Source organism: Semicossyphus pulcher, unplaced genomic scaffold (genome assembly GCF_022749685.1).
Source record: "Semicossyphus pulcher isolate SPU_LCO1_2020_fin unplaced genomic scaffold, fSemPul1.0.p SCAF_3, whole genome shotgun sequence".
Classification (NCBI taxonomy): domain Eukaryota; kingdom Metazoa; phylum Chordata; class Actinopteri; order Labriformes; family Labridae; genus Semicossyphus; species Semicossyphus pulcher.
The window spans coordinates 36,158,771-36,230,859 of NW_027211704.1; the positions used below are offsets into that span (position 1 = coordinate 36,158,771).

The following is a 72,089-nucleotide window of genomic DNA, read 5'->3' on the forward strand; positions in this document are numbered from 1 at the left end:
TGCCATGACATCATCGTCTCATGCCGTTTGTCTCAACAAAACCCACGCACTACACACACACACACACTACATATACACACACAAGGACTGTTTATTGTGTCAGGTTTGAGATATGAGTTGTTGCTGGGAATAATCTATCCCAGCGTGTGTTTGGAGGGTGTTTTACGGTATAAACAGTGTTATACATGTAGACAGTGTGTTATAGGTAGTTATTAGACAAGTGGATGTGCATCAGGGACGAGAGACGAGAGTCTGACAGGCGGGACCTGTACTTGTTTTTTATTATACTGTGAAAATCCCCTCTCACATGCAGCACTGCTCAAGGGCAGTGTGAGGGACAACAGAAGGACTTCCTGAATGTCTGGGTAACTATCTGGATTGCTTGTCTTCAATGTGTTGACCAAGTCATACACAGAGGAGGCTGCCAAACGCTTTCCTGCTTGCTTGAAACGCATCCATTCTCTTACAGTGGAGTCTCTGTCAACAGACAAGCTTGCCTCATATCCCTGAAGGATGTTACCAAGTGTTGTTTTAAGTAAGTGAAGAAGAGCATGTTGGCTTGAAACGTCACTTTGCGCTGAATAAAACCCTCTACAGGAGCTTCCTGGTGTGCAACTCTTTTTTTTTTTTTGATTTGTCAAGTGTTTTGTTGCCAAAACTGTGGAGCTCTTGCATTTCTTGAGACCAAGTTGAAGGATCAAAAATGTAAAATTGCTCACATGACATGAGGGATTCATATCTGCTTTCAAACTCCTGAATTAAACCTCCCAACATATCGACCTCGTCCCTGTCAGCATCTCTTTCCTGTACCTGCCTTCACTGTCAAGCAGAAGTGTCAGCTGTCCAGTAGCTACCATGAGCTCATCTTTGCATTCCCCAATAGTGACATTTTCTTGCTGGAATTTGAGGGAGGTGAACCGTAAAATGTTTCCAATGTCAAGCATGTTGGCTAGGAAACACCGAAAACGTTCTGTACAGATATGCTTTAGGTCACTGTCATCACTTGTAGCCACTTGAATTTGAATAACAGGTAATAGCCTCCATATTTTCAACAGAGTCTCTTGTGTCCATGCAGACCATCTAATGTTATGAAACTTTACTAGTTTCACAAAGGCAATGCCATTCTCTTCACATATCTTCTTTAGTTGTTCTGTTCTTTTTGCACCCCCCTTCTGCAAATAAAAGCTTAATAACTTGACAACAGAGCGTAAAAGTCTCACCGTATGGAACCAAGCGATCAGCTGACTTGGCGCAGTTCTCAAGTGTGTGGGAGGTACACAGAACGTGCCAAGTGAATCCCCAATCGTTACCATCTGACGCAATTTGGGAACGACCCCATTGTAAACTCCAACATTGACTGCAGCTCCATCGGTGCACACGGAGACCAACTTCCTCTTCAACTCATCCTCTAAACCACAAGCCCATTCTGGATGTCCTGTGCGGTTCAATTCACTCCCAAATTAATTAATCTGAGAGGAAATCTGAGCTAAACTCTCCGTTGCTCGACACAGACACAATGTACACAATTTCTTGCTCTGTTTTTGTGATGTCCTCTGATCCAAATCAATGAAAGAGTATACCTCAAAATTCAGCTGCCTTCAATTTTTCACTTAATTCTGATGTGATTACCTGTGCGATGTTCTGCATGATCGGGTCCCCCTTTCTCGTGAATGATATGCACTCCCGATATTAACCCCAAGCCTCTTGAAAAGGGCTATATCCTCCTCATATGAACGCATAGGACTTGCATGTTTTGCTTTGTGGAAGGCCAGTGGAAATATATTGCACAGTGCTTGACGTTGTTCTTCATTCAGTTTGTCCTGCTACCTGTCAAGAGGGTGACTAGATTTCTGATCCTGGCTGCGACCAATAGTCTGCACTATGTTCATATGCTCTTTACTCCTGTCGTGCTTTTCAAAAGCTGGATGACTTAAATGTTTTCTCCCTATATAGAAGGCGCTGCTTTTATCCACGAGATTGGGATTTTCACGGCATATTTTGCACCACATCTCTGTGCGATCAGCAATCTGTTTGGAGCCAGGCTGCTTCCTGCAGCCACTTTTCCACAAAGACACGTTTTTTACTATTTTCAGATTCAGTCTGGCGTTTTTTTGAAGGCGGTGGAAGGCCAAAGTAATTACTCAATGTGGCTTGCTTCTTGGACATTTTGATGAATGGATGAAAAACCTGAAACTGGAGAAAAAGTGTTAAATAATTTTAACGTAATTGTAACGTAATTTAATGTAAGCTAACGTAAACTATTTGCTGGAGCTAAAGTTACTCAATAAAACAACTGATTACTGACATTAACATGAACACATTACCAGTGATGTATGGAGAATATCCTTATTAGTAGTAACTGTGTTCCAAAAATGTCGGTACGCAAAAACACCTCTTCTGGTATTACCTGAAGCGCATACTTTATTTTGACAATGCATGCGCACCAGTTATGTGCACCCCTGTATATAATATACTATACTACATAACAGTGACTAGTAATTATAATAATGGTATAAAAGAGGGCAGTAAAATATGGAGGTGTGTAGGGAGCATATATCATAACTATGATAACTGAATGGGGGGGCAGTCGGCTTTTTAACCACCTGCTGAAGCATCTGAAAGACTTAACTCATGTAATAACTCACACACACACACACACACACACACACACATACACACACACGCACACAGAAATACATACACACTATATCTATACGAACATGTAGTGCGTGTGTGTGTTCGTGTTACTTTTTGTATATTATAGTGTGTGTGTGTGTGTGTGTATGTGTGTGCGCGTGTGTGTGTGTTCGTGTTACTTTTTGTATATTATAGTGTGTGTGTGTGTGTGTGTGTGTGTGTGTGTGCGTGTGTGTGTATGTGTTTGTGTGTGTGTCTATGTGTGTGAGTCTGACCTACTTTAGATCAGAGTGTTTTTATCGGATGCTCAGTGAACATGAAGACACACACAATCACTCTCTCACACACACGCGCACACACACACACACACACACACACAAAAACACAAGTTTACAGTCAAACAACCAGAGAACATGTAACATGAACAATGTGATGCATGTACAGAGTGAATCAGCTCCTCATGTGACGTCTGTTAGTTTGAGAGTGTTTAGTAGTGTATGTAGTTTTGCATGTACTTTTTTGTAGTTTTGTTATGTTTTGTAGTTTTGTAGTGTATGTAGTTTTTTGTACTTTTGTTATGTTTTATAGTGTTTTGTAGTTTTGTTGTATTTTGTAGTGTTTGTAGTTTTGAAGTGTTTTGAAGTGTTTGTAGTTTTGAAGTGTTTGTAGTTTTAATGTGTTTGTAGTTTTGCAGTGCTTGTAGTTTTACAGTGTTTTGACGTGTATGTGGATTTGTAGTTTTTGTGGATTTGTAGTGTTTTGTCGTTTTGTAGTGTTTAGAAGTGTTTGTAGTGTTGTAGTGCTTGTAGTTTTGAAGATTTGTAGTTTTGTAGTGTTTGTAGTTTTGTGGTGTTTTGAAGTGTTTGTAGTTTTGAAGTGTTTGTAGTTTTGTTGTGTTTGTAGTTTTGCAGTGTTTGTAGTTTTACAGTGTTTTGACGTGTATGTAGTTTTGTAGTTTTTGTAGTTTTGTAGATTTGTAGTTTTGTAGTTTTGTAGTGTTTGTAGTTTTGTGGTGTTTGTAGATTTGTAGTGTTTGTATTTTTGTAGTGTTTGTAGTTTTGTAGTTTTGTGGTGTTTGTAGATTTGTTGTGTTTGTAGATTTGTAGTTGTAGTTTTGTAGTGTTTGTAGTTTTGTAGTGTTTGTAAATTTTAAAGGGAGCTTCCGTGAAGTGAAGATGGAGACTGAAACTGTTTGGATGTGTGAGAAACTTATAAAAGCCAAATAGTTACAAACATTTCTCTCTTCTCTCCACAGAGTCTGAAGAAGCAGGAAGCAAGATTAACTTGCCCCCTGACACCACCTCCACTATCTCACGCTCCACCCTCAGACCCTCCTCACCCCTCACAGTTCCAGGGGTCTCTGAAGTTCCTCTCTGGTTCTCTGACGGTTCTCTGTGGTGTTCTGGAAAGCTCCGTACGCCACCAACCTTCATGCGTCTCCCAGCATCTGATTCAACCTACATCTCCACCCACCACACCTCCACCTGCACAATGAGCTGTGAGCAGCAGTTTGGAGACGGAGCGACTGGAGTGACGCTCACACTGCGCCTCCTCATGCACGGAAAGGTAAGGGGGCGGGGCTTGTACAGGTGAGTGTATATGTGTGTGTGTGTGTGTGTGTGTGTGTGTGTGTGTGTGTGTGTGTGATGCCATTGAGAAAGCACATCACATCATTGAGAAATGCTGTTGCACCTTTATCATCGTGAACGCACACACACACACCTCACACACGGACCACAAATACTTCAGCACCATATGTAGATTCATCCACTGCTGAAAATAGTCCCTAACAAACACACAGTTTCCTCCTGTCTGAGATACATGAAAAGCTTTTTCTGGACAACACTGAAATTTCCATTAAACATGAACTTAAAGAGGCTGAGGGTCACACACAGGGAGGTGGAGGGTGTTCAGAGACGGACCAACAAACTCTGTGTTTTGTTGTTTTTTTTCAACACAAAATGAGTCTTATTATAACAGCAGGTGAACTTTTGTATGAGTCCGTCTGTCACTTTAATTAACACAAAAGAAAAGTAACCGAGACATTAGATTTTCTTACAGGAATAAATGTCCTCACAGCCAGAATCCACATGTGTAGGAGAGTAAACCGTTTTTTATGATGTTAAATATTTATAAAGACAGAAAATGTTTTCTGATGTATAGAAAACACGTGTTTTTGTCTCAATGTCTCATTTTTGTGTCCATCTGTCCTCCAAACACAAAAACCGAAACATTTCCTGTTTGTGTTTTCTTCACAGGAAGTGGGAAGCATCATCGGAAAGGTGAGTTGTAGTTTGTATCTTTTTTCGTCCAAAAAACAAACTCAGTTTCCGTTTACTTCATGCAGGAGACACACGTCTGAGTGTCTGAGTGAAAAACACGTCTGTAACAGCATCAGATTGACTTAATTCACCAGAAAAAATCCTCCAATCTGAACATGAGATTAAAACCTCCTCACGTTTTAAATCCTCCATCTTCAGACGGTTTTCTGAAATTGGCTCGTCACTCAGGATGACATTCAGTTTAGTCCGGCTTGGATATAAATAAACCATGAATGTGACTTAAAATGTGTAATATTAGCAGTCATTCTGATGTGTTCACACTGAAACGATCTGCTCTGCAGAGTTAAAACACTGAATATATCACTGCTGGGTGAAGTGAGATAATGACCTCATCACTTCCTCTGTGGTCTGTCAGCTGCAGTCATCACAGCGGTATTGTACTGTCGCTCTGCAGGTCCAGTTAAAACTTCTTCCCACGAACAGCAGGTTTCTCCAGTGAGGACGCATCGAAACATTATATAATCCAGATATTCTTCATTTAGGGCTCCTAATTACCTTAAATAAGAATGTATTTTAAAATCAGTGCTCAATAAGTGTCCGAGAGAGAAGTGTTTTCACACTCAGAATGTGACCATGGTCATTCAGTGTAACACAGTCTGACAAAACAGGAAGTGCAAATTTTCTCAATTACAAATTAAATCATTTTAAGTCTCTAAATAAGAAAAGAACTGAGAACGTTAACAAAGTTAAGAGATGAGTCTTGTGTTTTTTCCACAGAAAGGAGAAACAGTGAAGAGAATACGAGAAGAGGTACGAGACCGCCATCTTCCCCATCCTCCCCATCTTCCCCATCCTCCCCATCCTCCACCATCTTCCCCATCCTCCCCATCTTCCCCAGCCTCCCCATCCTCCACCATCCTCCCCATCCTCCCCAGCCTCCCCATCCTGCATATTCTGTCACCTCTGTCTCATCTGTCTCCTGTTCATCGTCTTTAACCCTTCACACTCTGTCTGTGTGTGTACACAGTAAATTGTGAAAGATGATTTTATCAGAATGTCAGTACCTCATGTCACATAAGTAGAAACTTTTAGATTCATACGCAGCTATTTTTAGAAGTTAAATATCTGACGGTATACGTCTGCTGTGATGTTAGCCGTGCTGATGCTGACATCTTCAGCTGTCAGGAGTCTGTGAAATGTAAGAACACAGCGTCCCTGAGGAATATGTGTCCTCTCTGCCTTCACATCGATTCAAGAAAAACAGAGACGAACAGTGAGACTGAGGGACAGAGAGGACGCTGAGACCGGACACAGGAGCAAAGAAGACCAGAAACAAAGAGTTTAAAATGGCACTAACATGAGACAGTAACACAAACACACACACACAGCAGCTCTGACAGTAACACACACACACACAGCAGCTCTGACAGTAACGCACACGCACACACACACACACACACACAGCAGCTCTGACAGTAACGCACACACACACACACACACACACACACAGCAGCTCTGACAGTAACACACACACACACAGCAGCTCTGACAGTAACGCACACGCACACACACACACACACACACACACACACACAGCAGCTCTGACAGTAACGCACACGCACACACACACACACACGCACACACACACACACACAGCAGCTCTGACAGTAACACACACACACACAGCAGCTCTGACAGTAACGCACACACACACACACAAACACACACACACACAGCAGCTCTGACAGTAACGCACACGCACACACACACACACACACACACACACACACTGAACAGGTGACAGGGTCAGTTCCTCAGTGATCAGCTGATCTGCAGTGCGGACAACATAATGTAATGCTAATGTTAGCTTAGCACAGACTGAGCTGTAATGACTGTGGACTGTCAGTCTGCCTGGTTAACAGCTTCAGTCAGGTCACCTCCTGGATGAATATTGAATACGAGCACATCACCTCTTTCATGTGTTCACCACCTGATGCGAACACCTCACAGAGTTTATCAGAAAGCTTACAGAGGGAGCTTACAGGCATAAAGACAGCAGTGAGGAGACGAGACCTGGTGTAGAATCATTCAGATTAACAGTCAGAGTTATTTTTAATGTATGTGCAAGCAGAGTGTGTGTGTGTGTGTGTGTGTGTGTGTGTGTGCGCCTTTACATGGCTTCCTCATATTACACAGGACAAACCAGAATAAAGTCCTCTGTCACTGAGTCTTTACCTGTGTGAGCGGCAGCAGCATGAAGAGGAGCAAAATCTGTGGGACACCTAAATTCAGATTGAATCCAGTTTGGAACAAAGCTGAAAATAGGACTCAGAAGTTCTTCCAGTTTTTATAAACAGAAAACAATTTTGTTTTAATGAGCTTAAATTCATTCAGTTCAGCTCCGACTGAGCGAGCAAACACACAAACACAATCTGAAGGAGGAACGAGTCAGAGTCCCCAGAGAGATAGACAGAGGACGACTGAACATGAATTAACACTCCAGAGAGAACAGAGAGAGAGGGGGAGAGAGGGGAGAGGGGGAGGGTGACGAGAGGGAGAGAGGGAGTAAGGGGGGTGAGGGAGGGAGGGGGAGGGAGACGAGAGGGAGGGAGGTGAGTTATATTTCTAGTTTCATGATGAACCTGAAACATGGAGACAAGATGAACAGCTGATTTGCTTCATAATATCTGTATGATACACAGACAGATTCAACACTTCATACAGTTTTAGTCTTTAACTTTGTACAAACAAACTTTGTCTGTTGTTAAAACACCTGAATGTTTAGGTTACTGTGCGTTCACAGACGCTGAATCCACCTGACATAGAAACACTGCTGGACAGTTTTCACACAAAGAGATGAAGAAGCTTCAGATCTGCTGCTCTTTGATCTAACCCCACATCTACACCAGAACCAGCTGAAGCTAAGCTAAGCTAAGCTATGCTGAGGTAGCTGGTAGTGAGTGAACAGTGAGCATGTACAACGTCATTGGTCGCCCTGTACCTGGTTTTCTATTGGCTGGTGCTTAAAAAATCCAAGAGCAGAAAAACAATCCGAGCGCGAGCAAAAAAAATCACACTCCCCCTCTCCCTCATCCTACTATCATTACCGCTCCTTCTCTGTATCTGCACCTCCTCAAATATATGCACCATCTTATCTTTCTCCTCCTGATCATGTCCTCCTCTCCTCTTCCTTCTCCTCTTCTTTTTAATTAATCTCTTCCCGTTCTCCCCCCTCCTCTACATCCACCTCCTTTCCTCCTCCTCCTCATCAAAACATCTTAATCTCTGTCCACCTGTACATGTCCTCCCCTCTCCCCTTACTCCTCCGCCCACCTCCTTCCCTGAAAATCTCAAATAACTGCCATCTGCTCTCCTCTTTTCCTCCCTCTCTCCTCCATCCTCCAGCCTCCCTCTGGTAATCCCTTTTCCTCCCACCCTCCTCTGTCCTCCCTCTCTCTCCTCTCTCCCCTCCTTCTCCTCCCTCCCTCCTTTTTCTCCCCCTCCCTCTCCTCTCTCCTCCTGTATCTCAGGTGAATCTCCTTTAGCAAGGAGTAGTGTTGTGAAAAAAGGTTCTCCTCCTCGTCTCCTTCTTGGTCCACAAATCCCTCCCCCCTCCTCCCACTAATGTGTTATCTCTCTTCCCTGTTCCTCCCCTCCTTGTCCTCCATTAACCTCCCCCGTCCGCCATAAATCACCTCCCCTTTGGTCCACGTTTGTCCTCCCTTCATTTTCCCTCATCCCTTCCTCCCTCATGGCCCCTCCCTGCTCCTCCCCTCTTTCTACCCCACAGAGCGGAGCGAGGATCAACATCTCAGAGGGTTCCTGTCCAGAGAGAATCATCACCATCAGCGGACCAACAGACTGTGTGTTCAGAGCATTTACCATGATCACACTGAAACTGGAGGAGGTACACGCACACGCATGCATGTACATACACATACACAGTTAAAGAGGTGTCACAGTAAACATGTTCCTTTCTCGAACAGGACGTGCTAGCTCTGCTGGCTAACGGCTCGGTCAGCAGTAAACCTGCAGTGAGCCTCAGACTGGTGATCCCAGCCAGCCAGTGTGGCTCTCTGATCGGGAAGGGAGGCTCCAAGATCAAAGAGATCAGAGAGGTGATCATTGTATTATCATACATTATATATTATTATGTCTTATGTCTATTATATCTTGTTATAATATTACATAATAATCCATTAAACACTACAGAGGAGACACACGTTACTCTAAAACTCTAAGGGCCCTATCTTCCACCCGGCGCAGTCATCATTTTCACGTCCAGCGCCCACGTTGTGTAAATAGCAAGTGATCTTGCACCACTGTTAGCGCCTGTGGCCGTGTTGGGCAAGCGGGTGGCGCATTGCTATCTTGAGGACGCAGAAAGCGACTGCACCTTAGACCAAAAAAAACTGGTCTAAAGTCTAAAGCCTATGGCGCAGTCTGTCTCTGCTATTTAGAGGGCGCATTATGGACATACATCGGAGAGTTCACAACACGAGTCTGCTTGTCACTCAGACTCGTGAGGAAAAAGCAGTGTGTTTTAGGGACAGACAGCAAGCTTTGGTTTCCCTCGTCTCCTTAAATCACGATACTGCTTTAGGTTTGTTACCGATCTGGTGACGCCGGAAGACAAGCTCAGCGCTGCTTCACACACCTGCTTCACACACCTGCTTCACCTCAGGGAGATTCCTGCTCGAGCCACGCACAGGCCAAAAACTACTGAGACGGACAGCAGAAACCGAGACACACACACACACACGGAACCAGGAGGTAAATGTATCACCATTCTCAGACATAACTACCTGTGTCACTGACAATCGTGCCCACAGATATTAAAACACTGTCCAGTTAGTCCCATTACGCGGAGTGTTCATTACGTACGACAAAATACAGCCATGTGATTGAGCAGCAACGAGAAGTAAATAAACATTTAAAGCCGACCTTTCGTATATGTATCGTACAGTGACCTGTGTGTGTTCTGCGTGTGCAGGGGCACAGTGGAAAGAAACATGTTAAATATGCCGGGGGTCCGGTTTATATAAGAAGAACTGAAATCAGCTGTGTAAATAGCAACACTTCTGCCTGCAGGCGCACCTTGCTCTTAAAGGGAATGAGAGCTGACTCTCTGATTGGTTTGATTTAAATTATGCCGAAAACACGCCTATGAATAATCCAGGGACTGAAGCCAACCTCTCTGTGCCTCGGTTTGCAGCCAGATTGTGCGTCGTGTGATGAGCAAAAGAGCGTCGGCCACGCCCTCAATCATTTGCTTTAGACTGTGCGCCTTCCGACGTCTAAATAGGGCCCTAAGACTTTAACATGAATATGTGTGTGTGAAGTCTACAGGTGCTCAGGTGCAGGTAGCAGGTGATCTCCTCCCAAACTCCACAGAGAGAGAGGTGACGATCTCAGGCAGTCAGGACGCCATCATCCAATGTGTGAAGCTCATCTGCACAGTCATCCTTGAGGTGAGTGTTGTGACATTCTCGAATGATAAGCCACTCTTTTAAACAACTCTCGGAAAGGAACGGAGCCATAACATCCGGTTCTCTTTAAAGAGATGTAATTCCCAACACTAGCGTGCGTGTGTGCGTATGTGTGTGTGTGTTCTGTGAGAAGCTCCTCCTGCAAGTTGTAAAGGTGCTTCTGCATGACGGGAAGAAACCCTGTGAACTCAGGCTGTCCTACATGAACTGTTGGGATTTGATTGGAGACATTTGGTTGTTAATTTAAAAAATGAATAATAATTATGATCATTAATATTAATAAAATATATCAGTCAGAAATATTACAGGGCACCACCCTGGGATCAGGAACAATAACCAAAGAGAAAAATCAGTTTCAATGTTACACATGTTAAAATATCAATATTGTTATTAAATAATCAATATTATCAATTAAAAGTGAAAAAGAAGGTATGAATCCAAGCACTGACCTTCGCAACCAGCTATCATCACAATGTAAATAAACAATCACAAACAACTGCTCTTTAAATTAGAATATTATTATTTAACAAGCAGCACCGATCATGATTGATGACACTTGTAAAAATATATTACTATCCTAAACTTAACTACAAGCAGCTATTTACATGTACAAAGCATCGCCACACGTGTGTGTGTGTGTGTGTGTGTGTGCGCGTGAGTGAGACAGTGGGGGGTCAGAGAGAGAGGACAACAGTGCAGTGCTACCATGAAGGTGGTCTCCTCCTGCGTGGGTTCAAGATGGCGGAGTTGGTCCACGTGAATTGAACAAAGAAACGTGTGTGGCCTGGTAAACTGAAAAAGGATGGCGAGGATAAAGCTATGCTTTGTCTACAAAGTACCTTGTCGACTTTAAAGGCCAGTTCAGATCAATGATTCGCATTGGATGCAACTGTCAAAAGAATCCCTCGACATCTGATCATAAATGTTCTAAAACTGGGCCGTTCACATCACAGCAACGCAACGCACACAGACGTAGCTGACCGTCTCCATAGCGACAATGCACTGACATACCCCACTTTTTCTGCGTTAATACTATAACCTTAGATAATACTGTAACGTGACTGACTGTTTACACTCCACACACTGCCTACCTGCCTACTGTATCCAGCGCCAGCCCCCCCTACTGTCATCCATTGGCAATAACAACTTCACTGGTTCATCTCCATATTCACAGAGAGGGCTTCCCGTCCACGACGCACTTTTAAATGGGAAAACAAAATCAATCTTCTTTACATAAAATGTAACACTGTTCCACCACCACCCACTATGTGTAAGATGGCTCTTTTACATGTGAGGTCTCTCTCTACTAAGACTTTTATTCTAAATGAGTTTACCCCTCCCAGACTTACTGTTCCTCACTGACACTTGGGTGGAGTCTGGTGAATATAGCCAGCTCTTAGAATTATGTCCCCCCAATTATGACTTCTTTAGTTCACCCAGGCTTTGTGGACGTGGAGGAGGTATTGCAGGCATTTTGTAAAAAAACATGCCACCCATGCACTCCCATCAGGACTAATGTTTACACCAGTTTTAAGTTGTTTATGTTTAAAACAGGAGGTACAAATCCCATCCTATGTGTTACTGTGTATCGCCCGCCCAAAAAGAATGCCATTTTCCTCGCTGAATTTCCTGATTTTTTATCAACACTTGTTTTAAACTATGACATAATTTTCATCTCTGGGGATTTTAACTTTCATGTGGACACTCAGTCCAACACCAGCGGTGCTCAGTTTCTTGGAACCATGGACTCTTTCAACTTTACTCAGCATGTAACCAGTCCAACTCACATACCTTGGACTTAGTTTTCACACTTGGTCTGTCCATTGTTTCTCTTGCTGTGGAAGACTTGAATGTCTCAGACCATCAGTGTATCAGGTTCTCCACCTTGTTTCACACCGTCCACAATTCTCAATTACCTGTTTGTTACTCCCGCTCCATAAACACATCAACTGCAAGTCATTTCTCAGCTGCCTACAGAACCTCCTCTCTGTTCAACACTATTGAGGCACAACCCCTTTCAGCTGGACACAGACAAATTGCTCTCAAAGTTTAACTCAGTTTGCGGGGACATCTTGGACTCTGTAGTCCCCTGAAAGTCAGGGAACCGAGAGCCAAATCTCAGCCCTGGCTGAATCGTGACATCCGTGCTCTTAGGCAACTATGTCGTAAGGCAGAACGCAAATGGAAAAAGGATAGGCTTCAGGTTTCTTCTGAGATACTGAAAGGCTGTCTGGAGAATTATCAGCAATCTGTTGAAGCCACAAGAGCAAATTATTTTGCCGCCATCATCTCCAGAAATTAGTAATCCCAAAGCTCTGTTCCATTCAATAAATTCAGTTCTCCACCCTGTCGCTGCCACCTGTCCTGGGCCGACCAGAGCCATTTGTGAGGACTATTTAAACTTTTTCTCCACAAAAAATGATCTCATACGATCTAATATTTCACAGTCCACTTATGATCCCTCTCTGGTGTCTGCCTGCTCTGCCATCCTTGATGACTTTCAGCCTGTGTCTCTCTCCAACATTTATGACACAATCTCTCACACAAAATTGTTACGTTCCCCTGAATGGGCTAGGGGATGAGGGGAGTAACAATAAATTAAAACCCAGGAAAAAGAAGGGATGAACAAAGTATAGGCAAAGTTGAAGGAATTTATTAACAAACTAAAGCGAAAAGGAAACACAAAGCGAGCTTCTTCTAAACAAAAGAGAAGCTGTTCTATAAGACAAAACACTAGCATAAACCAAAAACGGCAAATAACAATACAACACTAAGGCTTCGAAGAAACGCCTTCTTTCCACTGAAAGAGTAAACCCGAACACGAAGACGAAGTCTGTCACACACACAGCCGAATGGCCCACTGGTTCTGGCTCCTCTCTGCTGCTCTTTATACTCCTGCCTGATTGCTGGAGTGGTAACAGGTGTGCCTGATCACCTGCTGCAGCAAGGGGAGATCAGCACCTGAGGAGCACAGGAGAAAGACACACACGGAAAACACAACACAAAACTACGACACGTAACACCTCCCCCCATAACAACAAACTTATAAAAAGTTTGTTTACAAAGGGATACATACCCCAGCAAAGTGCGATTGAATTTACACCAGTTCACCCACCACCATGAAATGTTTCAGTGACATTACTCACCAAAAAGCCATTGCTAAACACACCACATTGTGGAAGCAACAGTACCAATCCCACTACTAACCTGGAACGCATATCACAGGACAGCATCACACAGAGTGGGGCAAGAATGAAGCTTAACAAGTATATTAGCTTACTGACTTTACAGAAGGTTGTGCAAAAGTGATGCCACACTTGACAGACACCAAGAGCTGAACAACTTGCAATCAAGTTGACCAACAGAAGGCACTGACAAAACATCAAACATGGATCACACACATACCAAGGTGGACGACACCTCACAGGGGACAGCCGACGTTTTTGTCTGCTTCCTCTGGACCTCTTCCTTTGATTTGGGATGACTGGGGTTGAACACGTGGTTGGGGAAGAAACACTTCTCAGGCCACTGACCTTCCCTTGGGCCAGTGGAGGCTATAGGAGCAGACACTTGCTGCTCCATCACACCTTCAGGCTCACCTGAAGTGCAGTTCACAAGGTCATCTGCAGGGGATGACCTTTCCACCACAGTTCCTCTGACTTATTTTGAGGCTGCCTGCTGTTTACACTGTAAAGCATTACAATCAGCAATGATGTGGCCAGGCTTGTGACAATAGAAACACTTTTTTCGTAACTTTGACATGAAGCGGACAACACTCTGGAGCATGTGACACCACTCTTGCCACCATTGCTACAGTTGAAATTGCAAGACAAAGAATCACGCTTTGCAGAGACAATTCTATAAGTTAGTGCAAATTCATCTGCTAGAGTAGCAGCTTGCTGCAGAGTAGTTACCCTCTGTTCATTCAGGTAATCCACTACACGTTCAGGCAAACAGTTCTTAAAATCTTCAAGCAGAATTAGCTCACGCACTGAGGCTATGTCCTTAGCATTCAGTGAAGAACACCACCTATCAAACAGGATCCCTTTCTTCCAGGCAAAAACACTAAAAGAATGGCTAGATGTTTTTGTAAGGCCCCTGAACCTCTGCCTATAGGCTTCAGGCACTAATTCATAAGCCTGCAAAATAGCACCTTTAACCTTTTCATAGTTAATACTGTCCTCCAAAGAGAGAGAGGAGTACACCTCCTGAGCCTTACCACATAGTCTAAATTGCAACATTATAGACCACACATCTATAGGCCAATGCAGAGCAGTAGCAATGCGCTCAAATATTACAAAGAAGGACTCGACCTGAGACTCCTGGAACACAGGTACAAGAGGAATATTCTTGCCAACATCAAACACGGGCACTGAATTTAAAGATGAGCACCCAGCCATGAGAACTTCTGTCATAGTGCCACTACTAGGAAACACAAAATACTACTAATAGCCCAAAGCTAGCAAGGCCTAACCAGCTAACAACACTAACAGGTAAGAGTGATGCTGGATGCAACAAACACAAAACCCACAGGCAATATACTAACCTTCAAACAACAAATTACACAAACCGTCCTCAGATCCTGCCTAACACAAACTTTGCCTACCTATGCTATCAGTGGCTGAAACCCTGAAATGCCTACCCCCACCAGGGAATTGTATCCCCACCCAGGATTCACCCCGAAAATAAAAAAGGCAAAATAACAAATGAGTGCCCGAAGGAAAGACTGACACAGCCCAGCTGGACACTCCTAACTTAACTGAGGAAGCAGTTAAACACTTTTTTTTAACCCCTAAATGACCAGACAAACCGTGATTGTGGGCCAAACTCAACACCTGTTGGTGAAACTTTTTTGGCACAACTACCTGCATAGCCACATCACACTCCGCATCAACTGACGGGGACCATTTTCTCATCAACACACCATCATCAAACAGGTAAGACACAAGCTTTGTCTTTTCTTGCTTCTGTGCCGCAGAGAGGCAGTCAACCAATGTACTATCAGCTTGCTGAGCCTTAATTAGTTCCACTTTATCTACAGATAAACACAAATTCTTCTCATCGAGCTGCACATCAACAGAGACAGGAACACTGTCATTTTTGGAAGAGGGACTAACTGAGTTATCAGAAGTGCTCAAAAACGAATCAGACAGATCAGTCACTTCTTCAAACTTACGCGCTTGGGCACGCGTCACGACGCACGAGGGGAAAACAGGTGGCATGTCAGGCGTAGCAGGGACAACACACACATCAGCAGCGGGATTTTCTGTCACCTCTGGACTGCTAGGGAACACTTTGTCTCCTGCCAAGTCATTCCCAAGGATGAGGTCGATCCCTGCAATAGGCAGCTGATCGTGCACGCCACCCCGCACCGGGCCAGACACTAAGGGGGAGAAGAGAGTGATATTATGAAGTGGCACACGTATGACACTCATTTTAAGTCCCCACACCAACAAATCAGACCCACAATATGACGTATTAGAAAACGGCATGACCCCACGTCGAGCCACAGAACGTTCTTCAGCTTAACGACAACAAGACAGAAATTATTGTTTTTGGTCCCCACCAACACCACAGGTAGTATAGCCAGCCACCTAGGGCCATTGTCATCAAACCTCCATACCCAGGCCAGGAATCTCGGGGTCATCTTTGACTCGGAACTAAAATTTGACAAACAGATCAACTCTGCGGTGAAAGGTTACCATTTTCAGCTAAGGAACATTGCCAAACTCATATTCTTCCTCTCTCTCAAAGACATGAAAACCATCATTACTGCATTAATCTCCTCAAGACTAGATTACTGCAACTCACTGTACCTGGGCGTTGGCCAGTCCTCTTTGTCTCGCCTGCAGCTGGTGCAGAATTCTGCAGCGAGACTTCTAACTGGTTTAAGAAAAAGAGACAGCATCAAACCGACACTAGCATCCCTGCATTGGCTGCCTGTTAAATACAGGATTGATTTTAAGGTTCTTCGATTGTTTTTAAGGCCACACATGGGCTGGCATCCCCGTATATCTCAGAACTCCTTTGCCCCTACTCCACCACTAGGCCCCTCAGATCCTCAGAGCAACTGTTTTTAGCTGTTCCAAGGTCAAGGCTAGTGGGTAAGGGAGACCGTGCCTTTGCAGTGGCAGCTCCAAAGCTTTGGAATAGCCTACCACTTTCTATCAAATGTTGCTCCTCCACTGACTCTTTTAAGATAAAACTCAAAACGTACACGTTTTCAATGGCCTTTGGTTGCTCTTAGTGTTTCTAGTGTTTTAGACACATATTATTGCTTTGTGTTTTTTCTATTGTCATTTATTGTTGTTTTGTTGTTTTGGTGTGCCGTTTATTTTAAACTTGTACAGCTCTTTGGTCAACTCTGGTTGTTTTTAAATGTGCTATATAAATAAACTCGACTTGAAGTGACTATAAGGCCTGGGTTACATTAATTAACTAGCTGGATTTCTGTTATCGTTATCAAAAGAAAGGGATGACAGTGACATGCTTGCAATGTTAGCTGTAACATTGACTTATAAATGGCGGAGGGTTAGGAAAAAGAGGACACGTTGTGGTGTCTCCGTTCTATGTAACTGCATAGAGATTTAGCAAATGTAAAACTCTATTTCACATTAGGCTTTGGCAGTATCCATTTTTTCATATCGTAATACCTTCTTGCCATAATACCGGGGTATACGGTAAATGACGGTATTTAAAAATAGAACAGTGCTGTAAAACGGAGCGTAGCGGCTGGTTGGAGGGGAAAGTTGCTGTCACACATGTATGACATGTTTGTGCAATCACTTGGATATGTCTTGCTACACAACAGGATTATATGAATGTTAACATAAATTATACGACTTGGTGATCTCAAGGGCGCACACACACGAAATTAACAGCTTAATTGGTCACTGATGTCTTCGTTTCTCTCCGGGCCGCTGCGCATGCTTGTTTCAAGTTTCCAGGGCTCCTGCTGTAACGCTCTGTGAGAGCCAAAGGGTATTTGGCTACAAATTTTCACGATCGATTAACTAACTGGACACACTCCCACTCTCTCCAATACGCAGTGCACATTCACGTCCATTAAGGACGCACATTTATGTAGCTCGCCCTCTGTGTGCATTGTATCAGTTTCAATGGATAACAGCCAGAGTTAGCTATTTGATGACACTCCCTGAAAGTTTGGAGGACCGTTGGTTGACTATTCGTCGTTTCAGTTTATCTTTGTATTTAAGAACTTTTGGACTGAATATCAGCAGTTAATGTTCATTATTATTGATATTATTATTATTGTATATAGGGTTAGGGTTAGAGGTTAGGGGTTTAATGTTTTTATATTTTCTTATACTCATTGTAGAAACCACACTCAGAAACACACAGAAACAAATGAGTACAGAGAGCGTGTGTGTGTCAGACTGACCTAATTTACACTGTCACCATTTTCATGTTCGGTACATCATTCTGTTCGAAAACTGCATTTGGCGATTTGACAAGTCAAATCTTTTGCAACTTCAGGCAACAGCTTCAGACGCTCTGCAACTAACCACTTCACACCGCTGCAAGATTCTCTGCAACATTCTAAAACCGTTTCGTCGCGTTGCGAATCATTGATCTGAACGGGCCTTAAAGTGTGTGTGAGTTACCGAAGCAGGAATGTGTGTGTGTCTATCTGCACGGGTTAGTAAAAGGAGAAAGAGATCCCTGAGAGGCAAAACAAAGCAGCTGGCACTTACAGAGATAAGACTCAGTAACTGTAACTATATCGTGCAGAAACCCGGCAGATCAGCTGTGGCACTGGACTTTTAACTGATGAAGGCAGCTTACTGATCTTAGTGTGGTGGTTGAGTTAAAACAAACATACATAAATGGGACACAGCAGTCCGTCAACAATAAAACAAAAAGCAGCAGTTACACAATATCAATACAATAACAATAACAACAATAACAATATATCTGCCCAGACCAAAGCCTCTTACTTGGGCTCGCGCTCGGTAGTGTTCAGCGTGTGTTTAGTCTGATGTTTGGCACGATCCTTGACCTGATCCTCAGCGCAAACAAAGACGGATCCGTGAACGGATTCTTCCGCACTCTGGGCAGATTGTCCTTGGCAAATGAAGTAGAAACAGCTGGAGTCAACAAGCCAACAAGAGTGGGGCTCAGTTACCCTGGGGCGGAGTCTCTGTGCTGTACAAGTTTGAAGTTCCCTGTCTGATAAATGCTTTCTGACTTGATGCCCATGAGGATAATTTACAAACTTTCTGCTGCATAAAAGACGTTTCTTTTCATACAGTCAATCACCTACTGACCACTGGAGGGCAGCAGAGACACAGTGCACACAGCATTTACAATAATCTCAGTTCATATGAAACGTTTTCTTATTTCCAGCAGTTAGAACATGATGATTCAACTCTTCTCTCTGTTTTAGCTCATGTTTTAAACCTTTCAATCACCGTCACAGACAAAAATGTTACATTCACTCAGCTCTCGTCCACCGGATTCATTTTTTACGCTCAACAAACAGTAAACAAACATTTCCACATTGCCTTTGATATGATAGGATGCTGACTGTCGGAGAGCTGATTCATTTATTTTTGCTCTGTGATGATGTCTGCATGCCTTTAAATCCGCTTAATCCGAGAAGACCGAGCAAAGAAATTAAAGTCCTGATCTTAATAAACTCTTTAACTTTCATGTTTGATGTGGGAAGCTCCGCCCATTGATCAAACTGTTTGATTTGAAATCACAAGCCTTTCATCTCCTCTGGACTGATGTCTCCCTGCGTTACACTAATAAAAACTAACCTTTGATCAAAGAAACAATAATAATAACAGTTATTATTATTATTATTATTATTAATATTGATAACAAATTATCTGCCCATCTTTAATCAGAGATTAAATAACTTTTTATTCAATGTTATTTTGTTCTTTTTCTGTTGTTTTGTTTCTGTTAAAACTTTTTTCATGAAAATATTCCGATCGTAGAGTAAACTCAAGTCCAGGGGGGTGCACTATGAAGCAGGATTTGCGGTTATCGAGGTAACTTCAGGGTCAACTCCGGGTTTACAGTACTACGAACGTGGTTCAATTCTTATGCTGAACACCTGACCTGCTCTGGAGCAGGTGATGTTAAAGACAAGAGATGAACCTGAACTAAGCACCACCTACTCCTACCTTCTCCTACTCCTTCCACCTACCACCTACCTCCTAATTTAGGAGCTCTGTGAGCAGATGGTGAGAGGGAGGTGGGAGAGAGAGAGTGGTGAAACACTTCCTGTTTACGTCTTTTTAATGAAATATATTGATCGAGCTTCACTAATACACATCTGATAAAAACTTGCTCACGTGTGTATGAATAAATATATGGTGCTCTGATGATGGGGCAGTGATATTATATTTGAGCATTTACACATACCTCCTTCATCCTTCCTCCATCCCCCCTCAATCCCTCCTTCATCCCTCCTCTTCCCCTCCTTAATCCCTCCTCGATCTATCCCTTATCCTTCCTTCATCCCTCCCTCCTCAATCTATCCCTTATCCTTCCTTTTCCCCTCCTTCACCCCCTCTTCATCACTCCTCTTTTCCTCCTCCATCCCCCCTCAATCCCTCCTTCATCCCTGCTCTTCCCCTCATTTATCCCTTCTCCATCCCTCCTCTTTTTCAGTCTCCACCAAAGGGAGCAACGATTCCTTATCGACCAAGTCCGACTGCAGGAACAGTGCTGCTGGCAGGAAACCAGGTAAGAGGAGGAGGAGGAGGCGGAGGTCTTTGGGGGAGAAGTAAGATAAGATAAAACTTTATTAATCCTGAAGGAAATTACAGAGCCAGATAGCGCCCAAAAAAATACAGTACAATACAAATAGTACAAAAAACAAACAACAGCTCAAATATAAGTGAGAATATAAAATATAAAGTGTATGGGTAAGTAGGAGGAGTAGGAGGTCTGCATCTGGAGGAGAAGTAGGAGGAGGAAAAGAGGGAGAGTGAGAGAGAGAGAGAGAGAGAGAGAGAGAGAGAATAAGTGGATGAAATGTGAGCTTCATAGATGATGGGGGAGAGGAGGGTGGGGGAGGATGACTGGGTGGGATAGATAAATGGGGGATGGTGAGAAGGAGAAATGAATGATGGTGAAGAGGAGGGTGGAGGTGAAGGTGGAGCAATGGATGGACGAAGGAGATGATTCATGTTTTATGTCAGGTGTTCTTTAGTTTGCAGTTCAGCAGATAAATTATTATTATATTCAATAATTCATTAACACATCATCATGTTTCTGCTTTAGAGGTTTCGTTAATCAGTTCATTTTACTCAGATTGACATGAATTCGTTATAATTACAGGCATTCTACCAGACATGGCTTTGAGTGTGATATTTTACTGCAAGTATAAAAGCTCAGGAACCCTCAGACCCTGGATTCAGACGAGGAACAACTCTGAAAAAAATAAGGAAAAACTGTGAAAACACGACAATCTGAGTGATTTATGATTTTATATGTAAGAAAAATCTTTATTAAATTACCTTTAATCAATTTATAACATGCATGTTTTTAAGCATTTCATAAAGATCCCAGTGAGGAAACCTGACAGACTTTGAGCAGGGAAAAATGTACAAAATAAAAGCTGAAACAGAGATACTTTGAGAATCAGAATCGGGTTGATTGCACTGTTGACGAGTCTGGCAGCAGAGGGGAAGAACTGTTCCTGTGTCCTGATGGAGCACAGCCTTTTGCCAGAGGGGAGGGTCTCAAAGAGACTGTGTCCGGGGTGAGACGGGTCAGCCTCGATCTTACCTGCACTTCTTGGAGGTGTACAGGTCCTGGAGAGATGGCAGATTGCAGCCGATCACCCTCTCTGCAGAGCGGATGATACGCTGCAGCCTGCCCTTGTCCCTGGCAGTGGCAGCAGCGTACCAGACGGTGATGGAGCAGGTGAGGATGGACTCAACGATGGCGGTGTAGAAGTGCACCATCATTGTCTTTGGCAGGTTGAACTTCTTCAGCTGCCGCAGGAAGTACATCCTCTGCTGTCCCTTTTTGATGAGGCAGCCAATGTTCAGCCCCCACCTGAGGTCCTGGCTGATGATGGTCCCCAGGAAGCAGAAAGACTCTACAGTGGAAACAGTGGAGTCGCTGATGGTGATGGGGGCGGGTGTGGCTGCTGTCTTTCTAAAATCCACAACCATCTCCACTGTCTTCAGAGCATTAAGCTCCAGGTTGTTCTCACCACACCAGGTCACCAGATCAATCACAGGATCAATCACATGATCACTCACAAGATCAATCACAGGATCAATCACATGATCAATCTCAGGATAGATTACATGGTCAATTACATGATCAGTCACAGGATCAATCACATGATCAATCACAGGATCAATCACATGATCAATCTCAGGATAGATTACATGGTCAATCACATGATCAGTCACAGGATCAATCACATGATCAATCTCAAGATCAATCACATGATCAATCTCAGGATAGATTACATGGTCAATCACATGATCAGTCACAGGATCAATCACATGATCAATCTCAGGATCAATCACATGATCAATCTCAGGATAGATTACATGGTCAATTACATGATCAGTCACAGGATCAATCACATGATCAATCACAGGATCAATCACATGATCAATCTCAGGATAGATTACATGGTCAATCACATGATCAGTCACAGGATCAATCACATGATCAATCTCAGGATCAATCACATGATCACTCACAAGATCAATCACATGATCAGTCACAGGATCAATCACAGGATCAATCACATGATCAATCTCAGGATCAATCTCATGATCAATCACAGGATCAATCACATGATCAGTCACAGGATCAATCACATGATCAATCTCAGGATCAATCACATGATCAATCACAGGATCAATCACATGATCAGTCACAGGATCAATCACATGATAGATTACATGGTCAATTACATGATCAATGATTGCAAAAACATAAGGAATAAGGGAAAGGAAAAAATTAATACATGACATGAATAAATGAATACATAAATAATAATAATTATAATAATAATATACTTTAATAATATAAAATAATAAAATTAAATAAAAACATAAAGCTAGCGTGAGGCGGCCGGGCTGGCAAAGTTCGACAAACATTTGCCAGCAAATCGTTTCGGGGACAGTGAAATTCTACTTTTAGCTCACTTAAAGTTCATTCAACACACGCTAGCTTTTCCTATGCTCTGTTTTCAGTCCACGATGCAGTGAAGCTAAATGTTTGTCACCTTTGTTAGTCTGTGTGGATCGACAGACTGTGATCAACAGCTCCTCTACGCAGAGGCAAACGATTGGCTATAGGTTCGACGGAACAATTTAAAGGGGGTCAGAAATGTCACATTTTTTTATTACTTGTTTTTGTCAGTTGCTGGAAATAGTAAAATGGTCATTGACATAAGGTGCTTCAATATAATCACCTGAATAAAAAGACAAAAAGTGAGAAAAACCAGAACTTTGCTCCTCCTAATTGATTGTGATTGATTGTGATTGTGTGTGTGTGTGTTTGTGTGTGTGTGTGTAAAAATAGTGTATGTTTAAAAAAAGATGAATAAAGCAACAGTTGATAACAGTGTAATTGCACATTAAATAATGTCTGTCCTCTCTGGGCAGCCAGGTGCGTCTGTGTCTACCTGTCTCGATGGCCAGGCTGTGAGGGCTGAGTCTGTTCCTGTTTCAGCCAGTGTCTTGTGATGGCCTTTTTATATGCAAGTATCAGGATTTTAAATAGGTAGATGATCTTTGGTGTTATGTCACTGGGAATCAGGCTCAGGTACACGATCCGGGGGTCCCTGGGAATCTCAGCACAACATTTTTAAGATAGAAACCTTTCCCCAGAAGGTTTATATTATTGTACACAGCCAGAAAGTATGTGAGTTCATTTGTCCACCCTGTTGTTTGTGTCTCTGTTTTCAGGTGTTTGAGGCCTCAGACTTCAGCTCTCACCCGCTGTTCTCAGTGTCACAGGGAGGAGTCGACTTGCAGCAGGTGAGTGGAGGGGGGTCAAAGGTCACTTCATCTCGGCCTGTTTTCATTTAATAACTGGATGCATTGATTCAGAATTTAAAACATCTACAGAAAACCATTTGAAAATGCTCCACTCACTGCAGAGCTTCTACAACATCAAAGATGTCAGTTATTGTCTTTTAATCTAATATATTCTTAATATCCAGCACAGTACTGATCTCTATTGATCTGTATTGGATACAAAGATAAATGATGCAGGTAAAACAAAGAAGAAACACCTGAATCTTTCTTACTTAGCAAAAAACCTATATAAATGGCTTTCTTGCTACGCAATTGTAAGCTTGTTGTTAGCTCTGTTGTAAGTAAAACTTATTGTTGTCATAGAAACAAAACCTGAGTGCAGCGTTCTCTCAAAGGTGCAATGTTTTTTCTCTCACAGTAGAAGTACTTCATCGCAGCTCTCTGCAGCCGCCCCGCCTGGCTAATGTTCGCTGATGCTTGTGATGATTTGCTGGCTCGCTGGCTTAATTTGCCATTTGGTTACGAAGCATGATGCCAGATCTATGCAGTGTATTTATTTTTCAGGTCTCTTCTGGATAACCGTCGCACACTGGAATGCAATATAAAAAAATGATATCATAACATTTGCTACGGGGGGCGCCAAATTCTAAACTCTCCTTGGGCCCGAAAAGGTCCAGAGCCGGCCCTGCACATTAACGTTGACTAAATATTGTTTTATTTATTTGATTCAACAACATGAGGAGGAATCGGACCTGTTTTATTTTAGAGCAGCTCAATAATCATCACATAATAAATACATGCTGTACTTTTTACAAATAAAACATTTTCTCAGCTCTTTAAAATATGTACTGTACATATACTACATACTACACTATACCATACTATAATCTATATATTTAATAAAATGAGTCTGTCTGAGGTTTCAGTGACACATAAGCTGCTCACTTACTGTTTGGTTATCTTCCATGTGAAGGACAGGTCAGCATGTTCAGATTAAACCATCAATAACTGACAGGTCTGAGGTCAGTCTATAACAGCCACTGTGTCACTGTAATCAGATAAAACGTCATTCATCAGACGTGAACCTCAGTCAGGGTTTCACGTCAGACGAGGTTCAAACTGTTTCTATCTTTAAATATTTTGAGGTTGTTGCCTTTACAAACATAGAGATCATGTGACTGTGTGACGTCACTTTCACTTCATGTTTTATAACTCTGTCTAAATCTTTAACTTACATTATCACACTTCTCTTTAACAATTTCACTGCAAAAACAGCCCAACTAGAAATAAGTCAAATAATCTTAAATGTAGTAAAATTGTTTTATATTGAGCAAAAAAGTCTGACAATGGGGTAAGTCAATTTTGCTTGGCTAGAATTCTTAAAACTATCATAAAAGTCCAGCCACTTCTGGTTGGACTTCCGGTTAAGATGTGATCGTGGGGAGACACAGTCTGAGAGGCTCCCGACTAATTTCGTATTTAGCGTGCTGGCCTAAAATCTAAACTGTGTCAACTATTCTGGACTTTACCAGCTGTGGACATAGACCACGCTTGGGTCTTTTACCACCATGGCAAGCCGCTCTAAATCCAAAGCGTCAAAAAGTTTGCTCGGGTGAAGCAACAGCCATGTTATTGGACTGTCATGGCTCCGACCTACCACAAGACCTGGAAAAACTTTGCTCACTATTGGTTGCTGACTTGACTTCAACAATTAAAACAGCTATTGACGAGGCACTGAAACCTCTTTCCAACTCACTGGACGAGATTAAAACCACCATGGAGGCCCACGCCCTGAGACTATCGGATGTGGAGACAGCGCTATCGGACCATAGTATAATTTGTCCGCTTCTCCATTGTCCCTCGAGAGAGCGCATCGCATTGGCCCATCCCATGCTGCAAGTGGAAAAGAAGATGCAAAGCCAAGGGTGTTTATTGTCAGATTTCACTATTTTCATGATAAAGAATGCATCCTGGGACGAGGGAGGGACCAACACCAGCTCCAGTACCATGGGCATAATGTCTACATTCTTCCCGACATGACTACCAGTGTTGCAAAAAAACAAGCTTCCTTTGCCCACATTAAATTTATCCTGTATGAGAAGAACGTTAAGTTGTCTCTCCTGTTCCCCGCCCGCCTGCGTGTGGATCACCATGGGGTGAAGAGTACTTTCGACTGTCCGAATGAAGCCCAGAGTTACTACAATCTCCAATTCCCTGTCGCATCTCAAACATTTAAAAACAGACATAGCCTTCATTCAGGAAACACATATGCGCCTCTAGGTTACGAAAGTCATGGGCCAATCAGGTTTTTCATTCCACATTTAATTCTAAGTCCAGGGGTGTGGCTATACTGATCCACAAGAGAATGAAATTTATTTCCACTAACACTATTTCCGATCCTAAGGGGAGATAGTTGATAGTTGAGGGCTTGCTGTTCAAGACCCCAGTGCTGCTTGTGAATGTGTTTGCCCCCAACTTTGATGATGTGGGTTTTGCAAATAATCTACTGAGTCGTCTTCCTTGTTTGAATACTCACCTATTAATGCATAGATCCACAGTTGGACCGTTCCAACCCCAAGACAACATCTCCCTCTGGGATGTCAGTCACTTTCAGATTTTATGCTTCAGAATGGCTATGCTGACCCATGGAGATTCCGAAATCCACTTGTGAAAGAGTTTTCCTTTTTTTCACCTGTACAGTGTTCCTACACCAGAATTGACTATTTCTTATTGACGGCAGTCTCCTTCCCTGTGTGATCTCCACAGAATACCTAGCAATAGTTATAAGTTATCATGCCCCTTTGGCTCTTGATGTATCCTTACCGTCACATCACAAAATTAGGCCTACATGGAGGTTTAACTCTCTCCTCCTCTTAGATAAATCCTTTTACGATTATCTTTCCTCCTTGATTGACACATTCCTTACTATTAACAAAACTGATCTGACTTCGCACTCTCTAATATGGGAGTCATGAAAAGCCTGTCTTAGAGGTCAAATCATTTCTCATTCTGCTAACCTTACCAAGCAAAATAAAGCGAAAAAAGACTTACTGGCTCTATCCTTAACCTAGACCACCAATACACTACATATCCCACCCCTGAGCTATATAAGAAACGCATGAGCCTCCAAGCTGAATTTGATCTGCTTTCAACTAAACAAGCAGAGTGTATGCTTTTACAGTACCGTGGGCACTACTATGAACATGGAGAAAAGGCCAATTGTCTGCTCGCACACCAGTTAAAGCATCAAGCTGCGTCGCGTTTGATTCCTCAAATTAGAGACTCCTCTGGCAATTTGTTGTCCGACCCAACTAATGTCAATGAAACGTTTAAATCATTCTACTCTACCCTTTATAAATCAGACTTTCCGTCTGACACTACCACTATTATTATTACTTACTATTATTTAATTAATAATAAAAGCAATTTAGTCAAAGCAGAGTAGTAAAGCCCCGGATGGCTACCCTTCTGAAGTTTTTAAGAAGTTTTGTGATAAAGTGGCACTGGTCATGGTGCTGACTTAGTTGCTATTCACCTCAATGACCTGGAATTGTTCCCACTGCCTCTGCTGTCCTCACTGGAATGCCTTGCATTTAAATGTAAACCCTCCTTCCCTATGACAATTCTTCTCGTCTACCGGCCACCCAAACCAAACTCAGCCTTCATCTCAGAGATGCATGGCCTTCTTGCAACACTCTGCACAACATCTGCCAATGTTGTAATACTAGGAGATATGAACATTCATGTTGACCCCCTCCTGCCACTCTGTCGCTAAATTTCTGCAACTATTGGACTGCCTCAACCTCACACACTGTAGGGGGTACAACCTCGATCTGGTCATCACCGACTCTGCTTCCATTAACAATCTGCAAGTTTATGATTAGGCATATCCTACCACAAGGTCATTTCAATGGAGCTGTCATTACTATCTTGCCATACCAATCCTAAAAGCCAAATCTAAAAATTTCAACAACCTCTCTGAGAAAATCCAGTCTGGTTTCCGCTCCGCCCACAGCACTAAAACAGCCCTGGTCATGGTCACAAATGACCTGTTGATGGCAGCTGATGATGACTCCAAAACCTTTTCTCATCCTCTTAAACCGTCTGCACTGCACTCTTAGACTGTAACTCTGCCCTAAGCTGGTTTCAATCCTACCTCTCTGGAAGATCAGAATTTGTGGCATTGGGAGGCGCACCCGGACACACCTTGTCACCTGTGGGGTCCCTCAAGGATCGGTCCTAGGCCTCCCTACCCCTTGGCTGTGTCATCATCATTCCATGGCTAGGCTGATGACACTCAACTCTACCTTAAAACTGACCCAACCCTCTGGAGCCATGCCACCATCGTCTTCACTGACCACGTGTCTGGAGGAGATAAAGGCGTGGATGAAACATAACTTGCAACCGAACAGCTCCTTAACTGAAGTGATTTTAGTTGGCATTTCACACCAAGTCCAATCATCCATCATAACCGGTATATCCTTTTCTGACCAGGACATTCCCCTTTCATCATTATGCACCAACCTGGGTGTAAAATTGACCCTCATTTGACCTTTGAGGCCCACATTAAACATCTGCAGAGGAACTCCTTCTAACGCCTCAGGAACATCAGAAAACTCCATCCCTCACTCACCCTCCCCGATGCTTAAAAGTATAATAAGTAGGATTTTTCATTGCACTTTATCAGCAATGCATTCAAACTGGGCCCCTCCTCCTGGGCTCTTCGTCACCAGAAGCTCATTGTCACTCTCTCGTGCGAGAACACGCCCACCCAGCCGAGCTAACACAGACAGCATCACTGCTACCTTTGCGCTAGCATGCTAACCACGGGTTAGCTTTTTGCTATAATGTTAACCATCAGTTAGCTTGCCCTACCCGGGTTTGAGGCACCTATCCTGATCGGGATCCCTGACCTGAGCCTCCAGAAGCTCCAACACATTCAGAACGGCTCGTCACTCCACTGCTCATATCCCTCCACTGTTCATATCCCTCCACTGTTCATATCCCTCCACTGTTCATATCACTTCACTGCTTATATCACTCCACTGTTCATATCACTCCACTGCTCATATCCCTCCACTGTTCATATCACTCCACTGCTCATATCCCTCCACTGTTCATATCACTTCACTGCTCGTATCCCTCCACTGTTCGTATCCCTCCTGCCTACCTGAACGCCCTCGTCCAGGTTTACACTCAGTCCCTCCCACTACGCTCTGCCAATGAAAGGCTCCTGGTACTCCCATCACAACAGGGCCCTAAGTCTCTAACTAGACTCTCTCTGTCGCCCCCCGGTGGTGGAACGAGCTACCAAACTCCATTTGGTCTGCAGAGTCCCTTTTTTTTAAGAAGAAGTTACAGACCCAGCTCTTTATGAACACCTCTGACCTTAATGATATTGATGCTGTTGATGATGATGACATCGAGGATGTAGTTTATGCTGACTAGGATTTTCATGATGATTTTTATTTTATTTTTTTAAAGCCCTGTGCTCTGCCTGTCAGCACCAGTGTCCGATCACACCTGAAGCTTGTTGGCTCTTACTGACGTCGTTCCCTCCTGTCTTGATCGTTGCCTGTGTTGTATTAACTCTCAGATGTACGTCACTTTGGAGAAAAGCTTCTGCTAAATTCACTTGTAACATTGTAAAACAGCGCTGCTAGGGTCCTGATGAGAGTGCAAAAGTATGAACACATCACAACCATCCTTCATTTACAACACTAGCTTTCTGTCTCCCTCAGGATTGAATACAATAGCTCCCTATTAACTCATCAGTGCATCCACGGCAATGAAAAATAAAATGTTAAAAACCTTTATACCGGGGCGCTGGTTTAGCTCAGTTGGTAGAGCAGACACCCCATGTATAGTGGCTGTAGTCCTTGACGCAGGTTGAACTCCTGGTCTGCCCATCCATTTGGTTCATGTCATCCCCCACTCTCTACTCTCCACATTTCCTGTCTCTCTTCAGCTGTCCTTTAAATAAAGGCAAAAAACAAAAAAATCTTTATACCACTTGATGCCTCCAGGTACAGCATTAACTGGATGCTTAAAACCATGCTTATTCATGTAGATTTTAACTTTACTGACATCATTATTCTTCTTCTTTTTCAGACATTTGCAGTTCAGAGTCACTACGGACACATTCCACATTCAGAGGTAAAAGCACACAGAGTTTAAATGTCTAATTTAACTGTGTTTCACTCTTTGTTTTCTCTGTTAATGAGGAAATTATTTACATCTTAACTCAACTCAATTTAGCTTTATTTATTTAGCACCTTTCATACATGAAGCATGCAGCCCAAAGCGCTTCACAAAAGAATAAACAGACAGTAGATAAAAACAGGAATTGACAGCAGTAGACGATAAAACAGGAAATAAAAATATAATAAAATTATAAAAGATTATTAAAATGCAATGAAAAAGATCAAATTAATACATAAATATCTTTTATATATAAAAGATATTAGGAATCAATACAATAAATTTAAAGTTGAGTAGGACAGAATAAATACCAGACATAAGACTATTGTTAAAAACGATAAAGACATAGTGAATGGCTATAAAATTACTCCAGGTTAAAAGCCTGATAAAAAAGATATGTTTTTACCTTACTTTTAAAAACACCCAGAGAGCTTGCATTTTTGATGTCAGGAGGCAGCGAGTTCCACAATTTAGGTGCATAAAAACAGAAAGCTCTCTCTCCGGTGCTTGTGTGTGACACAGTGGGAACATTTAAAGGGAAGCACTCGAGGACCTCAGTGATCTTACATGACCATAAGAAAGTAGATCTGAAATATAAGGGGGAGCAAGGTCGTGTGAAGCTTTAAAAACAATTAAAGTTACATGATCGGTTTTCTTTTTTCTTGTTAAAATTCTTGCTGCCGTGTTTTGAATGAGTGGTAGTTTCTTGATAGACTTTTTAGGTAAACCTGTAAATAGGGAGTTGCAGTAGTCAATTCGGCGAGTGATAAAAGCATGAGTAAAAATTAAACCTTATACCCTATATATACGTTTACCATTTACCATTTAAAAAAGGTCTAACTTTAGCAATGTTTCTTAAATGATAAAACAATGTACTTATGACCTTGTTAAAATGAGAATTCAAATGAAAATCGGAATCTAAAACAACTCCCACGTTTGTAACGTTGTGCTCGACCTGTTGTTAAAACCGCATATGTTGTAGTTTTTCTCTGGCCGCTTTGGCTCCTACTAAAAGAATTCCTGTTTTTTCCTCATTCAGTTTTTGTACAATTGTGAGTCGTCGTGCGTAAAAATGATAATTGACATTGGGTTGTGAGATGAGCATATATAAAGAAAATAAAATAGGTCCAAGAATACTTCCCTGAGGAATACCATAGTTAAACCAGGCTAAAACACGGTGAGAGAGACCCGCACATTTCTCAAGTCTGTTAATCAAAATTTCATGGTTGATGGTGTCAAACGCTGCGCTGAGGTCTAAAAGAAAGAGGATTGTCACTATGTTAGAATCTAAAATCCTTCTGATATCATTTACAACTTATTTTTCCTTTAACAGGATGGATTTAAAAGTTTGTCAATTGTAGTAAAAAACACTTCTCTATCATTTTGATTTTCTAAAATGATCTTTGAGAAATGGGCTTGTCTCTCTTTCCTGATTTCCTTGTTGTAAAAAAAAACTTGTTCTTTAAAACTTCTTTAAAATCCTCAAAGTAAACGTCTAGTTTACTTTACCTCCATCACCTCTCTAAAAATATTAGCGTTTCATATAACTCTTTCTCTGCTCTTCTCTCAGTTGGCAAAACTCCACCAGCTTTCACTGCAGCAGCAGGGCCTCACCTCCATCAGCCAATCAGCTGCTCAGGTTCTACCTGGTGTGTACACACATACACTCTCACTCTAACACACACACTCTCTCACTCACACACACACACACACACGCACACACACACACACAGAGCACTGTTCTGTCCTGCCAGCTCCTCCCTTTACACAGACGGTGTTTGTTCTCTGTTACTACCTCCACTAAACGACTTCACCACTCCTCCTGCATGACTTTACACAGACGGAGAGGAAGAAGAGAGGGGGGACAGAGAGAGCAGAGGAGGTGCAGAGGAGGGACAGAGGAGGGACAGAGAGAACAGAGGAGGTGCAGAGGAGGGACAGAGAGAACAGCGGAGGTGCAGAGGAGGGACAGAGAGAACAGCGGAGGTTCAGAGGAGGGACAGAGAGAGCAGAGGAGGGACAGAGAGAGAACAGAGGAGGGACAGAGAGAACAGAGGAGGTGCAGAGGAGGGACAGAGAGAGAACAGGAGGTGCAGAGGAGAAGCAGTCCTGTCTTTAGGCTGTGAAATGAGCCTCCCAACCTTTTTTTCCGTTGTTGTTTCCTCGAGTTCCTTGAGATACTTTTGTCTGTTCACATTTAATAAATGAAAAAAGAGGAAGAGGATGTTTAAGAGAAATCAAATATCACATCAATTTGTTGCCATGGTTGCTTGTAGTTTTAATGTTTAGTCTTTTATTTATGTCACGTCGTCAGTGTTTCTTCTTATTTATGTGACATCATCAATTTGTATATATTTGTGACATCATCAGTGTTTGATTTCACATTTGATCCCCCCCCCCCCGTCTGTCTGTCTTTCTCTCTTGTAGGAGGGGTAGACACATCCTCTCAGATGACGTCTCAGGAGCTACTCATTCCAAATGATGTGAGTCCTCTAACTGTAGATGTCCTCTTTATGTCTCCTGGACCTACTGTATATTGGTTAACTTATAAGATGCTATAAGATCTGTGTTTGAGCAGCTCTTGCTTTAACCTTTTAAAACTACCATCAGTCACAATGCATGTAGTATTTAGTCTACAGCAACACCACAGGATGCAGTCTGGTGTCAGTGGTGGTGCTCTCTGCTGCTCTCTGCTTTTGCTAGTTACACAGCGCACAATCTGATCACAAACCAAGGCGCAAGGCGCAGAGAGGTTGGTTTAAGTCCCTGGATAGTCCCATAGGCGCATTTTCGGCATAACATGAATCAAACCAATCAGAGTGTCAGCTCTCATTCCCTTTAAGAGCACGATGTGCCTGCAGGCAGGCGTGTTGATATTTACACGTCGGATTTCAGTCATTCTTCTTATATAAACCGGACCCCGACCAGCATATTCAACTTATTTCTTTCCACTGTGCCCCTGCACACGCAGAAAACACACAGGTCACTGTACCACACATGTCGAAGCACAGATTGATGTTGAAGCCACTGAAGCGATCCCACTGCCCAGCAGGAACTAACATGAAAAGAGTCATGCTGTTTACATTTATGCACGAGGCTCAGCATTAATGATTTGAATCTCCAGACAGACAGGATCTGATGTTTATTAAAGTTCTGTGTGCTGACCATCAAAGAAAGGTCGGCTGTAAATGTTTATTTACACTGAACAAAAATATAAATGCAACACATTTGTTTTTGCTCCCATTTTTCATGAGCTGAACTCAAAGATCTAAGACTTTTTCTATGAACACAAAAGGCCTATTTCTCTGTAATATTGTTCACAAATTTGTCTAAATCTGTGTTAGCGAGCACTTCTCCTTTGCCGAGATAATCCATCAATCAATCAAATTTTATTTGTATAGCGCCAAATCATAATCAAAGTTATCCAAGGACATTTCGCAAAAAGACTGTCTCTTTGTTCTGTTATTTAAAGAGGGGCCCAACATGAATCACCATGAGTAGCACTTAGCAACATTCGACACATTGGCAGAAAAACTTCCTTTTAACAGGCAGAAACCTCGAGCAGAACCAGACTGACTGGATGGGCCGAAAATAATCCATCCACCTCACAGGTGTGACGTATCAAGATGCTGATTAGACAGCATGATTATTGCACAGGTGTGCCTTAGGCTGGCCACAATAAAAGGCCGATCTAAAATGTGCAGTTTTATCACACAGCACGATGCCACAGATGTGGCAAGTTTTGAGGGAGCCTGCAATTGGCATGATGACTGCAGGAATGTCCACCAGAGCTGTTGCCCGTGAACTGAATGTTCATTTCTCTACCATAAGCCGTCTCTAAAGGCGTTTCAGAGAATTTGGCAGTACATCCAACCGGCCTCACAACCGCAGACCACATGTAACCACACCAGCCCAGGACCTCCACATCCAGCACCTTCACCTCCAAGATCGTCTGAGACCAGCCACCCAGACAGCTGCTGCAACAATCGGTTTGCATAACCAAAGAATTTCTGCACAAACTGTCAGAAACCGTCTCAGGGAAGCTCATCTGCATGCTCGTCGTCCTCATCGGGGTCTCGACCTGACTGCAGTTCGTCGTCGTAACCGACTTGAGTGGGCAAATGCTCACATTCGATGGCGTCTGGTACTTTGGAGAGGTGTTCTCTTCACGGATGAATCCCGGTTTTCACTGTACAGGGCAGATGGCAGACATCGTGTATGGCGTCGTGTGGGTGAGCGGTTTGCTGATGTCAGGGTTGTGAATCGAGTGGCCCATGGTGGCAGTGGGGTTATGGTATGGGCAGGCGTTATGGACAACGAACACAGGTGCATTTTATTGATGGCATTTTGAATGCACAGAGATACCGTGATGAGATCCTGAGGCCCATTGTTGTGCCATTCATCCACGACCATCACCTCATGTTGCAGCATGATAATGCACGGCCCCATGTTGGAAGGATCTGTACACAATTCCTGGAAGCTGAAAACACACCAGTTCTTGCATGGCCAGCATACTCCCCGGACATGTCACCCATTGAGCATGTTTGGGATGCTCTGGATCGGCGTGTACGACAGCATGTTCCAGTTCCTGCCAACATCCAGCAGCTTGGCAGCCATTGAAGAGGAGTGGACCAACATCCCTCAGGCCACAATCAACAACCTGATCAATTCTATGTGAAGGAGATGTGTTGCACTGCGTGAGGCACATGGTGGTGACACCAGACACTGACTGGTTTTCCCCCAATACAGTAAAACTGCACATTTTAGAGTGGCCTTTTATTGTGGCCAGCCTAAGGCACACCTGTGCAATAATCATGCTGTCTAATCAGCATCTTGAGATGCCACACCTGTGAGGTGGGTGGATTATCTCGGCGGAGGAGAAGTGCTCACTAACACAGATTGAGAGAGAAATAGGCCTTTTGTGTACATAGAAAAAGTCTTTGATCTTTGAGTTCAGCTCATGAAAAATGGGAGCAAAAACAAAAGTGTTGCGTTTATATTTTTGTTCAGTGTACTTATTGTTGCTGCTGGATCACATGGCTGTATTCTCGTGCGTAATGGACACTCCGCGTTAATGGGACTAACTGGACAGTGTTTTAATATCTTTGGGCACGATTGTCGGTGCCACAGGGAGTTATGTTTGAGTATGGTAATTAATTTACCTCCTAGTTGCGTGTGTGGGGTGTCTCGGTTTCTGCTGTATTATAGAGAGAGTGGCTGGAGCAGGAATCTCCCTGAGGTGAAGCAGGTTGTGTGGAGATGAAGCAGGTGTGTGTCGAGGCAGCCGTGAGCTTTTCCACGTCTTCCTGCACTTCACACAAGATCGGTAACAAACCGAAAGCAGTATCATGATTTAAGGAGACGAGGGAAACCAAAGCTTGCAGTCTGCCCCTTAAACAACATATAACAACATACTGCTTTTTCCTTATGAGTCAAAGTGCTGCTGTGCGTCCCCGTGTGAGTGACAAGCAGACTCGTGTTGTGAACTCTCCGATGAATGTCCATAATGGGCCCTCTAAATAGCAGAGACAGACTGCGCCACAGTCGCTTTCTGTCTCCTCAAGATAGCAATGCGCCACCCGCTTGTCTGACCACACCTCATTTTAAGACCAACACGGCCATGGGCGCTAACAGAGGCGCAAGATCACTTGTGATTTACACAACGTGGGCACTGGGCGTGAAAATGACCACTGCGCTGGGTGGAAGATAGCAATGACACTTGGCCTGCGCGCTTTGGCGCTTTGCGCCGTGTGGATGATAGGGCCCTATGAGTTTCGTTCAGTTTAATTCAGACAGAGACAAAAAAAGTCTTGGAAGCAAATGTTTCATATTTATAAATAGTTTTAAACCTTCCACTAGAAATAAAATCCATGCGAGCTGCGACACCAGATTGTGCTGCTGTTTAGGCTGAATGTTAATATAAAGAACAGCATTATGTGCACATATTAATACTTAATATATTAAACTAAATCCACTCTTTAGCATTGCTGTATCAGTGAACGGCCCATCATAAAATAACTAAACTAAAAGAACTGCAGATGTTAATACATATATTAACACGTATATTAACACATATAAACCCATTTATTAACACGTATATTAACATGTATTAACATGAGACACTTGCAGTTACGTCTCAGTCGACTGTTTCAGAGAAGGAAACAGTAAACAGGTAGATGTCACGTTCAAGGACATCATGTTCATCAGATGTTTGATGGACATGTTGGCTGATGGGAGGTCTGACCTCTAATCTTCTGCCCCCCCATCACAGGCAGTGAATCATTCAGTCTGTGTTCAACTGCTTCTCATCAGTTTTACTGTTTTCCAGGACAGTAACAAAGTAAATTTACTTGAGTACTATACTTAAGTACATTTTACTTGAGTATTATTTTTTGGGGAAACGTATTACTTTTACTCCACTACATTTGAAAGACAAATGTCGCACTTTTGACTCCACTACAATTCTATGAATGTTCTTGTTACTCTATACTTTTGCTCTGAAGTCAGCTGATGAATTTTCTTTTGTTTTCTAAAATCCCAAAGACAATTAACTGTGTTTGTGTAGTTCTTCGTGTGGTTTGTCTTAGTGGTGTTGCCATACCTGTACATGGCGCATCTCCATGGTTGAATGCAAAACAAATGCTAAGCAAACGTCACTCAGTTCATTTAGTGGCTACGGCAGAGGAGGATGATGATTCTCCACCTGAGCCGACACGGCCATGTCTTAAACACTTTTTAAGGTTTTTGAAATGAAGAATGATTCGTATGGTTTTAAATGTTCGCTCTGTTCACTGCGCACAAACTTCATCACGGTCTATTCTCTCGGAGCTGCAAATGTGGAAATCTGTAGCATGTGAGTTTAAAAATGTAAATAATGTTTTCTAAATAGACAAAATGTAGCAGAATGTACACCCATGTATTCTTGACTGATCTTGTGCATTGTGAAAATACAATAATGTTGAGTTTTTAGTCCTTTTTACACTTCTCTGCAGATTAACATAACAGAGGTGTAATAATCCCACCTTGAACTGGCGGTGTAAAAGGGCCTTTTTTTAAAAAGTAGTTTGAATACTTATTTTTAAGTATTTTTAAAAGCAAGTACTCCAGTACTTTAACTCAAGTAATAATTTGACTGAGCAACTTTCACTTGTATTGGAGTAATATTTGACCAGGAGTATCTATACATTGACTCAAGTCATGAAGATGATGTCACTTAAAATGATCCAGATTACAGGTGCGCTTTAGTTATTGACTGTAGCTAAAGTCATAAAAATAACAACATATTTTGAACAAAACTACTTTAAGAAGACAATCACATACAAGATGCCTATGCTAGCTTTCAGTGCTAACTATCAGTTCCTGACATGTTTGTGCCTGTGAGTCTGTGAGCAGGGCAGATCAGTTTAATCACATCCTGTAGCTCAGATTAAACACAGCCTGTCTCCGTGGCTCTGCGCCAGTAAATGACAGCAGCAGGGTTTCACCCAACAATAGCCCTGTGCTTCTCTTCCTCCTCCTCCTACAAACAAGTTATGAACACATTAAAATCATTTGATATTTTTAATAAAAAAGTGTGTGAACCCCGTGCCTCTTGTCTCCTTGCAGCTAATTGGTTCAATCATCGGTCGTCAGGGCAACAAGATCAATGAGATCCGGCAGGTTTCAGGAGCTCAGATAAAAATCGGCAGTCAGATCGACAGCAGCAGTGACCGACACGTCACCATCAGTGGCACGCCCATCGCCATCAACCTCGCCCAGTACCTCATCACCTCATGGTAAATATACACAACCTACTACTACTACTGTGGGCCTGATCACCTCACCTGACAACCTGAACTAACACAGTCAACCAGCAAGCACACAGCGTGCTGCTTCATATAATAACAATAACCATTAGCAGGTTTCATTATTAAATAAGTAATAAAACCAAGTCATCTCCAAATGATCATAAATGTATTTATATATTTTCATCAGGTTGCAGATACACACAGATACACACACTTAAACACACACACTTGTGTCAGCCTGGTTCAGTCTGAATGTCAGGTGAGGAAGGTGACAGACTGAGGCTGAACAACCGTATGTTTATTTTAATCAGACAACAGAAGGATCAGATGAAATGTCGGAGCTCTGTGATCTGTCGTTCGACCTCCAGCTGACCTCAGAGCAGCAGCCTCATCAAGAGGAAATATTAAATCCACCCAATCTTATCGAAAAAGTGGAGGTGAATTTTTTACTAAACCAAAAGATATAGCAAATCACCTAAAAAGTTGTTTTATAGACGAATTAAAAAGCACTGTGCAGCCTAAGAACACAGATTCATCATATATATTAATAATAGAGTTTATGAAAGGTAAAACGAGTAGCTTTGTATTTAAGAAAGTTAGCTTTGCTAAAGTGGAATCTTTAATAAACTTTAATGAACTGTAAAAATAAACCACCAGGGCTTGATAATTGCTCCTATGGTCATGCATATTGTTACTCAATGTTTAATTGAAAATGTATGTTTGTAAAATATTAAAATAGTAAAAACATTATACTATTATATAGATACAAATACTGAAAAATACAAAAATGCAGTTCTCTGGATCCAATAGTAGACGAATAAGTCTACTACCAATTCTTGGTAAGATCATGGAAAGAATTGTTTATGAACAGATTCAGTGTTTTTTTTCAATAATAATTTAATCACTCATTTCCAACATGCATAAAGAGAAAAATATTCCTCTGCCACTGCTTTAACCCAAATGGTTGATGATTAGTTTCATAACATGCAGGAGAGGAAAATAATAGCTGCAGTCATGCTGGTTTTTTCTGCAGCTTTTGATATAATTGATAACGAGCTAATGTTGAAAAAATTAAAATGTTGTAGTTGGCATTATTGTGGACAAACAACGTGACAAAAGGCAATCAGTGTATTTTAATGGAAGCTACTCAGAGGTTTGTCAAACATCGAGTGCCTCAAAGTACTTGTCTTGGACCACTCCTGTGCACCATTGTGGTTCATAGAAACTCAGTGTTGCCTTGGCTGACTCGTGTGTGGTGACGTGAGGAAAAACTTCCACCCTGACTCCGATTGTAAAAAGATTAAACAATAATTTAATGCCACAAGTTACTTTTTACAGGAACTTTCACAGCTATTTCTCCTAGTCAACTGAACTACGGTCAGATAACCGAGTGGCTCTGCCCGTCATTGAGTCTCTACTAAAACAAAAAACATGCCTGGGCATATTACCTAAAATAACCTACTTCTCTTAAAGAGACAGTAACATAATGCTTTTTTAATTATAATGAAATAAACATGAAGTAATTCAAATTTGTATGAATTAACTTATTTATCTGTTTGTCTGTTTACCTAACTTGTTATAAAAATACACTGTAGTTATTTATTAAACTTAAACATCCATGAATTTAACTTGGCCTCCACAACCATCTTTTGGAATGACCTTCCTTTAGTATTAGAGATGGCAAGCATCTTAATGTATGCTGATGACTCTAAAATATGTTTAGCTGAAGGTGCAATCACTGATTTGAACACAAATCTGGACAGGGAGTTAAAAGTGGCTGTAGATTGGATCAGCAGTAGCAAACTTGAATGTGTCAAAACCACTAGTCTAGTAATAGGAACCACTTATTCTTTTAGCTCAAAACCAAAGCTCAATATCTAATTAAATAACATGTTAATAAAACAGGTAGACACACTTAGTTATAGATAATAAACTTTCATGGGACAGATCCAGTGACTGTTAACTAAAATGGGAATCTCCGTGTCCATAATCAACAAGTGTGCAAGATATCTAACAAAACAAACAATGAAACCATTTAGGCCTTGGTTTGTTCTCACCTGCATTACTGCTCTGTGGTTTCAGTATTTCTCAAAGCAATTTGAATAAATTGCAACTGGTCCAAAATAAAGCAGCATGTGTAGCACACTTTCTCTTGGTTTGAATTTAAAAATAGATTGTTGTATTCATTAATCATTTTCTTGGAGAGTGTCATAACAACAAAGACTCCATTTAATCTTTACAAAAAAAACTATCCTTTTGTACAGATACACACCATTACCCAACAAGGCACGCTGCTGGAGGTTATTTTATGTTACCAACAGGTAAATCACTTCAGGTTCAGTAACACAGAGCAATGCAAGAATGGAATTCACTACCAAATGATATAACACAACAATACACTAAATATTGTTTCATTTAAGGAGCATTACTTACAAAGACATTAATATAAGTTCTTTGTGGTGTAATGTCTAATGTATGGGCATTCTCTGTTAAACATACTTATCTGTTTGGTCATGATAAATTTAGTCGGAGCCTGTCTGTTTTGAGCTTGTGTTATTTGATTGATGTGATGTTTGATGTGTTTGTATTGTGATGGACTGTGTCAATGTGTATTTTTTATTGTCACAGAGTAAATTTTGCAGACCAAAGGAAGAATAGCTTCTGTTAAGCTGAAGCCTACGGGGATCTAAATATAAAAAAGCACAAATTGAATTAAATGAAATCACAAAAACTGAATTTAATTATATCTTTGTGGGAGAAAATATGCAGAATTAATATCCTGCATCACCCTGTCGAGGTTTATTTCTGCTATGACCTGCTCGCTGTACATTATCCCCTTTACACTACAACCTGCTCCCTGTGCATCATCTCTCAATGAACAGTCAATCAACCAATCAGTCTGTCAATCAGTCAGTCAACAAATTCTTGTTTATACTTCTCCAAATCACAGCAAAGTTATCTGACAATACTTTACAGAGCAGGTGTAGAGCGTACTCTGTTATATTATATACAGAGAACAACATGAATCCACCGTGAGACAGAAACACTTCCTTTAACAGGCAGAAACCTCGAGCAGAACCAGACTGATGGTGAACACATATCTGCCATCTTCAAGTTAAAAGACCTCCTTCCCAATCTGATAATCAATCAACCAACCAACCGGTCAGTCAGTCATTCGGTCATTCAGTCAATAAATCAATCAACCAACCAATCAATCAATCAACCAGTCACAATAATACAGCAGGAATCAATATGTATCAGTTTGTCTAAAGTGTGGATGTACTGAAGTGGTGAAAGAAGTGCTCTGAATCGTTGGTTAGTAAAAGCACTGCTTTCACAATCCCATTTAAACACATTATGCCTAACACTAAGACCCTTTTGCTATATATTGTCCGTTCAATAATGATGACCTTGTTGTACATTTCCCCTTAAATAATAATTAACTCACTGCACATTATTCTTGTCCAAATCTTCCTGCTAGCTGTACATTATCCCTTGAATAATGAGTCGCCTGCTGTACGTTATTCTTAACTCTACAACTTGCCGCTGATGGATTTGTGTGGCCATGATCAGAAAATTTGATCATTTATTGTTTCTGTATAAGCTGGAGGTGATTTATGATGTTTAATTCACAGTGACTTGGTTTCACGGACATGCCTCCCTCTCACCTGCAGACTAACTAGATAAAAAATAGGCAAAAAGAATAAAAATATAAAAAGCAATACGTATAATACAAAATATGTACAACAGGTGTGATTAAAAACTGTACAGGTGTGCAGGATATTAGTGAGTGCAAAAGTTAAAGTTAAAAATAATAATAGTGCAGTGTACAGACAATCTAAAAGTGCAGTTTGCGTTAATGTAACGCATAGAGAGTCTGAATTGGAATCTTAAACATTCGTGTAATACTGAGTGACTGAGGGGCCAAGTGCGAGTCCATGTCACATGGGGGGGGGGGTTGTCCCTGGCAGTGGCAGCAGTGTACTACATGGTGATGGAGCAGGTGAGGATGGACTCAACGATGGCGGTGTAGAAGTGCACCACCATTGTCTTTGGCAGGTTGAACTTCTTCAGCTGCCGCAGGAAGTACATCCTCTGCTGTACCTTTTGATGAGGGGGCCGATGTTCAGCTCCCACTTGAGGTCCTGGCTGATGATGGTCCCCAGGAAGCAGAAAGACTCCACAGTGGAAACAGTGGAGTCGCTGATGGTAATGGGGGCGGGTGTGGCTGCTTTCTTTCTAAAGTCCACAACCATCTCCACTGTCCTCAGAGCATTAAGCTCCAGGTTGTTCTCACCACACCAGGTCACCAGATGGTCAATCTCCCAACTGTAGGCGGACTCGTCCCCATCAGAGATGAGTCCAATGAGGGTGATGTCATCCGCAAACTTTGGGAGAGCTTGTCCTGAAGCAGAGCCGGGATGATCGTGTTGAAGGCAGAGCTGAAATCCACAAACAGGATCCTGGCATAGGTTCCTGCTGAGTCCAGATGCTGGAGGATGAAGTGGAGGGCCATGTTGACTGCGTCGTCTACGGACCTGTTGGCTCTGTAGGCGAACTGCAGGGGGTCCAGGAGAGGGTCTGTGATGTGCTTGAGGTGTGAGAGCACCAGGCGCTCAAAAGACTTAATGACTAAAGACCCGTCGCCCTGACCTCTGTGGTAATGAAGTCCTGTGGTCCTTGGCTTTTTGGGGACAGGAGTGATGGAGGAGGCCTTGAAGCAGGCTGGCACACGGCAGGTCTCTAGTGAGGTGTTGAAGATGTCTGTGAACACCGGAGACAGCTGATCGGCACAGTGCTTCAGGGTGGAGGGGGAGACAGAGTCCGGTCCGGCTGCTTTGTGGGGGTTCTGTCTCTTAAAAACATCTCTCTCCGTGACAGAGAGGGTTGTTGCTGTGAGGTGAGGGGAGGGGGCCGTTAAGGTGGAGATGATAGGCTGTAGCTGTTGAGTGGAGTTACGGGGGATGGTGTCAGGACTGTCCCATTGTTTATCAAAACGACAGTAAAACTCATTAAGGTAGTTGGCAAAGTGCAGGTCATTAACAGAGTGGGGGGTTTCGGCTTGTAGCTGGTGAGCTGTCTGAGACCCTTCCAGACTGAGCCAGCATCTCCCCCTGAAAACTGCTGCTGTAGTTTATCAGAATACAGACGCTGAGCTTCTCTCACCACCCGGCTGAAGGTGTATTTAGCCTCATCCAGACTGTTGGTAGCAGTCCTGAAAGCGTCCCATCCGTACAGTTTAAGCACACCTGAAGATCCTCCACAGCTTCACTGGTCCACTTTTTAGATGTCCTCAGTACAGGTTTACAGAGCTTTAACTTCTGCCTGTACGCAGGAATCAGATGGATCATGACGTGGTCAGAGTGACCCAGTGCAGCCCGGGGGATGGCGTGATAAGCTGCGGTCTAACAGTGATCCAAAACATTCCTCTCTGGTCGGGCATTTAATAAACTGTCTGTATTTTGGGAGTTCATGGCTGAGGTTACCTTTGTTAAAGTCCCCGAGGACAATAACTAAGGAGTCCGGGTTTGTCCGCTCCACACACAGGATCTGGTCGGCGAGCGCGTGGGTGCATCCTGCACGTTGGCCTGCGGTGGGATGTAAATACCGACCAGAATGAATGAAGCGAACTCATGGGGGGAGTAGAAGGGTTTGCAGTTAATGAAAAAATATTCCAAACCAGGAGAACAATTCTGCTGTATCATTGTAGTGTCCGTACACCAGCCGCTGTTGATATAGAAACAGATTCCTCCACCTTTGGTTTTGCAGAAGAGTTATGTGTCGCGGTCCACTCTGTGAAGTTGGAATCATGCCAGCGACAGCGCAGAGTCCGGTATCGTCCCACACAGCCACGTCTCCGTGAAGCACAAAACAGAAGATGTAGAGAAGTCTCTGTTTCTTCCCAACAGTAGCTGAAGTTCGTCCACTTTGTTGCCCAGTGAACGCACGTTGGAAAGAAAAATGCCGGGTAAAGCAGTGCGTAGTCCGCGTCGGCGAAGACGCACGAGCGCGCCGGCCCGTTTCCCTCTCCTCTTGTGTATCACTGCACTGGCAACGGTGAGGGCACCTTTGACCAGAATGTCCAATAATTCCACGGATTCCATTAGGAAAGAGGCAAATAAGTCCAATGGTGTTGTAGTCCGTATGTCCATGAGGTCTTCTCTAGTGTAAGAGCGATGTGTGTTTTTGCAAAAAACGCTATTTACAAACAATACAAGACAAAACAAAACAACACCAACACACCGAGGCAGCCTCCGCAACGCCATCTTGGATGGCCATCATTATACTGTGATCAGATGACAGGTTGTTTAAACTACATAAATTAACTTGCTTCAATATAAATATTAATCTGTGAATTTTTCACTTTCATTATGTTTAAAGTGTTCAGGGATAATCATTATTTTCTAACTAGATTATTACTTTTTTCAGTCAATGTGACTTTTCAAAATAAACTGTAAAATCACATCTTCACTTTGTAGCTGCTACAGAATATTTAAAGAAACAATATTACAAACAATAAAGAGTTCTCATGTTCCTATCCTCTTTCGTTTGTCTTTATTCACAGCTGGAAGAGTTTTTAATATTTAAATATTAACATTTCTGCATCTGAGTGGAGGTTAGCGTCCTCTGGCTCAGACCGTTTCTGTCGAACACTAACAACATCATTTAGTTTTAAGTTGGTGGAAATTACAATCAAATTTAAATTAAATAATAATATAAAGTACATTGACTTTATAAAAACCCCTACCAATAATAGAGACTGCATTACACAACAACAGATACTAAGCTAGCAGTGTAGATGCTGACCAGAAGACTCAAGCTCTCTCTGAATGACAAACTATTTTTATGTTTCCTGTTTTTGAAGGTCTGACAAAACTAATTTATCTGTGATGGTTCTGTTTTTCCTCCCTAAGCCCCCCCCCCCCCAGCCATATAGCACACCCCCCATCCGTACAGCAACCCCCCCATGATAATCTGCTGCAACCTCAAGCAAAACACACCTGTCTTATGATTTCACTTCCTTTTTTCATTAAATCCTGTTTTTATTTAATTTGATTTTTTTTGAAACATGTCTTTTTTTTGACCCTCTAACCTTCTCCATCCAAAATCCCTCTCCCTTACCCCCCTGCTCCCCTACGTCCCCCTCTACTCCCTACACCCTCCGTCCCTTCCCTCCACCTCCTCTCCCAACTCCTCCCTCCCTTGTTACCCTCCCTCTCTCCTCCCCTTCCTCCTCCTCCTCCTCCTCCCTCCCCTCCTCCAGTTTAGAGACCGCCAAATCCACCGCCCAGTCCTCCTCCATGCCGTCTCCTGTTGACCTGACCATGAGCTTCACCCAGCCTGCCCCCCCTGCCTCGTCCTCCTCCTCCTCCTCTCCCCTGGCAGCGATGGGCAGCTCCCTGCCCCATGCTCCCATCCTGGGTGCTCCTTACGCCTTCCCCCTCTCCAGCCTGCTGGGGGTCAAATCCATCCCTTACCTGGCCCTCTCTACCCCCCCTGCCTCAGCAGCGGCGGCAGCTATCGGTGCTCCCATGTTACCTGGCTCCATGCAGACAGCAGCGGCGTCAGCCGTCCCGGTTCAGGCTCAGGCAGCGGCGGTGGCACTGGCATCCTACACGGCGAAGATCTCCTCAGCCAACGGGATGAAGAAGCCGGAGAGACAGAAGTTTGCTCCATACTGATGAAGAATAAACAATGTGCACGTCTGAGGCAGTCTCGTTTCAGGTGAAGGGCAGTTTTGATCTTCTACATGTTCTCTCTCTGTTCGTTTTCTGTCACTCAAAGTATGATCATTGGAACATGAAGTGAATCAACAGATAGTTTGATTTAGGGTGTGTCTGAACCACTTTTGCTAGTTACACAGCGCACAATCTGGGCACAAACCGAGGTGAAAGGCGCAAAGAGGTTGGCTTAGGTCCCTGAATTATTCATAGGTGTGTTTCCGGCATAACATGAATCAAGCCAGTCAGAGTGTCAGCTCTCATTCCCTTTAAGAGCAATGTGCGCCTGCAGGGTTAGGCGTGTTGCTATTTACACGGCTTCGGCCTAAACCAGACTCGGGCCGGCATATTTAACTTCTTTAAGAATACTGTAGTACAATAACACTTCTACTACATCTAATTGTAGTCAGAAGTCATTTCCCTCCCTGCCGCTGTTGGCACTGTGCCAGGTTTACCGGCACACTGAATACTGGTCAGCGAGGTGTGCACCTATATATAGGTAGGCATACCTCTGCCTCTCCTTCCACTTTGGTCTTCTCTCCGTGGTGACTGCATCTTGGCATATCTCTTTGTTGCCATGTTTGGAGCCTTGCTTTGGGGTGGCCGTGTCAGGGCGTACAATACTCTAAATTCAGGTAATGGGCTTTGCCATCTCCTCCATTCATTGTGTGCACGCTCTGTGCGTATTGGTGATACTGTCTCCACTAGTTTGTAGTGTGGCTGGCAGTGGGAGGTGGGTTGCTCCGCAGGAGGATCTCCTAAGTGCAGTGTTGGCCTCCGTGTGTGTATCTGAGCAGTGGCTTTGGCATGCTCACCCCCTCAGCATCAACTACCCAGGCAATGCTGCTGTTTTGGGGGCTTAAACAGAATCTGGTTTGGACTCTACGTGGGTCCACAACTGCTTGAACCCCATAAGAACATGTTGGCTTTTCACACATAGTGGCTGTCCCTCTTCATGAAGTTTTGTTTAAGTCCATGCCACCCACTGCTCTTATGGTTACTTTACTTCTTTTAAATTAGTTGTTATATTAATCTTCTTCAGTGTTTTGTTTATGTTATGTTTGTTTTATGTTTACTTGCATTTGTTGTTTATTTACGTGCTTTTACTTTATGTACATTGGTTTCCTTATTTGCATGAGTTTGTTTATTTGCATTTGTTTATTTGCGCATGTTGGATTTATTTCCAGTAGTATGGTTATTTAGCATGTGCTTTGGGTTTTTGTTGTGTTTACATTATTGTGATTTTAAAGTACAGTAGATTTCTAACTTAACGTGCTTTAATTAACCTTGGTCTTTTTAATGTAACCCGTCTCTTGCCCAGTGGTGTAACGAACCTGTTAAATGTTCATGGTGAGATTCGTCTAAGTAAGACAAAAAATGAACAAATGGAAGATAAAGGGTGGCATGGTGGGGCAGTGGTTAGCACTGTTGTGGTTAGCACCTAACAGCTAGAAGGTTCCTGGTTTGAATCCCTGTTCAGACGTAGTGGACCTTTCTGTGTGGAGTTTGCATGTTCTCCCTTCTTTGAAGAGAACATTTCAAAAGCTTGTTCAAGTTTAAATCTTCAAAGCGAGGTGAGGAAGGTGGGGAAGGCAAGGATGTTTTAGCCTGAAAGAGATAAAATATCTAGAGTCTGATCCTGATGGTGAGTACTAATTATCAGGCAGCATGTGGAATGTGTTTCACTTTTGGTTTCTCAGTGGTGATTAAAAATGTGCAGAAGTAGACAATCCTGTGCAGCAGCTTCCAACAGGTGATATTTTCAACAAACTGTCATGTTTTATTATTGGTTAGTTTTGCATAAACTCTCTGGTTTGATGAACCAATCGGGGTCACTGACTCCTCTCTATTTCTGTAGATGACTTGTCTTAAAGACATAATTCACAGTCATATCACCGATTACAGATTCTGCCTCGTTTGCATTATGGAATATTTTAAATGAATCTTGAGGAACCAATTTTCCTTCCTATCACACAAACGTGGTCTCCATTACGTGTGTGTCTGCAGTTTAACCTGTGAGATTCGTTCAGGAATAAATCAGATCTTCACCAGAAACTGAAAGTTAAGAGTCGATATAAACAAAGGTTTTCCACTAATTCCATTTTACATCCGTCTGATTTTATTATTGTTCATGAAACTGATCACAGTGACTGTTCAAATAATCCCACTTTATGTCTTTATGATAAATGTTCATGTAGCTCTGCCCTGATCAGACTGAAGCTGCTATATGATGATGATGATGATGACGAAGATGATGCTGATGAAGATGCTGATGCTGATGCTGATGATGATAAAGATAATGGTGATGAAGATGATGCTGATGACGGTGATGATGATAGATATGGTGCTCATATCTAAAGGTGTTAAGGTGTCACAGCCTGTTAAAGCCATAGAGACTCTCCAGCTTCTTCCTGTTACTCTCTCGTGTTCTCGTATTTATGACTAATATTCAGAGAGTTTATATCACTAATACTGAGCTGAATCCAGCTTTTATATTTGATGATGTCTAGTGTATATGACCACTTCCTGTGTACTTCCTGTCTGCTTTATTCTTTATTTGTTGTATATTCTTTAAACTGTACTTGTCTTTGTTCACAGTTCTCTTTGAAATGTTTGGTTTAAATAATTTTTAACTTATTAAGAGAAGTGTTACATTTACAACTGTAACCTCCCCTAACCCATCCAACATGGCTGCAGGTCAAAACTATAAAACTGTATTTGAGTTTTCTTATTTCCTGTTTTGTGAACCAAAGTTTTGTTGGAAAAGATCGCTGGTCCAGTAATGCTAATAACCAGATGTTAGCACACACACACACACAGTTCAATTCTCAACTTTCAGCATCAAAAGAACTACAATGAAGCAAAACTACTACTTCCTGTAAAAATAACAACAACAACGACAACAACAACAAGAGAGGTAAACACGAAAAGAAAACCTGCTGTTGTACGTTTCCATATTCACACTTTAGTGTACAGACACTTCAGATAAACTGCTGATATTGATTCCTCTGTATTTGATTGATTGATTGATTAGGATACAGGGTGTTTTCTATTTTATTGTAGTTCTGTGAGGGTTCCTCCTCTGTATGTGAAAGGAAAATTCATCTTTTATTTTATTTTACAGTGTCACAGAATAATGCTGCATATTTGTCTAACTATAAATACATACACACACACACACACACACACTCAGTATGAACTTAAAGCAATACTACACAGAGCCGAATGAGTAGCTTCACATTTGCAGAAAAACAGGTGGTTTCTGCATAAAGATTTTTGGTCCTTTAGTTAGTTTTTTAAAGACAATAATAATAATAATGTGGATTATTAAACAATCACTTATTTTTCTAAAGGCAGGAAACTGAGTTAAACTGCGGACACGTGTTGAATCATGTTCCTTGTTTTGACTTCTGTTTCATTTATTGCTGAGTCTGATTCAATATGACGTCTATGCAACAACATGTGTGTGTGTTTCAGTGTGTGTAGTTCATTGTGGGTTCTGTATAAAAATCCATCATAGATGAAAAGGTAGAAATTCAGTTCAGGGTTTTGAAATATGAAATATGAAGAGAATAAACACTGGATTGAAATCAGGCTAAAAAAGCTTCTACAGCTGAATTTGTGCAAAAACTGCTAAAAATAAAATGGATAAAAATATTAGAATTATTACTGTGGAGTAAAGTGAAAATAAATGAACTCTTCATGCTGTGATTTCTCCTCTGATCCGATTTAATCATCATATTTACAACTTGTAGTCTTCGTTTATAGAGTTTGTTTCTGAATTCTCATTATTAACAGATCATTAGTGAAAATGAAACACAGACAGTTCTCTTATTAAACATGTGGAGGACAGTACTTAAATATAATTAATGACCTGAGCAGGTTTCTCCATTTGTCTGACACTAAAGTAACAAATGACTCTTCAAGATAAATTTACTGCAGAATCAGAGTGTCAGGACAGGACGAGGTTTAAACATAACTAATTAATTTATTATGTTATGACGCGCTCATTATAGGTCCTACTACAAATTCACACAAACATACAAAGACATACATTCACTCTGAACCCACTGCTGAACCAAAACACTGTGGAAATAAATATTTGATTGCACTTGAACATGAACAATCCATCAAGACAAATATTCTCTTAAATCTATGTGAGGACATTTGCTCTTCATCTGACGTCTTTGTGATTCACTTTTCTTCCTCTCATGTTGTCTTCAATAAACTTCACTGAAAACACTGCTGACTGAGTCATACCTGATTTTAAGTGCAAACAGCTGATCCGCACATGATTCACCAATAAAAGCTGTTTGTTGTTGAAGCTGCAGAAACCCAACATTTTTTTAACACTTAGAATTTATTTCCATTTTTTCCATTTAGACATAACATGAGACAGAGAAAAACAATAAAAGCAAATTCAAAACAAAAACATCAACAACATTGCCAGGCTTTGTAATATTTACAGTTCCAGATAAGTTCCACAGACATACGTTTTGTACAGTATGTTTGTAAACTTTATGTTTAAAGTAAGATGTTGGGTATAAATGTTTTCAACAGGAGGAAGGGGAGCAGTCACCACACACATCCTTTATTGCAAAAAAGTATAGTATCCATTTTTCACATCTTCTAATATACAAATCTTTTCTTAATCTCAGTAGGAAAGTCATTTTTTCTATCTCATGAATTTCTTTGATGATTTCAAACCAATTTTGTACTGTGGGTGCATCGTCCTGTAACCATTATGGTGAGGGATAAAAACAGTGCCCGTATTTTTTCAATTTTTAGTGCTATAATAAAAAAGAAAAGACTTGGTGTCTTGCTCCAGCGCAGACAGGAGCCCCTGAAATTTCGCAGCTCGTGCTGCTTCCTCAGAGGGGAGTCGAGGAGAGATGAAGTCTGGAGGAGAGAGGCTCACTTAAAATGGTAGATTTTCCCTCCAGTTCAGGCCTCCCTCCCCCAGATTGGTCCAGAAGGGTGGGTGTGGTCCTGAAAGAAAAATGTCCCTATCCTATGTGAGGGATTACAAGTGGGGGCAGGTGAGGGTAGTGGGGAGCCTATGATAGGAGGCAGAGGGAGGGAGGAGAGTGTTGTTCTGGACGCTAATTGGTGGAGCTGTGACTGAGGGGCAGATAAATTGTCCAGGTTGCAGGGTGCTGTTTTGTCCAGCAGATGGTGACAAAGTTGATGGCCATGGGGTTATTGTGTGTGGTCTGAGGAGAGCAGAGAGGGTTATGATTAGGTTGTGGGAAAGAAATTTGTTGTAATTTTTGTTGTCCACATGGACATAACAAAAGGCACAGGCTCACAAGTGTATGGGTTTTACGCCCTCCCACTCACAAAAGCCATGATTAAAATAAAATAAAAGTCGGGGCCCAGGATACCATCGCTGGTAGCCTGGGTCAAATCTCCACGGTCATTTACAGCACAAATTCAGAACATTTCCGTCCTACAAAAAGGATTAAACAAAAACAGGGTCCCTGGGGGGGGCGTAAAATACCGAACACAACCAAGCTGCGTCAAAAGAAGAGCTTGAAAAGAAGTGCTCAAACGCAATTTCATGCAACAAAAACAAAATAAACACACAACAAAATAATATTAAACAGCATTGGTGTGTGTCGTCTATCCACCTTTTCCCAGGGCTTCTTATTATTTTCTCTTTATCCTTTTTAATCCAACGTTTTTCTGTTACTAATCTCTGAGCTGTTGACCAAACTGTTCCAGACTCGAGGCCTGCAATCATCATTTTTTCCTTCCCGTGTGTATGAAAATGCATGTACAGTTCCGTGGTTTTACTTTGACGATCAATGTGGTATAGATGTTGTTTCAGGCGGAGTTTTAATTTATTCTTTGTCTGTCCCACATACAGTTTTTTACAAAGATTACACTCAATGACACAGACCAGGTTTGACGACTCCAGTTGGAAAGTTTGCCAAACTGGAGCCCCCGAGTCCGTATGCCTGTTGCCGAAGTGTGCATTCTTTGGTTGTTGTCGTTTTATTGTTTTCAGAGAGGCATGTGCCAGTAAATCTCCTAGATTTATGTTTCGTTTAAAAGCTGATATTACTTGGAATTCTGTCAGAGGTTCTATAGCATCCTGTAAGCTTTTGAAGTGGGTTTTTGCGATTGAATTTAATGTGACTGAGGCTGAGGAGAAGGTAGTAACCAGGGGGACAATATTTTTATTTTCGTCCACCCTGTTATCATCCTCCCGCCTGTCCGAAAAACTGCGCTCCACTTCAGCTTTAATTAAACGAAGGAAAGTTCTGCTGTAACCTCTTCCACTAAGGGCTTTGAAGAGTGTCCCCGTAGCCAACCGAACATCCTCACGCTTTGTGCATATCCTGTTGAACCTTATGAGCTGTGATTTAATAATCCCTCTGAAGGTGTGCCTAGGATGATAGCTGTATTTGTGCAACAAAGCGTGGGTGTCAGTCGGCTTAAAGTAAACCCTGGTTCCCAGTTTCTATTTCTCTTCGTTGTCTTTCATGATAAAAACTTGTGTATCCAAACATTCGATTTGTTCCAGTTGTAAATTATATTTAACAGTGATCGAATCATGGTGTCCATTCAGGATGCTAATAAAATGTTTAAAATCTGACTCAGAGTGAAATCCAGACTCCAAAAATGTCATCCAAATATCGGATGTACAAAGATGGGAGCTTCGGGCATTTGGGAAAGACAGTCTGCTCCCAGTCAGCCATATAAATATTGGCATATGCTGGGGCAAACTTCTTTCCCATAGCCGTCCCGTGTACCTGGAGAAAATATATATTGGATCCTTGTGGATCTTGGGGAGGAGATAAAATTTACGGGGCCGAGGAGGATCTGGACCAAACAAATAATATTTTTGTTTGGCTGAGATGCACTTTTTTTCCATACATCTCAGCCACTATCTTCCGGATCTCCTTCTGCGTCTCCGATTGTAGTGAGTGTGTCAGAGGCCTATAGTGTGAAGCGTATTTTAAGCTGTCTATAGGCCTCCATGAGATACTGTGATCTATCTAAAATGACTATTTTCGAACCCTTGTCCACAGGCTTTATAACCAGATCCTGGTTTTGTTTGAGCCTCTGCAGTGCTCTTCTCTTTTCCACCGACAAGTTGTCCTTTCCTGTGTTAATGTTCTGAATTTTATCGAGTTCTCGTTGGTCAGACCTGATCATTTTTTGGATCGATTCAGGGACCAATTCCCATTGGGGTTCTCATCTCGAGGGCCCGATAAATGGTTCACAAACATTCTCAACAGTATAATCAAAATGGTTCAACAGTTTAAGACGTTGGTGATACTCATGTAGGTCTCTTTTAATTTCATTTTTATCCAGTTTAGGTGGCCTTGGGATTAAAAACAGGCCCTTTTCCAAGAGAGACTTGTCGGCCTCATTTACCCCATAAGTGAGTGATAAATTTAGTATATTAGAGTGGGTGGGGGTGAAGGGTGTCGGTCCCCCCGCTCTTAGTTTAATTTTTTCATCCAAGAATCCAAAATGTTTGAAGCTGTCCTAGCTGTCCAATGTACTGGTTCATTGGTGTTCACACTGAAGAGGTGATTGTCCACCAGATGTAATGTTCTGAACTGTTCTACCAGAAAGAGGTTGGTCTGTTCGATCAAAGATTGTGCTCTCAGTGGGAGCCTGGTTGAGTGCTGGATCAGCGGTACAAAGACCTGTGCGGCGGGGAACACCCTTTGTGTCAACGCTGCCAGCTGCTGGAATTGTTTTCTAATTGTCTCAAACAGATTTTCTCTCAGGCAGTTGTTTAGTCCCACCGAGAGCACAATCTTTTGGGTAGAGGGTGAGGGTTAGGGTTAGGTATAAGGGTAAACGGGGGAATGACACGTCATGTCATGTTATAGTAAGTGCAATAACTTTTGATAGGAAGTAGAGAGACGAAACCAAGCCCCACTCCCCCAAAATGGGTGACGGGCTTTCCAACGGTGTCATCCCTTTGGCTGTGGTCACTTCCGGTTGGGAGATACGCCCCTAACCCTAACCCTAACCCTTTTTGTGTATCTTGGGAACGGAAGGTCGTAGAAACATGGGAGCAAGTCTGGCGTGTTCAGCATGGCAGAATTATGGCAGACGCCACCCACTCCCGAGTCTGTCCGACCTTCACTTGCGGAGATATAACCGTTTGAAGTTTTAGGGTTAGGGTTAGGTATAAGGGTAAACTGGGGAATGACACGTCGTGTTAGGGTTAGGGTATCTCGTCTCCCGACGACCTCCCCACGCTGCCCGGTGGCAACGCAGTTGTACAGAGGCCGAAGGCAATGCACGGGCCGACGCATCTCACTCAGTGAACCTCCTAGCGGTATGCTCTTGGACCCGGTGGTAAATATGAGAAAAGTGGTGAACTCCTCTGGCTAAAGGAGGGATAGGGGAGAACAGAAGAGTGGTGAGGCTCCTTCATCTTGAAGGAGGGAGAGGGTTAGGTTCGGGACAACGGATCCTGCTTTCTAGAGCTGTCAGTTTTAACTGACTTGTGCTTCTAAAAAAGACAGGGAATGCATAGGCCATCTGTGGATTCCCTGATTCAAACCTCACTCTGATACTCGGCAGGTTGGGCTGAGAAAGCATGTCAAATTTATTTAATGTTCAGTCCAGTGGGATATCTGGTGTCGAGTTGACGAATCCAGTATCTCTCTGTCTGCTGCCGTTGTGCAGCTGTCCAATTAATGTTGTGTTCGAGTCCGCTCACTTCTAGTGATTGAAGGCCGTGTTCCAGAAAATGTGGGACTAATTTAGTGTGCATTTCTTTCTGGTTCTTAATGTTATATCTGTGTTGTGCCAGTCGGATTCGGATGGAATTCCCTGTTTCTCCTATGTACTGGCTCCCGCATTTGTTGCATGTGATGATGTACACGCAGTTTCTTGTGTCCAGATTGATTTTCTGGAGGATGGGAAATACCTGTTTGGTTCCCCTGTTCTTTACAGATTTTTTCTCTTTAAAGAACTGCGGTTTGTTTTTGTGTGGTTGTCCCGGTTTTGGTTTTAGTTTACTTTTGACTAAGATGTCCTGTAAGTTTTTGTTTTTCCTATATGCTGATATGATCCTAAATTCCTGCATCACAGAATTGTTCCTTTGAGTGTCTTCAAAGTTCCTTTTGATTCTGTTGTTAATGTGGATACTTAGGCTCGAGTAAGTTGTTATCAGGGGGATGGGAGTTTTGAGGTTCTTCTCCTTTGTTTCCAGAAACGACTTTCGGATTTTCCTCAGGAAGCTCCGGGCGTAGCCTCTTTTCCTCAACGACCCATATAGAGTCTGAGTGGCCTTTTCAAATTCCGTGGACTGGCTGCAGATTCTGTGGAATCTTAAGAGTTGGGATTTAACAAGTCCTCTGAATGTGTGTTTTGGGTGGAAGCTGTTTTTGTGTAGTAATGAATGTGTGTCAGTATCTTTGAAATAAACCTTTGTGTCTAATGTGTTAGTGCGGTTAAAATCAGGGCCTTTGTATGTGGTGGTGTCTAAGAAATTAATTGAGGAGTTATGTGTGGTGTGTTTAACTTTGATCGATGTGTGGTGCGTGTTTAAGATGTTCATGAAGTCTAAAAATGTGTCTGTGCCGTGTGTCCATGTGCCCCAGATGTCATCTAAATATCTAAAGTAATGTGTGGGTTTGTGTGTGCATTTCTCGAAGACTGTTTCTTCCCAGTCAGCCATGTAAATGTCCGCATAGGCTGGTGCGAATTTCTTGCCCATTGCTGTCCCTTTGATTTGGAGGTAAAATTCCTGGTTGAATTCAAAGTCGTTTTTCGTCAGGTTGATGAACAGGAGTTCCAGGATTTCTGCATCCGGTCTGTCTTTGTCCGGGTATTTGTTGAACCATTTCCTAACTGCTTCTAGTCCCTCTGTTGTTTCTATGTTAGTGTATAGGCTGTCTACATCTATACTGAATAAAAACGCAGACTGTGGGACGGTGATGCCTCTGATTTTGGCTACAAAATCATAGGTGTCCTTTATGTAGCTAGGATGGCGGTTGGACAGAGGATTTAGAAAGAAATCTATGTATTCTGCCGTCCTGTAGGATTCACTGTTGCAGTCAGAGACAATCGGCCTTCCTGATGGAATCTCATACGGTTTAGGCCATGTGTCTGGTGCTTTGTGAATCTTGGGTAGTAGGTAGAATATCCTGGCTCTGGGTGCTTCTTTTCCCTTTAGGTAGCTGCTCTGTTTCGTATTTATGTATTTTTTGTCCAACATCGTATCTATGATTTTATTTATGTCCTCCACTGTTTTTAGGTAAGTGGGTTCCTGTAGTTTCCTGTAGTGTTCCTGGTTGTTGAGCTGTCTCTCAGCCTCCCAGATGTACTGTTCTCTGTCCATGATCACTATAGCGCTTCCCTTGTCTGCTGGTTTAATGACTATGTTTCTGTTTTTGGCTAGGTTCCTGAGGGCTGTTACCTCCTCCTGCGTTAGGTTACAGTGATCTCTATGTTGTTCTGGCAGTACGTCTAGTGCTTCCCTGTCTAGGGTGATCAAGTCGGTGATTTCCTGGGCAATTTGTCCCCCTCTAGGCTCCCATTTGGATGTGGGCATGAAGGGTATCCTATCCTTTTTTCTCTTGTTTTGGAAAAAGGCTGCCAGTTTTAGTTTCCTGTGGTATATTCCTATGTCCTGTCTTAGGTTATTCCTCTGTTGTTTGTGGATATCTAGCGTGGGGATGAAGGAAAGTCCTTTTTCCAGTAGTTTTATTTGGGGCTCTGTCGGTTGAAAGTTGTTGGCCAGGAGTGCTATGTTCTTGCTCCCCTCCTTAGTTTGTAGGCTTGTGGGGATGTCTAGTTTAAATGCGTCATCCAGTGTTGCAGCATCTTTTCTGCTGTTTCTGTGGTCCAGTGGACGTTGTCCCTTGCTGTTTTAAAGTCCTGTTTCCGCAGTTTTGGGATGTGATTCGTATTCTCCATGATGTACTTATTCAGTGTATCCAGGTTCCTCTGTTGTTCCGGGGGTAGTGTGTCGGAGTAGTTGATCACCGGGATGTAGATTTCTGCGTCCGGGAATGCAAGTTTGGATGCTCTGCGAGCCTTCTGCACCTGCTTTATTGTTGTTTCCTTTGGTTTGTTTTCCCTGTTATTGATCCCGAAAGAGAGCACTACTTTCTTCACCGTGGTGTTGTCCCTGTGTGCTTGTAGCAGCGGTTCCACGTGGGAGAATTTAGCGCCCGGATAGCTGTCAATCTGGACATCCTCGTTCGTGTGTGGTGGGATGTTAGCCAGATTCGAGTCACCGATGATGAGACAACTTTTCCGGGTTTTCAGGGACCAATCCAGGTTTTTCCTACTGGTGTTTGGGTGGCGTGTTGGTCTGTGAGTTGTTTTGGGAGTCTCGGTAGAGACTAGTGTCCGTTGTACAGTTACTACGGGGAAGATGTGCGCCCTGGGAGGAGTGGGGGAGGAGGGAGAGGAGGCTGGAGAAGCCGGTGCAGTGGAGAGGTCAGGAAACGGGATGGAGAGAGAGGATGAAAGTTGATTCAAGTTAGGGTTAGTGTCCGGGGAAAGATTAGGGGACAAGGCAGCAGGAGACGGGAGCGAGGGAGAGGATGGAGGTGGGTTAGGGTTAGAGTCAGGGGAAGGATTAGGAGACGAGGCAGCAGGAGCCGGGGTAGAGAGAGAAGATGGAATTTGGTTAGGGTTAGAGTTAGGGTCGAGGGAAAGGTTAATAGATAAGGCAGGAGGGTTCAGGTCAGGCATGCAGGGTGAAAGGTTAAGATTAGGCACAGATGAGTGAGAGGTGTAGGTAGAGAGGAGGGAAGCAGAAAATGGAGAGTGAGAAGGGAGGAGAGAAGCATCCAAGTTAGATGCTGGGGAGATGAGGGAGGCAGGCGCGCAGGATGCAGAGGCGGTGGGGGAGGCATGCAGGCGGGATCTCGGTCTAGGTGTTGGAGTGACCGAGTGGGTAGAGAGCTGCAGGGAAGAAGGTGCAGGTGGTGAGCCTGCCGGGGAAATCTCAGACGGCTGGAAGGCCGGAGGGGGAGTCGCGGCTGGTTCTGCGTTGCTCCTCTTTTTATTCTCACGGCTCCTGTTGTTCGGCGTGCGTCGGGTTTTTGGAATCTGAGGGAATTCTGTCTGTGACAGTGCCGGCGTGTCTGCAGGGGCGATCCTTGGAGGGATCGTCCAGGGGGCAGGATTTTCATTCTCTCCTGTGCTAGCACTCTGAGAGCTGTTGCCGGTCTCTGTCTCCCTCTCGGTTTCCTCCGTCAGCACGCTGTACCGGTTCTGAGTGGTGGTCGGTGGCTGTGAAGGTGTTGTTTTGGGGCTGTTTACGCTGATGATGATGGCCCTGGTGTGCTCCAGAGAGCTCCTGTGCAGTCTCTTGCCGAGGTTGTTCCAGGCCCAGCGTTGGGTTAGGGTTAGGGTTAGGGTTAGGTTAGGGTTAGGGTTAGGGTGGGTTAGGGTTAGGATAGGGGAAGCGAAACTGTCTCCCAGCCGGGAAGACAGGAAAAGCTCTGTCCATCCCCCTATCATCCCCTCTCTCTCGCCCCCAGGATGACCCTGCAGGGTATGGTGGTCTTGGGTCGTTGGTGCGGTAGCGGGGGCGACCATCCCTCCTCCCGTACCACACTGTCGTCCAGCCGTCATCATGAGCCCAGCTCATGGTGACTGGCAATTTTTAAAGTTGTGTTTTTGTAATAAAATAAATTAAATCAAATTGTTTTTAAATAAAATCTATAAATAAAAAAAAAAAAAAAAAAAAAAAACTCCCTCAATAAATTGAATAAAATAAACTGAAATCAAATGTGCCCTCGCGACGTTTCGACCTGAAAAGGTCTTCTTCAGGCTTGGGCACAAGTTATGTGATGGCTTGCAGGCACAGTGGAGTTGTTATCTCTTCAAAAGCCAGAGCAAGAATGAAATGACTGCTCCCTTTTCCCTTGTATTTATAGCCCCTAACGAATTGGCAAAATGATAATCTTTGTAACTTGGCTTTTTTAACTTGGCTTTTTTAACTTTGCTGTTTTTAACCCCTTTTCCGCCGAATAGTTTTTAATCCCTTCATGAATTTAACTGTATTATTAAATGTACTTGATTTTAATGAATTGTTTTTTATAATATATACTTAAATTATTTATTTTAATTATGTTATTCTTAAATTATGGGTTGTGTTTTAAATATAAATTGTGACTATATGATATATAATGAATTGTTTTTATGCTTGAGTGTTAAGGTTAGGGTTAGGGGAAGGGGGAGTGGTTAGGGTTAGGGAAGGGGGTTAGGGTTAGGGGTTAGGGTTAGGAAAAGGGGAAGTGGTTAGGGTTAGGGTCAGTGTTGGAGTTATTCTTGTTTTACCCTTTGGGTCTTAGGTGCACGGGCCTGGGGGTGTGCCGAAGGTCGACCCCCCCACCTGGAAGCTGGAATACAGGTAGGTGAGATCTGGCATTAGATTTTGCAGGTAAGTTATGGCAGGTAAGTAGATGGTTATACATTTATTGCAGTAAATAATGTTTATGAAGCCAGAGTCCAAATGATGATTTAATTTTTATTGCATGAATAGGTAAGTTGTCAACAGTGTTGTTTTTGTAGACCCCCCTGGGCGAGGGGAGAGAAAGAGGGAAAGATCAAGTTATTGTTTAATGGTTTCAGGTTGAGTTTAAATGTTGAATCTGTAACCAGTACCTCTCTGCTCTCCTCCTTGTGGTCTCCAGGGGGAGCTGCCGGCCTCCGTCCTACTAACTGTATTTTAGAAATTTGTTAGTGAGGGGTTCAGTGGAGGTTCCAGAGTACGTCACTTTGACTTTCTGTGAGAGCCCACTCATCATTACCTTACTCACAGTGTGTGATTGGTTGATCTTCTGTTTGTGAAGGTTTACAGGTGAGGTGGGCTCATAAGGACCCCCTAGGGACTGAATCGGGGAGACCGGGGTGTCAAATACTGATGTTCGTGGTTGTCGGTGGTGAAACTGGGCCTCTTTCGGTGTTTTCTTGTTTCCTGTAGGCCGACAGCTCCCGGTGGATGTTGTTATGTTCTGTGGGGGGAACCTGCAGACACAGGGGACGTGAGAGATGGAATGGAAGGGTTGAATAAATGAACTTTCCTGTAGGGAGGAGCCAGAAGACGAGCTGGGGGGAGACGATGTTGGTCGAGGGTGTCGTTTCTCCGCCTCTGCCCGAGCTGTCTGGGGGGGTGAGATGCTTCTTTGCATGGGTGGGTTTGATGTTTGAGTGGCTCTGTGGGCCCGTTTAGGCTTCACTGAGGACTCCGGGCTAGGAGTAATGTTAGAGGTTATTGGTGTTTGAAATGATATTGTTGGTCCCGGATACTGGGGGTTACCTGCATCACCCCCTGCTTCGGGCAGGGCGGGCGGTTGTCCCCCCTCGCTCGAGTCCGACTCCTCCCAATACTGCTCCTCTGGGGGATTGTCCAATTCTCCATGCTCTGTGGATTGGGGGAGATGGGGACCAGGGGGGAGAGAAAAGTGCTGGGGAGGGACATGGAGAGGGGGAGAGGGGGGAGGGGAGGGAGTGGAGGGAGTGGGAGGGGATGAAGGAGGGGGTGAAAGTGACTGCTGCTCTGTGAGACAAAATATATGTTCATGTACGGTGGTGAAGGCCTGAGGGTGTAGCCTAGCCCCGTAGCGTCGGTTAGCCCAACCTTTTGCTACCTCCAGGGCTAGGTTTTCCCCCCAGACCTCAGTGAATGTGGGAATGATGTTTTGATAGTGGTCCAGTAATAGATATATGTTAGAGTACAACCATTTCAGTGTGTTTCCATGAATAGAAGCTCTGATTGTTGCGTTTGGTGATGATGGTTTAATGAACTGACTAAGTTTTGTGACCTGTCTCATCATGCCTGTGGGAAAGTGACCTGTAGCTATTGCATCTTTGATGATGTGGGAATGATGAACTGCCTGAATAAGCTTAAAATATTGCTTAGCTGTTGTGCGTGTAAAGTCGTCAAGTGGCTGTCTGGGTGGTGAGTGACTGAAAAAGTGCCTGTCTCTGTGTTTCTGTCTGGTGGGTGCATGTATATGCCTTGTAGTGTGGTGTTGGGTGCTAATGTCTGTTGTGTGGTGTATTCTGGACCCTTCATCCCTCCTCTGCCCCTGGCTGCGCTGGTGCCCTGTCCCTGACACCATAAAACCATTTTGTGCACCCACCTGAGTGTCCTGCGTCGACTGGTCTTGGATGTAGAGCCGATGTTGAGGCCTGTAATCTCTGGCTGTCCTCTTCCCATGTTGTATGGCGGCCATTTTGGTCCTGTTGAGGAGACTTAGAGATTCCAGGCAGGTGAATAAAGTTCACTTTTTTGTGGACGGTTCAGGATGGTTAGGTTGCCCCCGGCTGGGGGGAAGGTTAGGAGTCCTCAGGGGGTGCCGCTCTGGTTATATTAAAACTTAACTTTTAATAGTCTTAGATTAAAACCAATGGTGTGGGATAAAAACAGTGCCCGTATTTTTTCAATGTTTAACAATAAAATTTCAAAAGAAAAGACAGGGTGTCTCGCTCCAGCGCAGACAGGAGTCCCTGACGTTTCGCAGCAGGTGCTGCTTCCTCAGAGGGGAGTCGAGGAGAGATGAAGTCCGGAGGAGAGAGGCTCACTTAAAATGGTAGATTTTCCCTCCAGTTCAGGCCTCTCTCCCCCAGATTGGTCCAGAAAAGTGGGTGTGGTCCTGTAAAAGAAATGTGCCTATCCTAAGTGAGGGGTAACAAGTGGGGGCAGGTGAGGGAGGGGAATAATGTCCTTCTGAGGGCTCATTGGTAGAGCTGTGACTGAGGAGTAGGGAGGTTGTACTGGTTGCAGGGTGCTGTTTTGTCCAGCAGATGGTGGCAAAGCTGATGACCATGATGTTCTTATGGTGGTTTGAGGAGAGCAGAGAGGAGCCAGGCTATGGCTGACTGTGGTTCTGGTTAGGGCCCAGGGGGGATTTTACACTCAAGTTGGGGCCAAAAAAAAGGGGGGGGGGGGGGGAAGGGTTAAGGTTAGGGTTCTGGAAGGGGAAAGGTTAAGGTTAGGATTTAGGAAGGGGAAAGGTTAAGGTTGGGAGTCAAAAAACATTAAATGAATGTCAATGAATAATGATGCTAAAAAAGAAGAAGAGTCATGTGATAATGATAATCCTGAACATAATAATAATGATGATAATAATAATAATAATGATGATAGGGAGAGAAAATGATAACGTACTGATGATAATAATCCTGATCGTGTGAACACTTTAGCGTGATGATTGACCTTTTTTCCGGTGTGTTACAGGTGGGGGGGCCGAGATCAGCACACACCCGGCTCTGGCTAGGTTAGGTTCTGGGATGGATTAATACTTATTTTTCCCTATGGGATTCAGGTGCACTGGCCTGGGGGTGTGCCGAAGGTCGATCCCCCCACCTGGATGCTGAAATGGAGGTGAGTAATATCATTTTTAGACTTTTTAGTTAGAGTATGATCCGTGATTGCATAAGTATAATGTTTAATATTGTCAGAGTGTACATGGAGACGGAGTCAGATATGGAGATTGAAGTTTTATTATAGCAGAATGTACAGATTGTCAACCAATGTTGTTTTTTTGCAGACCCCCCTGGGCTTGTGAAGGAAAAAAGAAAGGTAAAGTTATTGTTTATATTAGTTTCTGATAGAATTCAAGTCAATTTTGTAACCAGTACCTCTCTGCTCTCCTCCTTGTGGTCTCCAGGGGGAGCTGCCGGCCTCCGTCCCTCCAACTGTGTTTTAAATTTTTGTTTGTGAGGGGTTCAGTGGAGGTTCCAGAGTACGTCACTTTGACTTTCTGTGGGAGCCCACTCATCATCACCCTACTCACAGTGCCTGTTTGGTTAACTTTATGGTTGTGAAGGTTTTCAGGTGAGGTGGGCTCATAGGGACCCCCTGAGGACTGAATCGGGGAAACCGGGGTGTCAAAAACTGTTGTTCGTGGATGTTGATGGTGAGATTGGGCCTGTTTCGGTGTTTTGTTGTTCTTTTCAGGCCGACAGCTCCCGGTGGATGGTGTTGTGTCCCCTATGTTCTGTGTGGGGGACCTGCAGGTACACGGGAGGTGAGAGATGGGATGGAGAGGTTGTACAAATGAACTTTTCTGTAGGGAGGAGCCAGGAGAAGAGTGAGGGGTGGGTGCTGGCGATCGAAGATGTCGTTTCTCCGCCTCTGCCCGAGCTGTCTGGGGGGGTGATGAGATGCTTCTTTGCGTGGGTGAGTTTGATGATTGGGTGGCTCGGTGTGCCGTTTTAGGCTTCACTGAGTACTCCGGGCTAGGAGTAATGTTTGAGGTTATTGATTTTTGGAATGATATTGTGGGTCCCCGATACTGGGGGTTACCTGCATCACCCCCTGCTTCGGGCAGGGCGAGAGGCTGTTCCCCCTCACTCGGGCCCGACTCCTCCCAATACTGCTCCTCTGGGGGATTGTCCAGTTCTCCATGCTCTGTGGATTGGGGGAGATGGGGACCAGGGGGGAGAGAAAAGTGCTGGGGAGAGACATGGAGAGGGGGGGAGGGGGGAGGGGAGGGAGAGGGAGGGGGTGAAGGAGGGGGTGAAAGTGAATCCTGTTCTGAGTCATAAAATATATGTTCATGTGCGGTGGTGAAGGCCTGAGGGTGTAGCCTAGCCCCGTAGCGTCGGTTAGCCCAACCTTTTGCTACCTCCAGGGCTAGGCTTTCCCCCCAGACCTCAGTGTAAGTGGGAATGACGTTTTTATAATGGTCCAGTAATAAATGTAGGTTAGTGTTCATCCATTTCAGTGTGTTTCCATAAATAAAATCTCTGATTGTTGAGTTTGGTGATGATGGTTTAATGAACTGACTGACTTTGGTGACCTGTCTCATCATGCCTGTGGGAAAATGACCTGTAGCTATTGCATCTTTGATGATGTGGGAATGGTGAACTGCCTGAATGAGCTTAAAATATTCTTTAGCTGTTGTGTGTGTGTACTCATCAAGTGGCTGTCTGGGTGGTGAGAGTGAGTGACTGTAAAGGTGCCTGTCTCTGTGTTTCTGTCTGATGGGTGCATGTATATGCCTAGTAGTGTGGTGTTGGGTGCTAATGTCTGTTGTGTGGTGTATTCTGGACCCTTCATCCCTCCTCTGCCCCTGACTGCGCTGGTGCCCTGTCCCTGTCACCATACAACCATTGCGTGCACCCACCTGAGTATCCTGCGTCGACTGGTCTTGAGTGTGGAGCCGATGTTGAGGCCTGTAGTCTCTGGCTGTCCTCTTCCCATGCTGAATGGCGGCCATTTTGGTCCTGTTGAGGAGACTTAGAGATTCCAGGCAGGTGAATAAAGTTCACTTTTTTGTGGACGGTTCAGGATGGTTAGGTCTCCCCCAGCTGGGGGGAAGGTTAGGAGTCCGCAGGGGGTGCCGCTCTGGTTGTTCTAAAACTTAACTTTTAATAATCTTAGATTAAAACAATGGTGTGGGATAAAAACAGTGCCCGTATTTTTTCATTTTTTTAACAATAAAACTTAGAAAGAAAGAAAAAACAGGGTGTCTCGCTCCAGCGCAGACAGGAGTCCCTGACGTTTCGCAGCAGGTGCTGCTTCCTCAGAGGGGAGTCGAGGAGAGATGAAGTCTGGAGGAGAGAGGCTCACTTAAAATGGTAGATTTTCCCTCCAGTTCAGGCCTCTCTCCCCCAGATTGGTCCAGAAAAGTGGGTGTGGTCCTGTAAAAGAAATGTGCCTATCCTAAGTGAGGGGTAACAAGTGGGGGCAGGTGAGGGAGGGGAATAATGTCCTTCTGAGGGCTCATTGGTAGAGCTGTGACTGAGGAGTAGGGAGGTTGTACTGGTTGCAGGGTGCTGTTTTGTCCAGCAGATGGTGGCAAAGCTGATGACCATGATGTTCTTATGGTGGTTTGAGGAGAGCAGAGAGGAGCCAGGCTATGGCTGACTGTGGTTCTGGTTAGGGCCCAGGGGGGATTTTACACTCAAGTTGGGGCCAAAAAAAAGGGGGGGGGGGGGGGGAAGGGTTAAGGTTAGGGTTCTGGAAGGGGAAAGGTTAAGGTTAGGATTTAGGAAGGGGAAAGGTTAAGGTTGGGAGTCAAAAAACATTAAATGAATGTCAATGAATAATGATGCTAAAAAAGAAGAAGAGTCATGTGATAATGATAATCCTGAACATAATAATAATGATGATAATAATAATAATAATGATGATAGGGAGAGAAAATGATAACGTACTGATGATAATAATCCTGATCGTGTGAACACTTTAGCGTGATGATTGACCTTTTTTCCGGTGTGTTACAGGTGGGGGGGCCGAGATCAGCACACACCCGGCTCTGGCTAGGTTAGGTTCTGGGATGGATTAATACTTATTTTTCCCTATGGGATTCAGGTGCACTGGCCTGGGGGTGTGCCGAAGGTCGATCCCCCCACCTGGATGCTGAAATGGAGGTGAGTAATATCATTTTTAGACTTTTTAGTTAGAGTATGATCCGTGATTGCATAAGTATAATGTTTAATATTGTCAGAGTGTACATGGAGACGGAGTCAGATATGGAGATTGAAGTTTTATTATAGCAGAATGTACAGATTGTCAACCAATGTTGTTTTTTTGCAGACCCCCCTGGGCTTGTGAAGGAAAAAAGAAAGGTAAAGTTATTGTTTATATTAGTTTCTGATAGAATTCAAGTCAATTTTGTAACCAGTACCTCTCTGCTCTCCTCCTTGTGGTCTCCAGGGGGAGCTGCCGGCCTCCGTCCCTCCAACTGTGTTTTAAATTTTTGTTTGTGAGGGGTTCAGTGGAGGTTCCAGAGTACGTCACTTTGACTTTCTGTGGGAGCCCACTCATCATCACCCTACTCACAGTGCCTGTTTGGTTAACTTTATGGTTGTGAAGGTTTTCAGGTGAGGTGGGCTCATAGGGACCCCCTGAGGACTGAATCGGGGAAACCGGGGTGTCAAAAACTGTTGTTCGTGGATGTTGATGGTGAGATTGGGCCTGTTTCGGTGTTTTGTTGTTCTTTTCAGGCCGACAGCTCCCGGTGGATGGTGTTGTGTCCCCTATGTTCTGTGTGGGGGACCTGCAGGTACACGGGAGGTGAGAGATGGGATGGAGAGGTTGTACAAATGAACTTTTCTGTAGGGAGGAGCCAGGAGAAGAGTGAGGGGTGGGTGCTGGCGATCGAAGATGTCGTTTCTCCGCCTCTGCCCGAGCTGTCTGGGGGGGTGATGAGATGCTTCTTTGCGTGGGTGAGTTTGATGATTGGGTGGCTCGGTGTGCCGTTTTAGGCTTCACTGAGTACTCCGGGCTAGGAGTAATGTTTGAGGTTATTGATTTTTGGAATGATATTGTGGGTCCCCGATACTGGGGGTTACCTGCATCACCCCCTGCTTCGGGCAGGGCGAGAGGCTGTTCCCCCTCACTCGGGCCCGACTCCTCCCAATACTGCTCCTCTGGGGGATTGTCCAGTTCTCCATGCTCTGTGGATTGGGGGAGATGGGGACCAGGGGGGAGAGAAAAGTGCTGGGGAGAGACATGGAGAGGGGGGGAGGGGGGGGAGGGGGGAGGGGAGGGAGAGGGAGGGGGTGAAGGAGGGGGTGAAAGTGAATCCTGTTCTGAGTCATAAAATATATGTTCATGTGCGGTGGTGAAGGCCTGAGGGTGTAGCCTAGCCCCGTAGCGTCGGTTAGCCCAACCTTTTGCTACCTCCAGGGCTAGGCTTTCCCCCCAGACCTCAGTGTAAGTGGGAATGACGTTTTTATAATGGTCCAGTAATAAATGTAGGTTAGTGTTCATCCATTTCAGTGTGTTTCCATAAATAAAATCTCTGATTGTTGAGTTTGGTGATGATGGTTTAATGAACTGACTGACTTTGGTGACCTGTCTCATCATGCCTGTGGGAAAATGACCTGTAGCTATTGCATCTTTGATGATGTGGGAATGGTGAACTGCCTGAATGAGCTTAAAATATTCTTTAGCTGTTGTGTGTGTGTACTCATCAAGTGGCTGTCTGGGTGGTGAGAGTGAGTGACTGTAAAGGTGCCTGTCTCTGTGTTTCTGTCTGATGGGTGCATGTATATGCCTAGTAGTGTGGTGTTGGGTGCTAATGTCTGTTGTGTGGTGTATTCTGGACCCTTCATCCCTCCTCTGCCCCTGACTGCGCTGGTGCCCTGTCCCTGTCACCATACAACCATTGCGTGCACCCACCTGAGTATCCTGCGTCGACTGGTCTTGAGTGTGGAGCCGATGTTGAGGCCTGTAGTCTCTGGCTGTCCTCTTCCCATGCTGAATGGCGGCCATTTTGGTCCTGTTGAGGAGACTTAGAGATTCCAGGCAGGTGAATAAAGTTCACTTTTTTGTGGACGGTTCAGGATGGTTAGGTCTCCCCCAGCTGGGGGGAAGGTTAGGAGTCCGCAGGGGGTGCCGCTCTGGTTGTTCTAAAACTTAACTTTTAATAATCTTAGATTAAAACAATGGTGTGGGATAAAAACAGTGCCCGTATTTTTTCATTTTTTTAACAATAAAACTTAGAAAGAAAGAAAAAACAGGGTGTCTCGCTCCAGCGCAGACAGGAGTCCCTGACGTTTCGCAGCAGGTGCTGCTTCCTCAGAGGGGAGTCGAGGAGAGATGAAGTCTGGAGGAGAGAGGCTCACTTAAAATGGTAGATTTTCCCTCCAGTTCAGGCCTCTCTCCCCCAGATTGGTCCAGAAAAGTGGGTGTGGTCCTGTAAAAGAAATGTGCCTATCCTAAGTGAGGGGTAACAAGTGGGGGCAGGTGAGGGAGGGGAATAATGTCCTTCTGAGGGCTCATTGGTAGAGCTGTGACTGAGGAGTAGGGAGGTTGTACTGGTTGCAGGGTGCTGTTTTGTCCAGCAGATGGTGGCAAAGCTGATGACCATGATGTTCTTATGGTGGTTTGAGGAGAGCAGAGAGGAGCCAGGCTATGGCTGACTGTGGTTCTGGTTAGGGCCCAGGGGGGATTTTACACTCAAGTTGGGGCCAAAAAAAAGGGGGGGGGGGGGGGGAAGGGTTAAGGTTAGGGTTCTGGAAGGGGAAAGGTTAAGGTTAGGATTTAGGAAGGGGAAAGGTTAAGGTTGGGAGTCAAAAAACATTAAATGAATGTCAATGAATAATGATGCTAAAAAAGAAGAAGAGTCATGTGATAATGATAATCCTGAACATAATAATAATGATGATAATAATAATAATAATGATGATAGGGAGAGAAAATGATAACGTACTGATGATAATAATCCTGATCGTGTGAACACTTTAGCGTGATGATTGACCTTTTTTCCGGTGTGTTACAGGTGGGGGGGCCGAGATCAGCACACACCCGGCTCTGGCTAGGTTAGGTTCTGGGATGGATTAATACTTATTTTTCCCTATGGGATTCAGGTGCACTGGCCTGGGGGTGTGCCGAAGGTCGATCCCCCCACCTGGATGCTGAAATGGAGGTGAGTAATATCATTTTTAGACTTTTTAGTTAGAGTATGATCCGTGATTGCATAAGTATAATGTTTAATATTGTCAGAGTGTACATGGAGACGGAGTCAGATATGGAGATTGAAGTTTTATTATAGCAGAATGTACAGATTGTCAACCAATGTTGTTTTTTTGCAGACCCCCCTGGGCTTGTGAAGGAAAAAAGAAAGGTAAAGTTATTGTTTATATTAGTTTCTGATAGAATTCAAGTCAATTTTGTAACCAGTACCTCTCTGCTCTCCTCCTTGTGGTCTCCAGGGGGAGCTGCCGGCCTCCGTCCCTCCAACTGTGTTTTAAATTTTTGTTTGTGAGGGGTTCAGTGGAGGTTCCAGAGTACGTCACTTTGACTTTCTGTGGGAGCCCACTCATCATCACCCTACTCACAGTGCCTGTTTGGTTAACTTTATGGTTGTGAAGGTTTTCAGGTGAGGTGGGCTCATAGGGACCCCCTGAGGACTGAATCGGGGAAACCGGGGTGTCAAAAACTGTTGTTCGTGGATGTTGATGGTGAGATTGGGCCTGTTTCGGTGTTTTGTTGTTCTTTTCAGGCCGACAGCTCCCGGTGGATGGTGTTGTGTCCCCTATGTTCTGTGTGGGGGACCTGCAGGTACACGGGAGGTGAGAGATGGGATGGAGAGGTTGTACAAATGAACTTTTCTGTAGGGAGGAGCCAGGAGAAGAGTGAGGGGTGGGTGCTGGCGATCGAAGATGTCGTTTCTCCGCCTCTGCCCGAGCTGTCTGGGGGGGTGATGAGATGCTTCTTTGCGTGGGTGAGTTTGATGATTGGGTGGCTCGGTGTGCCGTTTTAGGCTTCACTGAGTACTCCGGGCTAGGAGTAATGTTTGAGGTTATTGATTTTTGGAATGATATTGTGGGTCCCCGATACTGGGGGTTACCTGCATCACCCCCTGCTTCGGGCAGGGCGAGAGGCTGTTCCCCCTCACTCGGGCCCGACTCCTCCCAATACTGCTCCTCTGGGGGATTGTCCAGTTCTCCATGCTCTGTGGATTGGGGGAGATGGGGACCAGGGGGGAGAGAAAAGTGCTGGGGAGAGACATGGAGAGGGGGGGAGGGGGGAGGGGAGGGAGAGGGAGGGGGTGAAGGAGGGGGTGAAAGTGAATCCTGTTCTGAGTCATAAAATATATGTTCATGTGCGGTGGTGAAGGCCTGAGGGTGTAGCCTAGCCCCGTAGCGTCGGTTAGCCCAACCTTTTGCTACCTCCAGGGCTAGGCTTTCCCCCCAGACCTCAGTGTAAGTGGGAATGACGTTTTTATAATGGTCCAGTAATAAATGTAGGTTAGTGTTCATCCATTTCAGTGTGTTTCCATAAATAAAATCTCTGATTGTTGAGTTTGGTGATGATGGTTTAATGAACTGACTGACTTTGGTGACCTGTCTCATCATGCCTGTGGGAAAATGACCTGTAGCTATTGCATCTTTGATGATGTGGGAATGGTGAACTGCCTGAATGAGCTTAAAATATTCTTTAGCTGTTGTGTGTGTGTACTCATCAAGTGGCTGTCTGGGTGGTGAGAGTGAGTGACTGTAAAGGTGCCTGTCTCTGTGTTTCTGTCTGATGGGTGCATGTATATGCCTAGTAGTGTGGTGTTGGGTGCTAATGTCTGTTGTGTGGTGTATTCTGGACCCTTCATCCCTCCTCTGCCCCTGACTGCGCTGGTGCCCTGTCCCTGTCACCATACAACCATTGCGTGCACCCACCTGAGTATCCTGCGTCGACTGGTCTTGAGTGTGGAGCCGATGTTGAGGCCTGTAGTCTCTGGCTGTCCTCTTCCCATGCTGAATGGCGGCCATTTTGGTCCTGTTGAGGAGACTTAGAGATTCCAGGCAGGTGAATAAAGTTCACTTTTTTGTGGACGGTTCAGGATGGTTAGGTCTCCCCCAGCTGGGGGGAAGGTTAGGAGTCCGCAGGGGGTGCCGCTCTGGTTGTTCTAAAACTTAACTTTTAATAATCTTAGATTAAAACAATGGTGTGGGATAAAAACAGTGCCCGTATTTTTTCATTTTTTTAACAATAAAACTTAGAAAGAAAGAAAAAACAGGGTGTCTCGCTCCAGCGCAGACAGGAGTCCCTGACGTTTCGCAGCAGGTGCTGCTTCCTCAGAGGGGAGTCGAGGAGAGATGAAGTCTGGAGGAGAGAGGCTCACTTAAAATGGTAGATTTTCCCTCCAGTTCAGGCCTCTCTCCCCCAGATTGGTCCAGAAAAGTGGGTGTGGTCCTGTAAAAGAAATGTGCCTATCCTAAGTGAGGGGTAACAAGTGGGGGCAGGTGAGGGAGGGGAATAATGTCCTTCTGAGGGCTCATTGGTAGAGCTGTGACTGAGGAGTAGGGAGGTTGTACTGGTTGCAGGGTGCTGTTTTGTCCAGCAGATGGTGGCAAAGCTGATGACCATGATGTTCTTATGGTGGTTTGAGGAGAGCAGAGAGGAGCCAGGCTATGGCTGACTGTGGTTCTGGTTAGGGCCCAGGGGGGATTTTACACTCAAGTTGGGGCCAAAAAAAAGGGGGGGGGGGGGGGGAAGGGTTAAGGTTAGGGTTCTGGAAGGGGAAAGGTTAAGGTTAGGATTTAGGAAGGGGAAAGGTTAAGGTTGGGAGTCAAAAAACATTAAATGAATGTCAATGAATAATGATGCTAAAAAAGAAGAAGAGTCATGTGATAATGATAATCCTGAACATAATAATAATGATGATAATAATAATAATAATGATGATAGGGAGAGAAAATGATAACGTACTGATGATAATAATCCTGATCGTGTGAACACTTTAGCGTGATGATTGACCTTTTTTCCGGTGTGTTACAGGTGGGGGGGCCGAGATCAGCACACACCCGGCTCTGGCTAGGTTAGGTTCTGGGATGGATTAATACTTATTTTTCCCTATGGGATTCAGGTGCACTGGCCTGGGGGTGTGCCGAAGGTCGATCCCCCCACCTGGATGCTGAAATGGAGGTGAGTAATATCATTTTTAGACTTTTTAGTTAGAGTATGATCCGTGATTGCATAAGTATAATGTTTAATATTGTCAGAGTGTACATGGAGACGGAGTCAGATATGGAGATTGAAGTTTTATTATAGCAGAATGTACAGATTGTCAACCAATGTTGTTTTTTTGCAGACCCCCCTGGGCTTGTGAAGGAAAAAAGAAAGGTAAAGTTATTGTTTATATTAGTTTCTGATAGAATTCAAGTCAATTTTGTAACCAGTACCTCTCTGCTCTCCTCCTTGTGGTCTCCAGGGGGAGCTGCCGGCCTCCGTCCCTCCAACTGTGTTTTAAATTTTTGTTTGTGAGGGGTTCAGTGGAGGTTCCAGAGTACGTCACTTTGACTTTCTGTGGGAGCCCACTCATCATCACCCTACTCACAGTGCCTGTTTGGTTAACTTTATGGTTGTGAAGGTTTTCAGGTGAGGTGGGCTCATAGGGACCCCCTGAGGACTGAATCGGGGAAACCGGGGTGTCAAAAACTGTTGTTCGTGGATGTTGATGGTGAGATTGGGCCTGTTTCGGTGTTTTGTTGTTCTTTTCAGGCCGACAGCTCCCGGTGGATGGTGTTGTGTCCCCTATGTTCTGTGTGGGGGACCTGCAGGTACACGGGAGGTGAGAGATGGGATGGAGAGGTTGTACAAATGAACTTTTCTGTAGGGAGGAGCCAGGAGAAGAGTGAGGGGTGGGTGCTGGCGATCGAAGATGTCGTTTCTCCGCCTCTGCCCGAGCTGTCTGGGGGGGTGATGAGATGCTTCTTTGCGTGGGTGAGTTTGATGATTGGGTGGCTCGGTGTGCCGTTTTAGGCTTCACTGAGTACTCCGGGCTAGGAGTAATGTTTGAGGTTATTGATTTTTGGAATGATATTGTGGGTCCCCGATACTGGGGGTTACCTGCATCACCCCCTGCTTCGGGCAGGGCGAGAGGCTGTTCCCCCTCACTCGGGCCCGACTCCTCCCAATACTGCTCCTCTGGGGGATTGTCCAGTTCTCCATGCTCTGTGGATTGGGGGAGATGGGGACCAGGGGGGAGAGAAAAGTGCTGGGGAGAGACATGGAGAGGGGGGGAGGGGGGAGGGGAGGGAGAGGGAGGGGGTGAAGGAGGGGGTGAAAGTGAATCCTGTTCTGAGTCATAAAATATATGTTCATGTGCGGTGGTGAAGGCCTGAGGGTGTAGCCTAGCCCCGTAGCGTCGGTTAGCCCAACCTTTTGCTACCTCCAGGGCTAGGCTTTCCCCCCAGACCTCAGTGTAAGTGGGAATGACGTTTTTATAATGGTCCAGTAATAAATGTAGGTTAGTGTTCATCCATTTCAGTGTGTTTCCATAAATAAAATCTCTGATTGTTGAGTTTGGTGATGATGGTTTAATGAACTGACTGACTTTGGTGACCTGTCTCATCATGCCTGTGGGAAAATGACCTGTAGCTATTGCATCTTTGATGATGTGGGAATGGTGAACTGCCTGAATGAGCTTAAAATATTCTTTAGCTGTTGTGTGTGTGTACTCATCAAGTGGCTGTCTGGGTGGTGAGAGTGAGTGACTGTAAAGGTGCCTGTCTCTGTGTTTCTGTCTGATGGGTGCATGTATATGCCTAGTAGTGTGGTGTTGGGTGCTAATGT

The 72,089-nt window shown here is 43.8% G+C and overlaps 1 protein-coding gene across 1 annotated transcript; it reads left to right on the top strand.

Annotated features, from left to right (window-relative positions):
• Positions 1-4,002: 4,002 nt before the first annotated feature.
• LOC138605850 (poly(rC)-binding protein 4-like) lies at positions 4,003-49,323 on the top strand. Its single transcript, XM_069678303.1, has 14 exons — positions 4,003-4,203; positions 4,896-4,919; positions 5,697-5,729; positions 8,710-8,826; positions 8,906-9,037; positions 10,262-10,390; positions 20,054-20,128; positions 23,329-23,400; positions 29,512-29,556; positions 31,172-31,250; positions 32,029-32,084; positions 37,207-37,376; positions 44,653-45,113; positions 47,308-49,323. Exons 1-13 carry the CDS (start codon positions 4,069-4,071, stop codon positions 45,068-45,070), a joined length of 1,485 nt encoding a protein of 494 aa, XP_069534404.1. The 5' UTR covers positions 4,003-4,068; the 3' UTR covers positions 45,071-45,113; positions 47,308-49,323.
• The last annotated feature ends 22,766 nt before the right edge of the window (positions 49,324-72,089 follow it).

Excerpts from the sequence above, each read along its gene's own strand:
- LOC138605850 (XM_069678303.1), top strand. The coding sequence starts at position 4,069 with ATGCGTCTCCCAGCATCTGATTCAACCTACATCTCCACCCACCACACC. Across the intron at positions 10,391-20,053 it reads TCTGCACAGTCATCCTTGAG|TCTCCACCAAAGGGAGCAAC; the intron begins GTGAGTGTTGTG and ends CCTCTTTTTCAG. Across the intron at positions 31,251-32,028 it reads AGCTGCTCAGGTTCTACCTG|GAGGGGTAGACACATCCTCT; the intron begins GTGTGTACACAC and ends TCTCTCTTGTAG.